Consider the following 72,089-nt stretch of genomic DNA (forward strand, 5'->3'; position numbering starts at 1 on the left):
GCACTTTTCTCCATGGGAGTAATGTCTCAAACTGTCTACGCTTTTATCGATTCCTGGGAGACCAGTAGTAGTTTTCGAAGCACATTTGGAGGCATTCTGTAATCTGTGGACGTTCAGAGTGTTGATGAAACACAGAAATTGCATCGGGATTGAATACAACACGCACCACGAGCACTTTTCTCCATGGGAGTAATGTCTCAAACTGTCTACGCTTTTATCGATTCCTGGGAGACCAGTAGTAGTTTTCGAAGCACATCTGGAAGCATTCTGTAATCTGTGGACGTTCAGAGTGTTGATGAAACACAGAAATTTCATCGGTATTGAATACAACACGCACCACGAGCACTTTTCTCCATGGGAGTAATGTCTCAAACTGTCTACGCTTTTATCGATTCCTGGGAGACCAGTAGTAGTTTTCAAAATACATTTGGAGGCATTCTGTAATCTGTGGACGTTCAGAGTGTTGATGAAACACAGAAATTGCATCGGTATTGAATACAACACGCACCACGAGCACTTTTCTCCATGGGAGTAATGTCTCAAACTGTCTACGCTTTTATCGATTCCTGGGAGACCAGTAGTAGTTTTCGAAGCACATCTGGAAGCATTCTGTAATCTGTGGACGTTCAGAGTGTTGATGAAACACAGAAATTGCATCGGGATTGAATACAACACGCACCACGAGCACTTTTCTCCATGGGAGTAATGTCTCAAACTGTCTACGCTTTTATCGATTCCTGGGAGACCAGTAGTAGTTTTCGAAGCACATCTGGAAGCATTCTGTAATCTGTGGACGTTCAGAGTGTTGATGAAACACAGAAATTGCATCGGTATTGAATACAACACGCACCACGAGCACTTTTCTCCATGGGAGTAATGTCTCAAACTGTCTACGCTTTTATCGATTCCTTAGAGACCAGTAGTAGTTTTCGAAATACATTTGGAGGCATTCTGTAATCTGTGGACGTTCAGAGTGTTGATGAAACACAGAAATTGCATCGGGATTGAATACAACACGCACCATGCGCACTTTTCTCCATGGGAGTAATGTCTCAAACTGTCTACGCTTTTATCGATTCCTGGGATACCAGTAGTAGTTTTCGAAGCACATCTGGAAGCATTCTGTAATCTGTGGACGTTCAGAGTGTTGATGAAACACAGAAATTGCATCGGTATTGAATACAACACGCACCACGAGCACTTTTCTCCATGGGAATAATGTCTCAAACTGTCTACGCTTTTATCGATTCCTGGGAGACCAGTAGTAGTTTTCGAAATACATTTGGAGGCATTCTGTAATCCGTGGACGTTCAGAGTGTTGATGAAACACAGAAATTGCATCGGTATTGAATACAACACGCACCACGAGCACTTTTCTCCATGGGAGTAATGTCTCAAACTGTCTACGCTTTTATCGATTCCTGGGAGACCAGTAGTAGTTTTCGAAATACATTTGGAGGCATTCTGTAATCTGTGGACGTTCAGAGTGTTGATGAAACACAGAAATTGCATCGGTATTGAATACAACACGCACCACGAGCACTTTTCTCCATGGGAATAATGTCTCAAACTGTCTACGCTTTTATCGATTCCTGGGAGACCAGTAGTAGTTTTCGAAATACATTTGGAGGCATTCTGTAATCTGCGGACGTTCAGAGTGTTGATGAAACACAGAAATTGCATCAGGATTGAATACAACACGCACCACGAGCACTTTTCTCCATGGGAGTAATGTCTCAAACTGTCTACGCTTTTATCGATTCCTGGGAGACCAGTAGTAGTTTTCGAAGCACATCTGGAAGCATTCTGTAATCTGTGGACGTTCAGAGTGTTGATGAAACACAGAAATTGCATCGGTATTGAATACAACACGCACCACGAGCACTTTTCTCCATGGGAGTAATTACTCAAACTGTCTACGCTTTTATCGATTCCTGGGAGACCAGTAGTAGTTTTCGAAATACATTTGGATTCATTCTGTAATCTGTGGACGTTCAGAGTGTTGATGAAACACAGAAATTGCATCGGTATTGAATACAACACGCACCACGAGCACTTTTCTCCATGGGAATAATGTCTCAAACTGTCTACGATTTTATCGATTCCTGGGAGACCAGTAGTAGTTTTCGAAATACATTTGGAGGCATTCTGTAATCTGTGGACGTTCAGAGTGTTGATGAAACACAGAAATTGCTTCAGGATTGAATACAACACGCACCACGAGCACTTTTCTCCATGGGAGTAATGTCTCAAACTGTCTCCGCTTTTATCGATTCCTGGGAGACCAGTAGTAGTTTTCGAAGCACATCTGGAAGCATTCTGTAATCTGTGGACGTTCAGAGTGTTGATGAAACACAGAAATTGCATCGGTATTGAATACAACACGCACCACGAGCACTTTTCTCCATGGGAGTAATGTCTCAAACTGTCTACGCTTTTATCGATTCCTGGGAGACCGGTAGTAGTTTTCGAAATACATTTGGAGGCATTCTGTAATCTGTGGACGTTCAGAGTGTTGATGAAACACAGAAATTGCATCGGGATTGAATACAACACGCACCACGAGCACTTTTCTCCATGGGAGTAATGTCTCAAACTGTCTACGCTTTTATCGATTCCTGGGAGACCAGTAGTAGTTTTCGAAGCACATCTGGAAGCATTCTGTAATCTGTGGACGTTCAGAGTGTTGATGAAACACAGAAATTGCATCGGGATTGAGTACAACACGCACCACGAGCACTTTTCTCCATGGGAGTAATGTCTCAAACTGTCTACGCTTTTATCGATTCCTGGGAGACCAGTAGTAGTTTTCGAAATACATTTGGAGGCATTCTGTAATCTGTGGACGTTCAGAGTGTTGATGAAACACAGAAATTGCATCGGGATTGAATACAACACGCACCATGCGCACTTTTCTCCATGGGAGTAATGTCTCAAACTGTCTACGCTTTTATCGATTCCTGGGATACCAGTAGTAGTTTTCGAAGCACATCTGGAAGCATTCTGTAATCTGTGGACGTTCAGAGTGTTGATGAAACACAGAAATTGCATCGGTATTGAATACAACACGCACCACGAGCACTTTTCTCCATGGGAGTAATGTCTCAAACTGTCTACGCTTTTATCGATTCCTGGGAGACCAGTAGTAGTTTTCGAAATACATTTGGAGGCATTCTGTAATCTATGGACGTTCAGAGTGTTGATGAAACACAGAAATTGCATCGGTATTGAATACAACACGCACCACGAGCACTTTTCTCCATGGGAGTAATGTCTCAAACTGTCTACGCTTTTATCGATTCCTGGGAGACCAGTAGTAGTTTTCGAAGAACATCTGGAAGCATTCTGTAATCTGTGGACGTTCAGAGTGTTGATGAAACACAGAAATTGCATCGGTATTGAATACAACACGCACAACGAGCACTTTTCTCCATGGGAGTAATGTCTCAAACTGTCTACGCTTTTATCGATTCCTGGGAGACCAGTAGTAGTTTTCGAAGCACATCTGGAAGCATTCTGTAATCTGTGGACGTTCAGAGTGTTGATGAAACACAGAAATTGCATCGGGATTGAATACAACACGCACCACGAGCACTTTTCTCCATGGGAGTAATGTCTCAAACTGTCTACGCTTTTATCGATTCCTGGGAGACCAGTAGTAGTTTTCGAAATACATTTGGAGGCATTCTGTAATCTGTGGACGTTCAGAGTGTTGATGAAACACAGAAATTGCATCGGGATTGAATACAACACGCACCATGCGCACTTTTCTCCATGGGAGTAATGTCTCAAACTGTCTACGCTTTTATCGATTCCTGGGATACCAGTAGTAGTTTTCGAAGCACATCTGGAAGCATCTGTAATCTGTGGACGTTCAGAGTGTTGATGAAACACAGAAATTGCATCGGTATTGAATACAACACGCACCACGAGCACTTTTCTCCATGGGAGTAATGTCTCAAACTGTCTACTCTTTTATCGATTCCTGGGAGACCAGTAGTAGTTTTCGAAATACATTTGGAGGCATTCTGTAATCTGTGGACGTTCAGAGTGTTGATGAAACACAGAAATTGCATCGGTATTGAATACAACACGCACCACGAGCACTTTTCTCCATGGGAGTAATGTCTCAAACTGTCTACGCTTTTATCGATTCCTGGGAGACCAGTAGTAGTTTTCGAAATACATTTGGAGGCATTCTGTAATCTGTGGACGTTCAGAGTGTTGATGAAACACAGAAATTGCATCGGTATTGAATACAACACGCACCACGAGCACTTTTCTCCATGGGAATAATGTCTCAAACTGTCTACGCTTTTATCGATTCCTGGGAGACCAGTAGTAGTTTTCGAAATACATTTGGAGGCATTCTGTAATCTGTGGACGTTCAGAGTGTTGATGAAACACAGAAATTTCATCAGGATTGAATACAACACGCACCACGAGCACTTTTCTCCATGGGAGTAATGTCTCAAACTGTCTACGCTTTTATCGATTCCTGGGAGACCAGTAGTAGCTTTTGAAGCACATCTGGAAGCATTCTGTAATCTGTGGACGTTCAGAGTGTTGATGAAACACAGAAATTGCATCGGTATTGAATACAACACGCACCACGAGCACTTTTCTCCATGGGAGTAATGTCTCAAACTGTCTACGCTTTTATCGATTCCTGGGATACCAGTAGTAGTTTTCGAAATACATTTGGAGGCATTCTGTAATCTGTGGACGTTCAGAGTGTTGATGAAACACAGAAATTGCATCGGTATTGAATACAACACGCACCACGAGCACGTTTCTCCATGGGAATAATGTCTCAAACTGTCTACGCTTTTATCGATTCCTGGGAGACCAGTAGTAGTTTTCGAAATACATTTGGAGGCATTCTGTAATCTGTGGACGTTCAGAGTGTTGATGAAACACAGAAATTGCATCAGGATTGAATACAACACGCACCACGAGCACTTTTCTCCATGGGAGTAATGTCTCAAACTGTCTACGCTTTTATCGATTCCTGGGAGACCAGTAGTAGTTTTCGAAGCACATCTGGAAGCATTCTATAATCTGAGGACGTTCAGAGTGTTGATGAAACACAGAAATTGCATCGGTATTGAATACAACACGCACCACGAGCACTTTTCTCCATGGGAGTAATGTCTCAAACTGTCTACGCTTTTATCGATTCCTGGGAGACCAGTAGTAGTTTTCGAAATACATTTGGAGGCATTCTGTAATCTGTGGACGTTCAGAGTGTTGATGAAACACAGAAATTGCATCGGTATTGAATACAACACGCACCACGAGCACTTTTCTCCAATGGAGTAATGTCTCAAACTGTCTACGCTTTTATCGATTCCTGGGAGACCAGTAGTAGTTTTCGAAATACATTTGGAGGCATTCTGTAATCTGTGGACGTTCAGAGTGTTGATGAAACACAGAAATTGCATCAGGATTGAATACAACACGCACCACGAGCACATTTCTCCATGGGAGTAATGTCTCAAACTGTCTACGCTTTTATCGATTCCTGGGAGACCAGTAGTAGTTTTCGAAGCACATCTGGAAGCATTCTGTAATCTGTGGACGTTCAGAGTGTTGATGAAACACAGAAATTGCATCGGTATTGAATACAACACGCACCACGAGCACTTTTCTCCATGGGAGTAATGTCTCAAACTGTCTACGCTTTTATCGATTCCTGGGAGACCAGTAGTAGTTTTCGAAATACATTTGGAGGCATTCTGTAATCTGTGGACGTTCAGAGTGTTGATGAAACACAGAAATTGCATCGGTATTGAATACAACACGCACCACGAGCACTTTTCTCCATGGGAGTAATGTCTCAAACTGTCTACGCTTTTATCGATTCCTGGGAGACCAGTAGTAGTTTTCGAAGCACATCTGGAAGCATTCTGTAATCTGTGGACGTTCAGAGTGTTGATGAAACACAGAAATTGCATCGGTATTGAATACAACACGCACCACGAGCACTTTTCTCCATGGGAGTAATGTCTCAAACTGTCTACGCTTTTATCGATTCCTGGGAGACCAGTAGTAGTTTTCGAAATACATTTGGAGGCATTCTGTAATCTGTGGACGTTCAGAGTGTTGATGAAACACAGAAATTGCATCGGTATTGAATACAACACGCACCACGAGCACGTTTCTCCATGGGAATAATGTCTCAAACTGTCTACGCTTTTATCGATTCCTGGGAGACCAGTAGTAGTTTTCGAAATACATTTGGAGGCATTCTGTAATCTGTGGACGTTCAGAGTGTTGATGAAACACAGAAATTGCATCAGGATTGAATACAACACGCACCACGAGCACTTTTCTCCATGGGAGTAATGTCTCAAACTGTCTACGCTTTTATCGATTCCTGGGAGACCAGTAGTAGTTTTCGAAGCACATCTGGAAGCATTCTGTAATCTGTGGACGTTCAGAGTGTTGATGAAACACAGAAATGGCATCGGTATTGAATACAACACGCACCACGAGCACTTTTCTCCATGGGAGTAATGTCTCAAACTGTCTACGCTTTTATCGATTCCTGGGAGACCAGTAGTAGTTTTCGAAATACATTTGGAGGCATTCTGTAATCTGTGGACGTTCAGAGTGTTGATGAAACACAGAAATTGCATCGGTATTGAATACAACACGCACCACGAGCACGTTTTTCCATGGGAATAATGTCTCAAACTGTCTACGCTTTTATCGATTCCTGGGAGACCAGTAGTAGTTTTCGAAATACATTTGGAGGCATTCTGTAATCTGTGGACGTTCAGAGTGTTGATGAAACACAGAAATTGCATCAGGATTGAATACAACACGCACCACGAGCACTTTTCTCCATGGGAGTAATGTCTCAAACTGACTACGCTTTTATCGATTCCTGGGAGACCAGTAGTAGTTTTCGAAGCACATCTGGAAGCATTCTGTAATCTGAGGACGTTCAGAGTGTTGATGAAACACAGAAATTGCATCGGTATTGAATACAACACGCACCACGAGCACTTTTCTCCATGGGAGTAATGTCTCAAACTGTCTACGCTTTTATCGATTCCTGGGAGACCAGTAGTAGTTTTCGAAATACATTTGGAGGCATTCTGTAATCTGTGGACGTTCAGAGTGTTGATGAAACACAGAAATTGCATCGGTATTGAATACAACACGCACCACGAGCACTTTTCTCCATGGGAGTAATGTCTCAAACTGTCTACGCTTTTATCGATTCCTGGGAGACCAGTAGTAGTTTTCGAAGAACATCTGGAAGCATTCTGTAATCTGTGGACGTTCAGAGTGTTGATGAAACACAGAAATTGCATCGGTATTGAATACAACACGCACAACGAGCACTTTTCTTCATGGGAGTAATGTCTCAAACTGTCTACGCTTTTATCGATTCCTGGGAGACCAGTAGTAGTTTTCGAAGCACATCTGGAAGCATTCTGTAATCTGTGGACGTTCAGAGTGTTGATGAAACACAGAAATTGCATCGGGATTGAATACAACACGCACCACGAGCACTTTTCTCCATGGGAGTAATGTCTCAAACTGTCTACGCTTTTATCGATTCCTGGGAGACCAGTAGTAGTTTTCGAAATACATTTGGAGGCATTCTGTAATCTGTGGACGTTCAGAGTGTTGATGAAACACAGAAATTGCATCGGGATTGAATACAACACGCACCATGCGCACTTTTCTCCATGGGAGTAATGTCTCAAACTGTCTACGCTTTTATCGATTCCTGGGATACCAGTAGTAGTTTTCGAAGCACATCTGGAAGCATCTGTAATCTGTGGACGTTCAGAGTGTTGATGAAACACAGAAATTGCATCGGTATTGAATACAACACGCACCACGAGCACTTTTCTCCATGGGAGTAATGTCTCAAACTGTCTACGCTTTTATAGATTCCTGGGAGACCAGTAGTAGTTTTCGAAATACATTTGGAGGCATTCTGTAATCCGTGGACGTTCAGAGTGTTGATTAAACACAGAAATTGCATCGGTATTGAATACAACACGCACCACGAGCACTTTTCTCCATGGGAGTAATGTCTCAAACTGTCTACGCTTTTATCGATTCCTGGGAGACCAGTAGTAGTTTTCGAAATACATTTAGAGGCATTCTGTAATCTGTGGACGTTCAGAGTGTTGATGAAACACAGAAATTGCATCGGTATTGAATACAACACGCACCACGAGCACTTTTCTCCATGGGAATAATGTCTCAAACTGTCTACGCTTTTATCGATTCCTGGGAGACCAGTAGTAGTTTTCGAAATACATTTGGAGGCATTCTGTAATCTGTGGACGTTCAGAGTGTTGATGAAACACAGAAATTGCATCAGGATTGAATACAACACGCACCACGAGCACTTTTCTCCATGGGAGTAATGTCCCAAACTGTCTACGCTTTTATCGATTCCTGGGAGACCAGTAGTAGTTTTCGAAGCACATCTGGAAGCATTCTGTAAACTGTGGACGTTCAGAGTGTTGATGAAACACAGAAATTGCATCGGTATTGAATACAACACGCACCACGAGCACTTTTCTCCATGGGAGTAATGTCTCAAACTGTCTACGCTTTTATCGATTCCTGGGAGACCAGTAGTAGTTTTCGAAATACATTTGGAGGCATTCTGTAATCTGTGGACGTTCAGAGTGTTGATGAAACACAGAAATTGCATCGGTATTGAATACAACACGCACCACGAGCACGTTTCTCCATGGGAATAATGTCTCAAACTGTCTACGCTTTTATCGATTCCTGGGAGACCAGTAGTAGTTTTCGAAATACATTTGGAGGCATTCTGTAATCTGTGGACGTTCAGAGTGTTGATGAAACACAGAAATTGCGTCAGGATTGAATACAACACGCACCACGAGCACTTTTCTCCATGGGAGTAATGTCTCAAACTGTCTACGCTTTTATCGATTCCTGGGAGACCAGTAGTAGTTTTCGAAGCACATCTGGAAGCATTCTATAATCTGAGGACGTTCAGAGTGTTGATGAAACACAGAAATTGCATCGGTATTGAATACAACACGCACCACGAGCACTTTTCTCCATGGGAGTAATGTCTCAAACTGTCTACGCTTTTATCGATTCCTGGGAGACCAGTAGTAGTTTTCGAAATACATTTGGAGGCATTCTGTAATCTGTGGACGTTCAGAGTGTTGATGAAACACAGAAATTGCATCGGTATTCAATACAACACGCACCACGAGCACTTTTCTCCATGGGAGTAATGTCTCAAACTGTCTACGCATTTATCGATTCCTGGGAGACCAGTAGTAGTTTTCGAAATACATTTGGAGGCATTCTGTAATCTGTGGACGTTCAGAGTGTTGATGAAACACAGAAATTGCATCAGGATTGAATACAACACGCACCACGAGCACTTTTCTCCATGGGAGTAATGTCTCAAACTGTCTACGCTTTTATCGATTCCTGGGAGACCAGTAGTAGTTTTCGAAGCACATCTGGAAGCATTCTGTAATCTGTGGACGTTCAGAGTGTTGATGAAACACAGAAATTGCATCGGTATTGAATACAACACGCGCCACGAGCACTTTTCTCCATGGGAGTAATGTCTCAAACTGTCTACGTTTTTATCGATTCCTGGGAGACCAGTAGTAGTTTTCGAAATACATTTGGAGGCATTCTGTAATCTGTGGACGTTCAGAGTGTTGATGAAACACAGAAATTGCATCGGTATTGAATACAACACGCACCACGAGCACTTTTCTCCATGGGAGTAATGTCTCAAACTGTCTACGCTTTTATCGATTCCTGGGAGACCAGTAGTAGTTTTCGAAGCACATCTGGAAGCATTCTGTAATCTGTGGACGTTCAGAGTGTTGATGAAACACAGAAATTGCATCGGTATTGAATACAACACGCACCACGAGCACTTTTCTCCATGGGAGTAATGTCTCAAACTGTCTACGCTTTTATCGATTCCTGGGAGACCAGTAGTAGTTTTCGAAATACATTTGGAGGCATTCTGTAATCTGTGGACGTTCAGAGTGTTGATGAAACACAGAAATTGCATCGGTATTGAATACAACACGCACCACGAGCACGTTTCTCCATGGGAATAATGTCTCAAACTGTCTACGCTTTTATCGATTCCTGGGAGACCAGTAGTAGTTTTCGAAATACATTTGGAGGCATTCTGTAATCTGTGGACGTTCAGAGTGTTGATGAAACACAGAAATTGCATCAGGATTGAATACAACACGCACCACGAGCACTTTTCCCCATGGGAGTAATGTCTCAAACTGTCTACGCTTTTATCGATTCCTGGGAGACCAGTAGTAGTTTTCGAAGCACATCTGGAAGCATTCTGTAATCTGTGGACGTTCAGAGTGTTGATGAAACACAGAAATGGCATCGGTATTGAATACAACACGCACCACGAGCACTTTTCTCCATGGGAGTAATGTCTCAAACTGTCTACGCTTTTATCGATTCCTGGGAGACCAGTAGTAGTTTTCGAAATACATTTGGAGGCATTCTGTAATCTGTGGACGTTCAGAGTGTTGATGAAACACAGAAATTGCATCGGTATTGAATACAACACGCACCACGAGCACGTTTTTCCATGGGAATAATGTCTCAAACTGTCTACGCTTTTATCGATTCCTGGGAGACCAGTAGTAGTTTTCGAAATACATTTGGAGGCATTCTGTAATCTGTGGACGTTCAGAGTGTTGATGAAACACAGAAATTGCATCAGGATTGAATACAACACGCACCACGAGCACTTTTCTCCATGGGAGTAATGTCTCAAACTGACTACGCTTTTATCGATTCCTGGGAGACCAGTAGTAGTTTTCGAAGCACATCTGGAAGCATTCTGTAATCTGAGGACGTTCAGAGTGTTGATGAAATACAGAAATTGCATCGGTATTGAATACAACACGCACCACGAGCACTTTTCTCCATGGGAGTAATGTCTCAAACTGTCTACGCTTTTATCGATTCCTGGGAGACCAGTAGTAGTTTTCGAAATACATTTGGAGGCATTCTGTAATCTGTGGACGTTCAGAGTGTTGATGAAACACAGAAATTGCATTGGTATTGAATACAACACGCACCACGAGCACTTTTCTCCATGGGAGTAATGTCTCAAACTGTCTACGCTTTTATCGATTCCTGGGAGACCAGTAGTAGTTTTCGAAATACATTTGGAGGCATTCTGTAATCTGTGGACGTTCAGAGTGTTGATGAAACACAGAAATTGCATCAGGATTGAATACAACACGCACCACGAGCACTTTTCTCCATGGGAGTAATGTCTCAAACTGTCTACGCTTTTATCGATTCCTGGGAGACCAGTAGTAGTTTTCGAAGCACATCTGGAAGCATTCTGTAATCTGTGGACGTTCAGAGTGTTGATGAAACACAGAAATGGCATCGGTATTGAATACAACACGCACCACGAGCACTTTTCTCCATGGGAGTAATGTCTCAAACTGTCTACGCTTTTATCGATTCCTGGGAGACCAGTAGTAGTTTTCGAAATACATTTGGAGGCATTCTGTAATCTGTGGACGTTCAGAGTGTTGATGAAACACAGAAATTGCATCGGTATTGAATACAACACGCACCACGAGCACGTTTTTCCATGGGAATAATGTCTCAAACTGTCTACGCTTTTATCGATTCCTGGGAGACCAGTAGTAGTTTTCGAAATACATTTGGAGGCATTCTGTAATCTGTGGACGTTCAGAGTGTTGATGAAACACAGAAATTGCATCAGGATTGAATACAACACGCACCACGAGCACTTTTCTCCATGGGAGTAATGTCTCAAACTGACTACGCTTTTATCGATTCCTGGGAGACCAGTAGTAGTTTTCGAAGCACATCTGGAAGCATTCTGTAATCTGAGGACGTTCAGAGTGTTGATGAAACACAGAAATTGCATCGGTATTGAATACAACACGCACCACGAGCACTTTTCTCCATGGGAGTAATGTCTCAAACTGTCTACGCTTTTATCGATTCCTGGGAGACCAGTAGTAGTTTTCGAAATACATTTGGAGGCATTCTGTAATCTGTGGACGTTCAGAGTGTTGATGAAACACAGAAATTGCATCGGTATTGAATACAACACGCACCACGAGCACTTTTCTCCATGGGAGTAATGTCTCAAACTGTCTACGCTTTTATCGATTCCTGGGAGACCAGTAGTAGTTTTCGAAGAACATCTGGAAGCATTCTGTAATCTGTGGACGTTCAGAGTGTTGATGAAACACAGAAATTGCATCGGTATTGAATACAACACGCACAACGAGCACTTTTCTTCATGGGAGTAATGTCTCAAACTGTCTACGCTTTTATCGATTCCTGGGAGACCAGTAGTAGTTTTCGAAGCACATCTGGAAGCATTCTGTAATCTGTGGACGTTCAGAGTGTTGATGAAACACAGAAATTGCATCGGGATTGAATACAACACGCACCACGAGCACTTTTCTCCATGGGAGTAATGTCTCAAACTGTCTACGCTTTTATCGATTCCTGGGAGACCAGTAGTAGTTTTCGAAATACATTTGGAGGCATTCTGTAATCTGTGGACGTTCAGAGTGTTGATGAAACACAGAAATTGCATCGGGATTGAATACAACACGCACCATGCGCACTTTTCTCCATGGGAGTAATGTCTCAAACTGTCTACGCTTTTATCGATTCCTGGGATACCAGTAGTAGTTTTCGAAGCACATCTGGAAGCATCTGTAATCTGTGGACGTTCAGAGTGTTGATGAAACACAGAAATTGCATCGGTATTGAATACAACACGCACCACGAGCACTTTTCTCCATGGGAGTAATGTCTCAAACTGTCTACGCTTTTATAGATTCCTGGGAGACCAGTAGTAGTTTTCGAAATACATTTGGAGGCATTCTGTAATCCGTGGACGTTCAGAGTGTTGATTAAACACAGAAATTGCATCGGTATTGAATACAACACGCACCACGAGCACTTTTCTCCATGGGAGTAATGTCTCAAACTGTCTACGCTTTTATCGATTCCTGGGAGACCAGTAGTAGTTTTCGAAATACATTTAGAGGCATTCTGTAATCTGTGGACGTTCAGAGTGTTGATGAAACACAGAAATTGCATCGGTATTGAATACAACACGCACCACGAGCACTTTTCTCCATGGGAATAATGTCTCAAACTGTCTACGCTTTTATCGATTCCTGGGAGACCAGTAGTAGTTTTCGAAATACATTTGGAGGCATTCTGTAATCTGTGGACGTTCAGAGTGTTGATGAAACACAGAAATTGCATCAGGATTGAATACAACACGCACCACGAGCACTTTTCTCCATGGGAGTAATGTCCCAAACTGTCTACGCTTTTATCGATTCCTGGGAGACCAGTAGTAGTTTTCGAAGCACATCTGGAAGCATTCTGTAAACTGTGGACGTTCAGAGTGTTGATGAAACACAGAAATTGCATCGGTATTGAATACAACACGCACCACGAGCACTTTTCTCCATGGGAGTAATGTCTCAAACTGTCTACGCTTTTATCGATTCCTGGGAGACCAGTAGTAGTTTTCGAAATACATTTGGAGGCATTCTGTAATCTGTGGACGTTCAGAGTGTTGATGAAACACAGAAATTGCATCGGTATTGAATACAACACGCACCACGAGCACGTTTCTCCATGGGAATAATGTCTCAAACTGTCTACGCTTTTATCGATTCCTGGGAGACCAGTAGTAGTTTTCGAAATACATTTGGAGGCATTCTGTAATCTGTGGACGTTCAGAGTGTTGATGAAACACAGAAATTGCGTCAGGATTGAATACAACACGCACCACGAGCACTTTTCTCCATGGGAGTAATGTCTCAAACTGTCTACGCTTTTATCGATTCCTGGGAGACCAGTAGTAGTTTTCGAAGCACATCTGGAAGCATTCTATAATCTGAGGACGTTCAGAGTGTTGATGAAACACAGAAATTGCATCGGTATTGAATACAACACGCACCACGAGCACGTTTCTCCATGGGAATAATGTCTCAAACTGTCTACGCTTTTATCGATTCCTGGGAGACCAGTAGTAGTTTTCGAAATACATTTGGAGGCATTCTGTAATCTGTGGACGTTCAGAGTGTTGATGAAACACAGAAATTGCATCGGTATTCAATACAACACGCACCACGAGCACTTTTCTCCATGGGAGTAATGTCTCAAACTGTCTACGCATTTATCGATTCCTGGGAGACCAGTAGTAGTTTTCGAAATACATTTGGAGGCATTCTGTAATCTGTGGACGTTCAGAGTGTTGATGAAACACAGAAATTGCATCAGGATTGAATACAACACGCACCACGAGCACTTTTCTCCATGGGAGTAATGTCTCAAACTGTCTACGCTTTTATCGATTCCTGGGAGACCAGTAGTAGTTTTCGAAGCACATCTGGAAGCATTCTGTAATCTGTGGACGTTCAGAGTGTTGATGAAACACAGAAATTGCATCGGTATTGAATACAACACGCACCACGAGCACTTTTCTCCATGGGAGTAATGTCTCAAACTGTCTACGTTTTTATCGATTCCTGGGAGACCAGTAGTAGTTTTCGAAATACATTTGGAGGCATTCTGTAATCTGTGGACGTTCAGAGTGTTGATGAAACACAGAAATTGCATCGGTATTGAATACAACACGCACCACGAGCACTTTTCTCCATGGGAGTAATGTCTCAAACTGTCTACGCTTTTATCGATTCCTGGGAGACCAGTAGTAGTTTTCGAAGCACATCTGGAAGCATTCTGTAATCTGTGGACGTTCAGAGTGTTGATGAAACACAGAAATTGCATCGGTATTGAATACAACACGCACCACGAGCACTTTTCTCCATGGGAGTAATGTCTCAAACTGTCTACGCTTTTATCGATTCCTGGGAGACCAGTAGTAGTTTTCGAAATACATTTGGAGGCATTCTGTAATCTGTGGACGTTCAGAGTGTTGATGAAACACAGAAATTGCATCGGTATTGAATACAACACGCACCACGAGCACGTTTCTCCATGGGAATAATGTCTCAAACTGTCTACGCTTTTATCGATTCCTGGGAGACCAGTAGTAGTTTTCGAAATACATTTGGAGGCATTCTGTAATCTGTGGACGTTCAGAGTGTTGATGAAACACAGAAATTGCATCAGGATTGAATACAACACGCACCACGAGCACTTTTCCCCATGGGAGTAATGTCTCAAACTGTCTACGCTTTTATCGATTCCTGGGAGACCAGTAGTAGTTTTCGAAGCACATCTGGAAGCATTCTGTAATCTGTGGACGTTCAGAGTGTTGATGAAACACAGAAATGGCATCGGTATTGAATACAACACGCACCACGAGCACTTTTCTCCATGGGAGTAATGTCTCAAACTGTCTACGCTTTTATCGATTCCTGGGAGACCAGTAGTAGTTTTCGAAATACATTTGGAGGCATTCTGTAATCTGTGGACGTTCAGAGTGTTGATGAAACACAGAAATTGCATCGGTATTGAATACAACACGCACCACGAGCACGTTTTTCCATGGGAATAATGTCTCAAACTGTCTACGCTTTTATCGATTCCTGGGAGACCAGTAGTAGTTTTCGAAATACATTTGGAGGCATTCTGTAATCTGTGGACGTTCAGAGTGTTGATGAAACACAGAAATTGCATCAGGATTGAATACAACACGCACCACGAGCACTTTTCTCCATGGGAGTAATGTCTCAAACTGACTACGCTTTTATCGATTCCTGGGAGACCAGTAGTAGTTTTCGAAGCACATCTGGAAGCATTCTGTAATCTGAGGACGTTCAGAGTGTTGATGAAATACAGAAATTGCATCGGTATTGAATACAACACGCACCACGAGCACTTTTCTCCATGGGAGTAATGTCTCAAACTGTCTACGCTTTTATCGATTCCTGGGAGACCAGTAGTAGTTTTCGAAATACATTTGGAGGCATTCTGTAATCTGTGGACGTTCAGAGTGTTGATGAAACACAGAAATTTCATCGGTATTGAATACAACACGCACCACGAGCACTTTTCTCCATGGGAGTAATGTCTCAAACTGTCTACGCTTTTATCGATTCCTGGGAGACCAGTAGTAGTTTTCGAAATACATTTGGAGGCATTCTGTAATCTGTGGACGTTCAGAGTGTTGATGAAACACAGAAATTGCATCAGGATTGAATACAACACGCACCACGAGCACTTTTCTCCATGGGAGTAATGTCTCAAACTGTCTACGCTTTTATCGATTCCTGGGAGACCAGTAGTAGTTTTCGAAGCACATCTGGAAGCATTCTGTAATCTGTGGACGTTCAGAGTGTTGATGAAACACAGAAATTGCATCGGTATTGAATACAACACGCACCACGAGCACTTTTCTCCATGGGAGTAATGTCTCAAACTGTCTACGCTTTTATCGATTCCTGGGAGACCAGTAGTAGTTTTCGAAATACATTTGGAGGCATTCTGTAATCTGTGGACGTTCAGAGTGTTGATGAAACACAGAAATTGCATCGGTATTGAATACAACACGCACCACGAGCACGTTTCTCCATGGGAATAATGTCTCAAACTGTCTACGCTTTTATCGATTCCTGGGAGACCAGTAGTAGTTTTCGAAATACATTTGGAGGCATTCTGTAATCTGTGGACGTTCAGAGTGTTGATGAAACACAGAAATTGCATCAGGATTGAATACAACACGCACCACGAGCACTTTTCTCCATGGGAGTAATGTCTCAAACTGTCTACGCTTTTATCGATTCCTGGGAGACCAGTAGTAGTTATCGAAGCACATCTGGAAGCATTCTGTAATCTGAGGACGTTCAGAGTGTTGATGAAACACAGAAATTGCATCGGTATTGAATACAACACGCACCACGAGCACTTTTCTCCATGGGAGTAATGTCTCAAACTGTCTACGCTTTTATCGATTCCTGGGAGACCAGTAGTAGTTTTCGAAATACATTTGGAGGCATTCTGTAATCTGTGGACGTTCAGAGTGTTGATGAAACACAGAAATTGCATCGGTATTGAATACAACACGCACCACGAGCACTTTTCTCCATGGGAGTAATGTCTCAAACTGTCTACGCTTTTATCGATTCCTGGGAGACCAGTAGTAGTTTTCGAAATACATTTGGAGGCATTCTGTAATCTGTGGACGTTCAGAGTGTTGATGAAACACAGAAATTGCATCAGGATTGAATACAACACGCACCACGAGCACTTTTCTCCATGGGAGTAATGTCTCAAACTGTCTACGCTTTTATCGATTCCTGGGAGACCAGTAGTAGTTTTCGAAGCACATCTGGAAGCATTCTGTAATCTGAGGACGTTCAGAGTGTTGATGAAACACAGAAATTGCATCGGTATTGAATACAACACGCACCACGAGCACTTTTCTCCATGGGAGTAATGTCTCAAACTGTCTACGCTTTTATCGATTCCTGGGAGACCAGTAGTAGTTTTCGAAATACATTTGGAGGCATTCTGTAATCTGTGGACGTTCAGAGTGTTGATGAAACACAGAAATTGCATCGGTATTGAATACAACACGCACCACGAGCACTTTTCTCCATAGGAGTAATGTCTCAAACTGTCTACGCTTTTATCGATTCCTGGGAGACCAGTAGTAGTTTTCGAAATACATTTGGAGGCATTCTGTAATCTGTGGACGTTCAGAGTGTTGATGAAACACAGAAATTGCATCAGGATTGAATACAACACGCACCACGAGCACTTTTCTCCATGGGAGTAATGTCTCAAACTGTCTACGCTTTTATCGATTCCTGGGAGACCAGTAGTAGTTTTCGAAGCACATCTGGAAGCATTCTGTAATCTGTGGACGTTCAGAGTGTTGATGAAACACAGAAATTGCATCGGTATTGAATACAACACGCACCACGAGCACTTTTCTCCATGGGAGTAATGTCTCAAACTGTCTACGCTTTTATCGATTCCTGGGAGACCAGTAGTAGTTTTCGAAATACATTTGGAGGCATTCTGTAATCTGTGGACGTTCAGAGTGTTGATGAAACACAGAAATTGCATCAGGATTGAATACAACACGCACCACGAGCACTTTTCTCCATGGGAGTAATGTCTCAAACTGTCTACGCTTTTATCGATTCCTGGGAGACCAGTAGTAGTTTTCGAAATACATTTGGAGGCATTCTGTAATCTGTGGACGTTCAGAGTGTTGATGAAACACAGAAATTGCATCGGTATTGAATACAACACGCACCACGAGCACTTTTCTCCATGGGAGTAATGTCTCAAACTGTCTACGCTTTTATCGATTCCTGGGAGACCAGTAGTAGTTTTCGAAATACATTTGGAGGCATTCTGTAATCTGTGGACGTTCAGAGTGTTGATGAAACACAGAAATTGCATCGGTATTGAATACAACACGCACCACGAGCACTTTTCTCCATGGGAATAATGTCTCAAACTGTCTACGCTTTTATCGATTCCTGGGAGACCAGTAGTAGTTTTCGAAATACATTTGGAGGCATTCTGTAATCTGTGGACGTTCAGAGTATTGATGAAACACAGAAATTGCATCATGATTGAATACAACACGCACCACGAGCACTTTTCTCCATGGGAGTAATGTCTCAAACTGTCTACGCTTTTATCGATTCCTGGGAGACCAGTAGTAGTTTTCGAAGCACATCTGGAAGCATTCTGTAATCTGTGGACGTTCAGAGTGTTGATGAAACACAGAAATTGCATCGGTATTGAATACAACACGCAACACGAGCACTTCTCTCCATGGGAGTAATGTCTCAAACTGTCTACGCTTTTATCGATTCCTGGGAGACCAGTAGTAGTTTTCGAAATACATTTGGAGGCATTCTGTAATCTGAGGAGGTTGAGAGTGTTGATGAAACACAGAAATTGCATCGGTATTGAATACAACACGCACCACGAGCACTTTTCTCCATGGGAGTAATGTCTCAAACTGTCTACGCTTTTATCGATTCCTGGGAGACCAGTAGTAGTTTTCGAAATACATTTGGAGGCATTCTGTAATCTGTGGACGTTCAGAGTGTTGATGAAACACAGAAATTGCATCGGGATTGAATACAACACGCACCACGAGCACTTTTCTCCATGGGAGTAATGTCTCAAACTGTCTACGCTTTTATCGATTCCTGGGAGACCAGTAGTAGTTTTCGAAGCACATCTGGAAGCATTCTGTAATCTGTGGACGTTCAGAGTGTTGATGAAACACAGAAATTGCATCGGGATTGAATACAACACGCACCACGAGCACTTTTCTCCATGGGAGTAATGTCTCAAACTGTCTACGCTTTTATCGATTCCTAGGAGACCAGTAGTAGTTTTCGAAATACATTTGGAGGCATTCTGTAATCTGTGGACGTTCAGAGTGTTGATGAAACACAGAAATTGCATCGGGAATGAATACAACACGCACCATGCGCACTTTTCTCCATGGGAGTAATGTCTCAAACTGTCTACGCTTTTATCGATTCCTGGGATACCAGTAGTAGTTTTCGAAGCACATCTGGAAGCATTCTGTAATCTGTGGACGTTCAGAGTGTTGATGAAACACAGAAATTGCATCGGTATTGAATACAACACGCACCACGAGCACTTTTCTCCATGGGAGTAATGTCTCAAACTGTCTACGCTTTTATCGATTCCTGGGAGACCAGTAGTAGTTTTCGAAATACATTTGGAGGCATTCTGTAATCCGTGGACGTTCAGAGTGTTGATGAAACACAGAAATTGCATCGGTATTGAATACAACACGCACCACGAGCACTTTTCTCCATGCGAGTAATGTCTCAAACTGTCTACGATTTTATCGATTCCTGGGAGACCAGTAGTAGTTTTCGAAATACATTTGGAGGCATTCTGTAATCTGTGGACGTTCAGAGTGTTGATGAAACACAGAAATTGCATCGGTATTGAATACAACACGCACCACGAGCACTTTTCTCCATGGGAATAATGTCTCAAACTGTCTACGCTTTTATCGATTCCTGGGAGACCAGTAGTAGTTTTCGAAATACATTTGGAGGCATTCTGTAATCTGTGGACGTTCAGAGTGTTGATGAAACACAGAAATTGCATCAGGACTGAATACAACACGCACCACGAGCACTTTTCTCCATGGGAGTAATGTCTCAAACTGTCTACGCTTTTATCGATTCCTGGGTGACCAGTAGTAGTTTTCGAAGCACATCTGGAAGCATTCTGTAATCTGTGGACGTTCAGAGTGTTGATGAAACACAGAAATTGCATCGGGATTGAATACAACACGCACCATGCGCACTTTTCTCCATGGGAGTAATGTCTCAAACTGTCTACGCTTTTATCGATTCCTGGGATACCAGTAGTAGTTTGCGAAGCACATCTGGAAGCATTCTGTAATCTGTGGACGTTCAGAGTGTTGATAAAACACAGAAATTGCATCGGTATTGAATACAACACGCACCACGAGCACTTTTCTCCATGGGAGTAATGTCTCAAAGTGTCTACGCTTTTATCGATTCCTGGGATACCAGTAGTAGTTTTCGAAATACATTTGGAGGCATTTTGTAATCTGTGGACGTTCAGAGTGTTGATGAAACACAGAAATTGCATCGGTATTGAATACAACACGCACAACGAGCACTTTTCTCCATGGGAGTAATGTCTCAAACTGTCTACGCTTTTATCGATTCCTGGGAGACCAGTAGTAGTTTTCGAAATACATTTGGAGGCATTCTGTAATCTGTGGACGTTCAGAGTGTTGATGAAACACAGAAATTGCATCGGGATTGAATACAACACGCACCACGAGCACTTTTCTCCATGGGAGTAATGTCTCAAACTGTCTACGCTTTTATCGATTCCTGGGAGACCAGTAGTAGTTTTCGAAATACATTTGGAGGCATTCTGTAATCTGTGGACGTTCAGAGTGTTGATGAAACACAGAAATTGCATCGGCATTGAATACAACACGCACCACGAGCACTTTTCTCCATGCGAGTAATGTCTCAAACTGTCTACGCTTTTATCGATTCCTGGGAGACCAGTAGTAGTTTTCGAAATACATTTGGAGGCATTCTGTAATCTGTGGACGTTCAGAGTGGTGATGAAACACAGAAATTGCATCGGGATTGAATACAACACGCACCACGAGCACTTTTCTCCATGGGAGTAATGTCTCAAACTGTCTACGCTTTTATCGATTCCTGGGAGACCAGTAGTAGTTTTCGAAATACATTTGGAGGCATTCTGTAATTTGTGGACGTTCAGAGTGTTGATGAAACACAGAAATTGCATCGGTATTGAATACAACACGCACCACGAGCACTTTTCTCCATGGGAGTAATGTCTCAAACTGTCTACGCTTTTATCGATTCCTGGGAGACCAGTAGTAGTTTTCGAATTACATTTGGAGGCATTCTGTAATCTGTGGACGTTCAGAGTGTTGATGAAACACAGAAATTGCATCGGTATTGAATACAACACGCACCACGAGCACTTTTCTCCATGGGAGTAATGTCTCAAACTGTCTACGCTTTTATCGATTCCTGGGAGACCAGTAGTAGTTTTCGAAATACATTTGGAGGCATTCTGTAATCTGTGGACGTTCAGAGTGTTGATGAAACACAGAAATTGCATCGGTATTGAATACAACACGCACCACGAGCACTTTTCTCCATGGGAGTAATGTCTCAAACTGTCTACGCTTTTATCGATTCCTGGGAGACCAGTAGTAGTTTCCGAAACACATTTGGAGGCATTCTGTAATCTGTGGACGTTCAGAGTGTTGATGAAACACAGAAATTGCATCGGTATTGAATACAACACGCACCACGAGCAATTTTCTCCATGGGAGTAATGTCTCAAACTGTCTACGCTTTTATCGATTCCTGGGATACCAGTAGTAGTTTTCGAAGCACATCTGGAAGCATTCTGTAATCTGTGGACGTTCAGAGTGTTGATGAAACACAGAAATTGCATCGGTATTGAATACAACACGCACCACGAGCACTTTTCTCCATGGGAGTAATGTCTCAAACTGTCTACGCTTTTATCGATTCCTGGGAGACCAGTAGTAGTTTTCGAAATACATTTGGAGGCATTCTGTAATCCGTGGACGTTCAGAGTGTTGATGAAACACAGAAATTGCATCGGTATTGAATACAACACGCACCACGAGCACTTTTCTCCATGCGAGTAATGTCTCAAACTGTCTGCGATTTTATCGACTCCTGGGAGACCAGTAGTAGTTTTCGAAATACATTTGGAGGCATTCTGTAATCTGTGGACGTTCAGAGTGTTGATGAAACACAGAAATTGCATCGGTATTGAATACAACACGCACCACGAGCACTTTTCTCCATGGGAATAATGTCTCAAACTGTCTACGCTTTTATCGATTCCTGGGAGACCAGTAGTAGTTTTCGAAATACATTTGGAGGCATTCTGTAATCTGTGGACGTTCAGAGTGTTGATGAAACACAGAAATTGCATCAGGATTGAATACAACACGCACCACGAGCACTTTTCTCCATGGGAGTAATGTCTCAAACTGTCTACGGTTTTATCGATTCCTGGGAGACCAGTAGTAGTTTTCGAAGCACATCTGGAAGCATTCTGTAATCTGTGGACGTTCAGAGTGTTGATGAAACACAGAAATTGCATCGGTATTGAATACAACACGCACCACGTGCACTTTTCTCCATGGGAGTAATGTCTCAAACTGTCTACGCTTTTATCGATTCCTGGGAGACCAGTAGTAGTTTTCGAAATACATTTGGAGGCATTCTGTAATCTGTGGACGTTCAGAGTGTTGATGAAACACAGAAATTGCATCGGTATTGAATACAACACGCACCACGAGCACTTTTCTCCATGGGAGTAATGTCTCAAACTGTCTACGCTTTTATCGATTCCTGGGAGACCAGTAGTAGTTTTCGAAATACATTTGGAGGCATTCTGTAATCTGTGGACGTTCAGAGTGTTGATGAAACACAGAAATTGCATCGGTATTGAATACAACACGCACCACGAGCACTTTTCTCCATGGGAGTAATGTCTCAAACTGTCTACGCTTTTATCGATTCCTGGGAGACCAGTAGTAGTTTTCGAAATACATTTGGAGGCATTCTGTAATCTGTGGACGTTCAGAGTGTTGATGAAACACAGAGATTGCATCGGGATTGAATACAACACGCACCATGCGCACTTTTCTCCATGGGAGTAATGTCTCAAACTGTCTACGCTTTTATCGATTCCTGGGATACCAGTAGTAGTTTGCGAAGCACATCTGGAAGCATTCTGTATTCTGTGGACGTTCAGAGTGTTGATGAAACACAGAAATTGCATCGGTATTGAATACAACACGCACCACGAGCACTTTTCTCCATGGGAGTAATGTCTCAAAGTGTCTACGCTTTTATCGATTCCTGGGATACCAGTAGTAGTTTTCGAAATACATTTGGAGGCATTTTGTAATCTGTGGACGTTCAGAGTGTTGATGAAACACAGAAATTGCATCGGTATTGAATACAACACGCACAACGAGCTCTTTTCTCCATGGGAGTAATGTCTCAAACTGTCTACGCTTTTATCGATTCCTGGGAGACCAGTAGTAGTTTTCGAAATACATTTGGAGGCATTCTGTAATCTGTGGACGTTCAGAGTGTTGATGAAACACAGAAATTGCATCGGGATTGAATACAACACGCACCACGAGCACTTTTCTCCATGGGAGTAATGTCTCAAACTGTCTACGCTTTTATCGATTCCTGGGAGACCAGTAGTAGTTTTCGAAATACATTTGGAGGCATTCTGTAATCTGTGGACGTTCAGAGTGTTGATGAAACACAGAAATTGCATCGGCATTGAATACAACACGCACCACGAGCCCTTTTCTCCATGAGAGTAATGTCTCAAACTGTCTACGATTTTATCGATTCCTGGGAGACCAGTAGTAGTTTTCGAAATACATTTGGAGGCATTCTGTAATCTGTGGACGTTCAGAGTGTTGATGAAACACAGAAATTGCATCGGGATTGAATACAACACGCACCACGAGCACTTTTCTCCATGGGAGTAATGTCTCAAACTGTCTACGCTTTTATCGATTCCTGGGAGACCAGTAGTAGTTTTCGAAATACATTTGGAGGCATTCTGTAATCTGTGGACGTTCAGAGTGTTGATGAAACACAGAAATTGCATCGGTATTGAATACAACACGCACCACGAGCACTTTTCTCCATGGGAGTAATGTCTCAAACTGTCTACGCTTTTATCGATTCCTGGGATACCAGTAGTAGTTTTCGAATTACATTTGGAGGCATTCTGTAATCTGTGGACGTTCAGAGTGTTGATGAAACACAGAAATTGCATCGGTATTGAATACAACACGCACCACGAGCACTTTTCTCCATGGGAGTAATGTCTCAAACTGTCTACGCTTTTATCGATTCCTGGGAGACCAGTAGTAGTTTTCGAAATACATTTGGAGGCATTCTGTAATCTGTGGACGTTCAGAGTGTTGATGAAACACAGAAATTGCATCGGTATTGAATACAACACGCACCACGAGCACTTTTCTCCATGGGAGTAATGTCTCAAACTGTCTACGCTTTTATCGATTCCTGGGAGACCAGTAGTAGTTTCCGAAACACATTTGGAGGCATTCTGTAATCTGTGGACGTTCAGAGTGTTGATGAAACACAGAAATTACATCGGTATTGAATACAACACGCACCACGAGCAATTTTCTCCATGGGAGTAATGTCTCAAACTGTCTACGCTTTTATCGATTCCTGGGAGACCAGTAGTAGTTTTCGAAATACATTTGGAGGCATTCTGTAATCTGTGGACGTTCAGAGTGTTGATGAAACACAGAAATTGCATCGGTATTGAATACAACACGCACCACGAGCACTTTTCTCCATGGGAGTAATGTCTCAAACTGTCTACGCTTTTATCGATTCCTGGGAGACCAGTAGTAGTTTCCGAAACACATTTGGAGGCATTCTGTAATCTGTGGACGTTCAGAGTGTTGATGAAACACAGAAATTGCATCGGGATTGAATACAACACGCACCACGAGCACTTTTCTCCATGGGAGTAATGTCTCAAACTGTCTACGCTTTTATCGATTCCTGGGAGACCAGTAGTAGTTTTCGAAATACATTTGGAGGCATTCTGTAATCTGTGGACGTTCAGAGTGTTGATGAAACACAGAAATTGCATCGGTATTGAATACAACACGCACCACGAGCACTTTTCTCCATGGGAGTAATGTCTCAAACTGTCTACGCTTTTATCGATTCCTGGGAGACCAGTAGTAGTTTTCGAAATACATTTGGAGGCATTCTGTAATCTGTGGACGTTCAGAGTGTTGATGAAACACAGAAATTGCATCGGTATTGAATACAACACGCACCACGAGAACTTTTCTCCATGGGAGTAATGTCTCAAACTGTCTACGCTTTTATCGATTCCTGGGAGACCAGTAGTAGTTTTCGAAATACATTTGGAGGCATTCTGTAATCTGTGGACGTTCAGAGTGTTGATGAAACACAGAAATTGCATCGGGATTGAATACAACACGCACCACGAGCACTTTTCTCCATGGGAGTAATGTCTCAAACTGTCTACGCTTTTATCGATTCCTGGGATACCAGTAGTAGTTTTCGAAATACATTTGGAGGCATTTTGTAATCTGTGGACGTTCAGAGTGTTGATGAAACACAGAAATTGCATCGGTATTGAATACAACACGCACCACGAGCACTTTTCTCCATGGGAGTAATGTCTCAAACTGTCTACGCTTTTATCGATTCCTGGGAGACCAGTAGTAGTTTTCGAAATACATTTGGAGGCATTCTGTAATCTGTGTACGTTCAGAGTGTTGATGAAACACAGAAATTGCATCGGTATTGAATACAACACGCACCACGAGCACTTTTCTCCATGGGAGTAATGTCTCAAACTGTCTACGCTTTTATCGATTCCTGGGAGACCAGTAGTAGTTTTCGAAATACATTTGGAGGGATTGTGTAATCTGTGGACGTTCAGAGTGTTGATGAAACACAGAAATTGCATCGGCATTGAATACAACACGCACCACGAGCACTTTTCTCCATGGGAGTAATGTCTCAAAGTGTCTACGCTTTTATCGATTCCTGGGATACCAGTAGTAGTTTTCGAAATACATTTGGAGGCATTTTGTAATCTGTGGACGTTCAGAGTGTTGATGAAACACAGAAATTGCATCGGTATTGAATACAACACGCACAACGAGCACTTTTCTACATGGGAGTAATGTCTCAAACTGTCTACGCTTTTATCGATTCCTGGGAGACCAGTAGTAGTTTTCGAAATACATTTGGAGGGATTGTGTAATCTGTGGACGTTCAGAGTGTTGATGAAACACAGAAATTGCATCGGGATTGAATACAACACGCACCACGAGCACTTTTCTCCATGGGAGTAATGTCTCAAACTGTCTACGCTTTTATCGATTCCTGGGAGACCAGTAGTAGTTTTCGAAATACATTTGGAGGCATTCTGTAATCTGTGGACGTTCCGAGTGTTGATGAAACACAGAGATTGCATCGGGATTGAATACAACACGCACCATGCGCACTTTTCTCCATGGGAGTAATGTCTCAAACTGTCTACGCTTTTATCGATTCCTGGGATAACAGTAGTAGTTTGCGAAGCACATCTGGAAGCATTCTGTAATCTGTGGACGTTCAGAGTGTTGATGAAACACAGAAATTGCATCGGTATTGAATACAACACGCACCACGAGCACTTTTCTCCATGGGAGTAATGTCTTAAAGTGTCTACGCTTTTATCGATTCCTGGGATACCAGTAGTAGTTTTCGAAATACATTTGGAGGCATTTTGTAATCTGTGGACGTTCAGAGTGTTGATGAAACACAGAAATTGCATCGGTATTGAATACAACACGCACAACGAGCACTTTTCTCCATGGGAGTAATGTCTCAAACTGTCTACGATTTTATCGATTCCTGGGAGACCAGTAGTAGTTTTCGAAATACATCTGGAAGCATTCTGTAATCTGTGGACGTTCAGAGTGTTGATGAAACACAGAAATTGCATCGGGATTGAATACAACACGCACCACGAGCACTTTTCTCCATGGGAGTAATGTCTCAAACTGTCTACGCTTTTATCGATTCCTGGGAGACCAGTAGTAGTTTTCGAAATACATTTGGAGGCATTCTGTAATCTGTGGACGTTCAGAGTGTTGATGAAACACAGAAATTGCATCGGCATTGAATACAACACGCACCACGAGCACTTTTCTCCATGGGAGTAATGTCTCAAACTGTCTACGCTTTTATCGATTCCTGGGAGACCAGTAGTAGTTTTCGAAATACATTTGGAGGCATTCTGTAATCTGTGGACGTTCAGAGTGTTGATGAAACACAGAAATTGCATCGGGATTGAATACAACACGCACCACGAGCACTTTTCTCCATGGGAGTAATGTCTCAAACTGTGTACGCTTTTATCGATTCCTGGGATACCAGTAGTAGTTTTCGAATTACATTTGGAGGCATTCTGTAATCTGTGGACGTTCAGAGTGTTGATGAAACACAGAAATTGCATCGGTATTGAATACAACACGCACCACGAGCACTTTTCTCCATGGGAGTAATGTCTCAAACTGTCTACGCTTTTATCGATTCCTGGGAGACCAGTAGTAGTTTTCGAAATACATTTGGAGGCATTCTGTAATCTGTGGACGTTCAGAGTGTTGATGAAACACAGAAATTGCATCGGTATTGAATACAACACGCACCACGAGCACTTTTCTCCATGGGAGTAATGTCTCAAACTGTCTACGCTTTTATCGATTCCTGGGAGACCAGTAGTAGTTTCCGAAATACATTTGGAGGCATTCTGTAATCTGTGGACGTTCAGAGTGTTGATGAAACACAGAAATTGCATCGGTATTGAATACAACACGCACCACGAGCACTTTTCTCCATGGGAGTAATGTCTCAAACTGTCTACGCTTTTATCGATTCCTGGGAGACCAGTAGTAGTTTTCGAAATACATTTGGAGTCATTCTGTAATCTGTGGACGTTCAGAGTGTTGATGAAACACAGAAATTGCATCGGTATTGAATACAACACGCACCACGAGCACTTTTCTCCATGGGAGTAATGTCTCAAACTGTCTACGCTTTTATCGATTCCTGGGAGACCAGTAGTAGTTTCCGAAACACATTTGGAGGCATTCTGTAATCTGTGGACGTTCAGAGTGTTGATGAAACACAGAAATTGCATCGGTATTGAATACAACACGCACCACGAGCACTTTTCTCCATGGGAGTAATGTCTCAAACTGTCTACGCTTTTATCGATTCCTGGGAGACCAGTAGTAGTTTTCGAAATACATTTGGAGGCATTCTGTAATCTGTGGACGTTCAGAGTGTTGATGAAACACAGAAATTGCATCGGTATTGAATACAACACGCACCACGAGCACTTTTCTCCATGGGAGTAATGTCTCAAACTGTCTACGCTTTTATCGATTCCTGGGAGACCAGTAGTAGTTTCCGAAACACATTTGGAGGCATTCTGTAATCTGTGGACGTTCAGAGTGTTGATGAAACACAGAAATTGCATCGGTATTGAATACAACACGCACCACGAGCACTTTTCTCCATGGGAGTAATGTCTCAAACTGTCTACGCTTTTATCGATTCCTGGGAGACCAGTAGTAGTTTTCGAAATACATTTGGAGGCATTCTGTAATCTGTGGACGTTCAGAGTGTTGATGAAACACAGAAATTGCATCGGTATTGAATACAACACGCACCACGAGCACTTTTCTCCATGGGAGTAATGTCTCAAACTGTCTACGCTTTTATCGATTCCTGGGAGACCAGTAGTAGTTTTCGAAATACATTTGGAGGCATTCTGTAATCTGTGGACGTTCAGAGTGTTGATGAAACACAGAAATTGCATCGGTATTGAATAGAACACGCACCACGAGCACTTTTCTCCATGGGAGTAATGTCTCAAACTGTCTACGCTTTTATCGATTCCTGGGAGACCAGTAGTAGTTTTCGAAATACATTTGGAGGCATTCTGTAATCTGTGGACGTTCAGAGTGTTGATGAAACACAGAAATTGCATCGGGATTGAATACAACACGCACCACGAGCACTTTTCTCCATGGGAGTAATGTCTCAAACTGTCTACGCTTTTATCGATTCCTGGGATACCAGTAGTAGTTTTCGAAATACATTTGGAGGCATTCTGTAATCTGTGGACGTTCAGAGTGTTGATGAAACACAGAAATTGCATCGGTATTGAATACAACACGCACCACGAGCACTTTTCTCCATGGGAGTAATGTCTCAAACTGTCTACGCTTTTATCGATTCCTGGGAGACCAGTAGTAGTTTTCGAAATACATTTGGAGGCATTCTGTAATCTGTGGACGTTCAGAGTGTTGATGAAACACAGAAATTGCATCGGTATTGAATACAACACGCACCACGAGCACTTTTCTCCATGGGAGTAATGTCTCAAACTGTCTACGCTTTTATCGATTCCTGGGAGACCAGTAGTAGTTTTCGAAATACATTTGGAGGCATTCTGTAATCTGTGGACGTTCAGAGTGTTGATGAAACACAGAAATTGCATCGGTATTGAATACAACACGCACCACGAGCACTTTTCTCCATGGGAGTAATGTCTCAAACTGTCTACGCTTTTATCGATTCCTGGGAGACCAGTAGTAGTTTTCGAAAGCACATCTGGAAGCATTCTGTAATCTGTGGACGTTCAGAGTGTTGATGAAACACAGAAATTGCATCGGTATTGAATACAACACGCACCACGAGCACTTTTCTCCATGGGAGTAATGTCTCAAACTGTCTACGCTTTTATCGATTCCTGGGAGACCAGTAGTAGTTTTCGAAATACATTTGGAGGCATTCTGTAATCTGTGGACGTTCAGAGTGTTGATGAAACACAGAAATTGCATCGGTATTGAATACAACACGCACCACGAGCACTTTTCTCCATGGGAGTAATGTCTCAAACTGTCTACGCTTTTATCGATTCCTGGGAGACCAGTAGTAGTTTTCGAAATACATTTGGAGGCATTCTGTAATCTGTGGACGTTCAGAGTGTTGATGAAACACAGAAATTGCATCGGTATTGAATACAACACGCACCACGAGCACTTTTCTCCATGGGAGTAATGTCTCAAACTGTCTACGCTTTTATCGATTCCTGGGAGACCAGTAGTAGTTTTCGAAATACATTTGGAGGCATTCTGTAATCTGTGGACGTTCAGAGTGTTGATGAAACACAGAAATTGCATCGGTATTGAATACAACACGCACTACGAGCACTTTTCTCCATGGGAGTAATGTCTCAAACTGTCTACGCTTTTATCGATTCCTGGGAGACCAGTAGTAGTTTTCGAAATACATTTGGAGGCATTCTGTAATCTGTGGACGTTCAGAGTGTTGATGAAACACAGAAATTGCATCGGTATTGAATACAACACGCACCACGAGCACTTTTCTCCATGGGAGTAATGTCTCAAACTGTCTACGCTTTTATCGATTCCTGGGAGACCAGTAGTAGTTTTCGAAGCACATCTGGAAGCATTCTGTAATCTGTGGACGTTCAGAGTGTTGATGAAACACAGAAATTGCATCGGTATTGAATACAACACGCACCACGAGCACTTTTCTCCATGGGAGTAATGTCTCAAACTGTCTACGCTTTTATCGATTCCTGGGAGACCAGTAGTAGTTTTCGAAATACATTTGGAGGCATTCTGTAATCTGTGGACGTTCAGAGTGTTGATGAAACACAGAAATTGCATCGGTATTGAATACAACACGCACCACGAGCACTTTTCTCCATGGGAGTAATGTCTCAAACTGTCTACGCTTTTATCGATTCCTGGGTTACCAGTAGTAGTTTTCGAAATACATTTGGAGGCATTCTGTAATCTGTGGACGTTCAGAGTGTTGATGAAACACAGAAATTGCATCGGGATTGAATTCAACACGCACCACGAGCACTTTTCTCCATGGGAGTAATGTCTCAAACTGTCTACGCTTTTATCGATTCCTGGGAGACCAGTAGTAGTTTTCGAAATACATTTGGAGGCATTCTGTAATCTGTGGACGTTCAGAGTGTTGATGAAACACAGAAATTGCATCGGGATTGAATACAACACGCACCACGAGCACTTTTCTCCATGGGAGTAATGTCTCAAACTGTCTACGCTTTTATCGATTCCTGATAGACCAGTAGTAGTTTTCGAAATACATTTGGAGGCATTCCGTAATCTGTGGACGTTCAGAGTGTTGATGAAACACAGAAATTGCATCGGTATTGAATACAACACGCACCACGAGCACTTTTCTCCATGGGAGTAATGTCTCAAACTGTCTACGCTTTTATCGATTCCTGGGAGACCAGTAGTAGTTTTCGAAATACATTTGGAGGCATTCTGTAATCTGTGGACGTTCAGAGTGTTGATGAAACACAGAAATTGCATCGGTATTGAATACAACACGCACCACGAGCACTTTTCTCCATGGGAGTAATGTCTCAAACTGTCTACGCTTATATCGATCCCTGGGAGACCAGTAGTAGTTTTCGAAATACATTTGGAGGCATTCTGTAATCTGTGGAAGTTCAGAGTGTTGATGAAACACAGAAATTGCATCGGTATTGAATACAACACGCACCACGAGCACTTTTCTCCATGGGAGTAATGTCTCAAACTGTCTACGCTTTTATCGATTCCTAGGAGACCAGTAGTAGTTTTCGAAATACATTTGGAGGCATTCTGTAATCTGTGGACGTTCAGAGTGTTGATGAAACACAGAAATTGCATCGGTATTGAATACAACACGCACCACGAGCACTTTTCTCCATGGGAGTAATGTCTCAAACTGTCTACGCTTTTATCGATTCCTGGGAGACCAGTAGTAGTTTTCGAAATACATTTGGAGGCATTCTGTAATCTGTGGACGTTCAGAGTGTTGATGAAACACAGAAATTGCATCGGTATTGAATACAACACGCACCACGAGCACTTTTCTCCATGGGAGTAATGTCTCAAACTGTCTACGCTTTTATCGATTCCTGGGATACCAGTAGTAGTTTTCGAAATACATTTGGAGGAATTCTGTAATCTGTGGACGTTCAGAGTGTTGATGAAACACAGAAATTGCATCGGTATTGAATACAACACGCTCCATGCGCACTTTTCTCCATGGGAGTAATGTCTCAAAGTGTCTACGCTTTTATCGATTCCTCGGATACCAGTAGTAGTTTTCGAAGCACATCTGGAAGCATTCTGTAATCTGTGGACGTTCAGAGTGTTGATGAAACACAGAAATTGCATCGGTATTGAATACAACACGCACCACGAGCACTTTTCTCCATGGGAGTAATGTCTCAAACTGTCTACGCTTTTATCGATTCCTGGGATACCAGTAGTAGTTTTCGAAATACATTTGGAGGCATTCTGTAATCTGTGGACGTTCAGAGTGTTGATGAAACACAGAAATTGCATCGGTATTGAATACAACACGCACCACGAGCACTTTTCTCCATGGGAGTAATGTCTCAAACTGTCTACGCTGTTATCGATTCCTGGGATACCAGTAGTAGTTTTCGAAGCACATCTGGAAGCATTCTGTAATCTGTGGACGTTCAGAGTGTTGATGAAACACAGAAATTGCATCGGTATTGAATACAACACGCACCACGAGCACTTTTCTCCATGGGAGTAATGTCTCAAACTGTCTACGCTTTTAGCGATTCCTGGGATACCAGTAGTAGTTTTCGAAATACATTTGGAGGCATTCTGTAATCTGTGGACGTTCAGAGTGTTGATGAAACACAGAAATTGCATCGGTATTGAATACAACACGCACCACGAGCACTTTTCTCCATGGGAGTAATGTCTCAAACTGTCTACGCTTTTATCGATTCCTGGGATACCAGTAGTAGGTTTCGAAGCACATCTGGAAGCATTCTGTAATCTGTGGACGTTCAGAGTGTTGATGAAACACAGAAATTGCATCGGTATTGAATACAACACGCACCACGAGCACTTTTCTCCATGGGAGTAATGTCTCAAACTGTCTACGCTTTTATCGATTCCTGGGAGACCAGTAGTAGTTTTCGAAATACATTTGGAGGCATTCTGTAATCTGTGGACGTTCAGAGTGTTGATGAAACACAGAAATTGCATCGGTATTGAATACAACACGCACCATGCGCACTTTTCTCCATGGGAGTAATGTCTCAAACTGTCTACGCTTTTATCGATTCCTGGGATACCAGTAGTAGTTTTCGAAGCACATCTGGAAGCATTCTGTAATCTGTGGACGTTCAGAGTGTTGATGAAACACAGAAATTGCATCGGTATTGAATACAACACGCACCACGAGCACTTTTCTCCATGGGAGTAATGTCTCAAACTGTCTACGCTTTTATCGATTCCTGGGATACCAGTAGTAGTTTTCGAAATACATTTGGAGGCATTCTGTAATCTGTGGACGTTCAGAGTGTTGATGAAACACAGAAATTGCATCGGGATTGAATACAACACGCACCATGCGCACTTTTCTCCATGGGAGTAATGTCTCAAACTGTCTACGCTTTTATCGATTCCTGGGAGACCAGTAGTAGTTTTCGAAATACATTTGGAGGAATTCTGTAATCTGTGGACGTTCAGAGTGTTGATGAAACACAGAAATTGCATCGGTATTGAATACAACACGCACCATGCGCACTTTTCTCCATGGGAGTAATGTCTCAAACTGTCTACGCTTTTATCGATTCCTGGGATACCAGTAGTAGTTTTCGAAGCACATCTGGAAGCATTCTGTAATCTGTGGACGTTCAGAGTGTTGATGAAACACAGAAATTGCATCGGTATTGAATACAACACGCACCACGAGCACTTTTCTCCATGGGAGTAATGTCTCAAACTGTCTACGCTTTTATCGATTCCTGGGATACCAGTAGTAGTTTTCGAAATACATTTGGAGGCATTCTGTAATCTGTGGACGTTCAGAGTGTTGATGAAACACAGAAATTGCATCGGTATTGAATACAACACGCACCACGAGCACTTTTCTCCATGGGAGTAATGTCTCAAACTGTCTACGCTTTTATCGATTCCTGGGATACCAGTAGTAGTTTTCGAAGCACATCTGGAAGCATTGTGTAATCTGTGGACGTTCAGAGTGTTGATGAAACACAGAAATTGCATCGGTATTGAATACAACAAGCACCACGAGCACTTTTCTCCATGGGAGTAATGTCTCAAACTGTCTACGCCTTTATCGATTCCTGGGAGACCAGTAGTAGTTTTCGAAATACATTTGGAGCCATTCTGTAATCTGTGGACGTTCAGAGTGTTGATGAAACACAGAAATTGCATCGGTATTGAATACAACACGCACCAAGCGCACTTTTCTCCATGGGAGTAATGTCTCAAACTGTCTACGCTTTTATCGATTCCTGGGATACCAATAGTAGTTTTCGAAGCACATCTGGAAGCATTCTGTAATCTGTGGACGTTCAGAGTGTTGATGAAACACAGAAATTGCATCGGTATTGAATACAACACGCACCACGAGCACTTTTCTCCATGGGAGTAATGTCTCAAACTGTCTACGCTTTTATCGATTCCTGGGATACCAGTAGTAGTTTTCGAAGCACATCTGGAAGCATTCTGTAATCTGTGGACGTTCAGAGTGTTGATGAAACACAGAAATTGCATCGGTATTGAATACAACACGCACCATGCGCACTTTTCTCCATTGGAGTAATGTCTCAAACTGTCTACGCTTTTATCGATTCCTGGGAGACCAGTAGTAGTTTTCGAAATACATTTGGAGGCATTCTGTAATCTGTGGCCGTTCAGAGTGTTGATGAAACACAGAAATTGCATCGGTATTGAATACAACACGCACCACGAGCACTTTTCTCCATGGGAGTAATGTCTCAAACTGTCTACGCTTTTATCGATTCCTGGGATACCAGTAGTAGTTTTCGAAATACATTTGGAGGCATTCTGTAATCTGTGGACGTTCAGAGTGTTGATGAAACACAGAAATTGCATCGGTATTGAATACAACACGCACCACGAGCACTTTTCTCCATGGGAGTAATGTCTCAAACTGTCTACGCTTTTATCGATTCCTGGGAGACCAGTAGTAGTTTTCGAAGCACATCTGGAAGCATTCTGTAATCTGTGGACGTTCAGAGTGTTGATGAAACACAGAAATTGCATCGGTATTGAATACAACACGCACCACGAGCACTTTTCTCCATGGGAGTAATGTCTCAAACTGTCTACGCTTTTATCGATTCCTGGGAGACCAGTAGTAGTTTTCGAAATACATTTGGAGGCATTCTGTAATCTGTGGACGTTCAGAGTGTTGATGAAACACAGAAATTGCATCGGTATTGAATACAACACGCACCACGAGAACTTTTCTCCATGGGAGTAATGTCTCAAACTGTCTACGCTTTCATCGATTCCTGGGACACCAGTAGTAGTTTTCGAAATACATTTGGAGGCATTCTGTAATCTGTGGACGTTCAGAGTGTTGATGAAACACAGAAATTGCATCGGTATTGAATACAACACGCACCACAAGCACTTTTCTCCATGGGAGTAATGTCTCAAACTGTCTACGCTTTTATCGATTCCTGGGATACCAGTAGTAGTTTTCGAAATACATTTGGAGGCATTCTGTAATCTGTGGACGTTCAGAGTGTTGATGAAACACAGAAATTGCATCGGTATTGAATACAACACGCACCACGAGCACTTTTCACCATGGGAGTAATGTCTCAAACTGTCTACGCTTTTATCGATTCCTGGGATACCAGTAGTAGTTTTCGAAATACATTTGGAGGCATTCTGTAATCTGTGGACGTTCAGAGTGTTGATGAAACACAGAAATTGCATCGGTATTGAATACAACACGCACCACGAGCACTTTTCTCCATGGGAGTAATGTCTCAAACTGTCTACGCTTTTATCGATTCCTGGGATACCAGTAGTAGTTTTCGAAGCACATTTGGAGGCATTCTGTAATCTGTGGACGTTCAGAGTGTTGATGAAATACAGAAATTGCATCGGTATTGAATACAACACGCACCACGAGCACTTTTCTCCATGGGAGTAATGTCTCAAAGTGTCTACGCTTTTATCGATTCCTGGGATACCAGTAGTAGTTTTCGAAATACATTTGGAGGCATTCTGTAATCTGTGGACGTTCAGAGTGTTGATGAAACACAGAAATTGCATCGGTATTGAATACGACACGCACCACGAGCACTTTTCTCCATGGGAGTAATGTCTCAAACTGTCTACGCTTTTATCGATTCCTGGGATACCAGTAGTAGTTTTCGAAGCACATTTGGAGGCATTCTGTAATCTGTGGACGTTCAGAGTGTTGATGAAACACAGAAATTGCATCGGTATTGAATACAACACGCACCACGAGCACTTTTCTCCATGGGAGTAATGTCTCAAACTGTCTACGCTTTTATCGATTCCTGGGATACCAGTAGTAGTTTTCGAAATACATTTGGAGGCATTCTGTAATCTGTGGACGTTCAGAGTGTTGATGAAACACAGAAATTGCATCGGTATTGAATACAACACGCACCATGCGCACTTTTCTCCATTGGAGTAATGTCTCAAACTGTCTACGCTTTTATCGATTCCTGGGAGACCAGTAGTAGTTTTCGAAATACATTTGGAGGCATTCTGTAATCTGTGGCCGTTCAGAGTGTTGATGAAACACAGAAATTGCATCGGTATTGAATACAACACGCACCACGAGCACTTTTCTCCATGGGAGTAATGTCTCAAACTGTCTACGCTTTTATCGATTCCTGGGATACCAGTAGTAGTTTTCGAAATACATTTGGAGGCATTCTGTAATCTGTGGACGTTCAGAGTGTTGATGAAACACAGAAATTGCATCGGTATTGAATACAACACGCACCACGAGCACTTTTCTCCATGGGAGTAATGTCTCAAACTGTCTACGCTTTTATCGATTCCTGGGAGACCAGTAGTAGTTTTCGAAGCACATCTGGAAGCATTCTGTAATCTGTGGACGTTCAGAGTGTTGATGAAACACAGAAATTGCATCGGTATTGAATACAACACGCACCACGAGCACTTTTCTCCATGGGAGTAATGTCTCAAACTGTCTACGCTTTTATCGATTCCTGGGAGACCAGTAGTAGTTTTCGAAATACATTTGGAGGCATTCTGTAATCTGTGGACGTTCAGAGTGTTGATGAAACACAGAAATTGCATCGGTATTGAATACAACACGCACCACGAGAACTTTTCTCCATGGGAGTAATGTCTCAAACTGTCTACGCTTTCATCGATTCCTGGGACACCAGTAGTAGTTTTCGAAATACATTTGGAGGCATTCTGTAATCTGTGGACGTTCAGAGTGTTGATGAAACACAGAAATTGCATCGGTATTGAATACAACACGCACCACAAGCACTTTTCTCCATGGGAGTAATGTCTCAAACTGTCTACGCTTTTATCGATTCCTGGGATACCAGTAGTAGTTTTCGAAATACATTTGGAGGCATTCTGTAATCTGTGGACGTTCAGAGTGTTGATGAAACACAGAAATTGCATCGGTATTGAATACAACACGCACCACGAGCACTTTTCACCATGGGAGTAATGTCTCAAACTGTCTACGCTTTTATCGATTCCTGGGATACCAGTAGTACACTAGATCGCGTGTTTGGAGGCATTCTGTAATCTGTGGACGTTCAGAGTGTTGATGAAACACAGAAATTGCATCGGTATTGAATACAACACGCACCACGAGCACTTTTCTCCATGGGAGTAATGTCTCAAACTGTCTACGCTTTTATCGATTCCTGGGATACCAGTAGTAGTTTTCGAAGCACATTTGGAGGCATTCTGTAATCTGTGGACGTTCAGAGTGTTGATGAAATACAGAAATTGCATCGGTATTGAATACAACACGCACCACGAGCACTTTTCTCCATGGGAGTAATGTCTCAAAGTGTCTACGCTTTTATCGATTCCTGGGATACCAGTAGTAGTTTTCGAAATACATTTGGAGGCATTCTGTAATCTGTGGACGTTCAGAGTGTTGATGAAACACAGAAATTGCATCGGTATTGAATACGACACGCACCACGAGCACTTTTCTCCATGGGAGTAATGTCTCAAACTGTCTACGCTTTTATCGATTCCTGGGATACCAGTAGTAGTTTTCGAAGCACATTTGGAGGCATTCTGTAATCTGTGGACGTTCAGAGTGTTGATGAAACACAGAAATTGCATCGGTATTGAATACAACACGCACCACGAGCACTTTTCTCCATGGGAGTAATGTCTCAAACTGTCTACGCTTTTATCGATTCCTGGGATACCAGTAGTAGTTTTCGAAATACATTTGGAGGCATTCTGTAATCTGTGGACGTTCAGAGTGTTGATGAAACACAGAAATTGCATCGGTATTGAATACAACACGCACCACGAGCACTTTTCTCCATGGGAGTAATGTCTCAAAGTGTCTACGCTTTTATCGATTCCTGGGATACCAGTAGTAGTTTTCGAAATACATTTGGAGGCATTCTGTAATCTGTGGACGTTCAGAGTGTTGATGAAACACAGAAATTGCATCGGTATTGAATACAACACGCACCACGAGCACTTTTCTCCATGGGAGTAATGTCTCAAAGTGTCTACGCTTTTATCGATTCCTGGGATACCAGTAGTAGTTTTCGAAATACATTTGGAGGCATTCTGTAATCTGTGGACGTTCAGAGTGTTGATGAAACACAGAAATTGCATCGGTATTGAATACAACACGCACCACGAGCACTTTTCTCCATGGGAGTAATGTCTCAAAGTGTCTACGCTTTTATCGATTCCTGGGATACCAGTAGTAGTTTTCGAAATACATTTGGAGGCATTCTGTAATCTGTGGACGTTCAGAGTGTTGATGAAACACAGAAATTGCATCGGTATTGAATACAACACGCACCACAAGCACTTTTCTCCATGGGAGTAATGTCTCAAACTGTCTACGCTTTTATCGATTCCTGGGATACCAGTAGTAGTTTTCGAAATACATTTGGAGGCATTCTGTAATCTGTGGACTTTCAGAGTGTTGATGAAACACAGAAATTGCATCGGTATTGAATACAACACGCACCACGAGCACTTTTCTCCATGGGAGTAATGTCTCAAACTGTCTACGCTTTTATCGATTCCTGGGAGACCAGTAGTACTTTTCGAAATACATTTGGAGGCATTCTGTAATCTGTGGACGTTCAGAGTGTTGATGAAACACAGAAATTGCATCGGTATTGAATACAAAACGCACCACAAGCACTTTTCTCCATGGGTGTAATGTCTCAAACTTTCTACGCTTTTATCGATTCCTGGGATACCAGTAGTAGTTTTCGAAATACATTTGGCGGCATTCTGTAATCTGTGGACGTTCAGAGTGTTGATGAAACACAGAAATTGCATCGGTATTGAATACAACACGCACCATGCGCACTTTTCTCCATGGGAGAAATGTCTCAAACTGTCTACATTTTTATCGATTCCTGGGATACCAGTAGTAGTTTTCGAAGCACATCTGGATGCATTCTGTAATCTGTGGACGTTCAGAGTGTTGATGAAACACAGAAATTGCATCGGTATTGAATACAACACGCACCACGAGCACTTTTCTCCATGGGAGTAATGTCTCAAACTGTCTACGCTTTTATCGATTCCTGGGAGACCAGTAGTAGTTTCCGAAACACATTTGGAGGAATTTTGTAATCTGTGGACGTTCAGAGCGTTGATGAAACACAGAAATTGCATCGGTATTGAATACAACACGCACCACGAGCACTTTTCTCCATGGGAGTAATGTCTCAAACTGTCTACGCTTTTATCGATTCCTGGGATACCAGTAGTAGTTTTCGAAATACATTTGGAGGCATTCTGTAATCTGTGGACGTTCAGAGTGTTGATGAAACACAGAAATTGCATCGGTATTGAATACAACACGCACCACGAGCACTTTTCTCCATGCGAGTAATGTCTCAAACTGTCTACGCTTTTATCGATTCCTGGGAGACCAGTAGTAGTTTCCGAAACACATTTGGAGGCATTTTGTAATCTGTGGACGTTCAGAGCGTTGATGAAACACAGAAATTGCATCGGTATTGAATACAACACGCACCACGAGTACTTTTCTCCATGGGAGTAATGTCTCAAACTGTCTACGCTTTTATCGATTCCTGGGATACCAGTAGTAGTTTTCGAAATACATTTGGAAGCATTCTGTAATCTGTGGACGTTCAGAGTGTTGATGAAACACAGAAATTGCATCGGTATTGAATACAACACGCACCACGAGCACTTTTCTCCATGGGAGTAATCTCTCAAACTGTCTACGCTTTTATCGATTCCTGGGATACCAGTAGTAGTTTTCGAAATACATTTGGAGGCATTCTGTAATCTGTGGACGTTCAGAGTGTTGATGAAACACAGAAATTGCATCGGTATTGAATACAACACGCATCATGCGCACTTTTCTCCATGGGAGTAATGTCTCAAACTGTCTACGCTTTTATCGATTCCTGGGAGGCCAGTAGTACTTTTCGAAATACATTTGGAGGCATTCTGTAATCTGTGGACGTTCAGAGTGTTGATGAAACACAGAAATTGCATCGGTATTGAATACAACACGCACCACCAGCACTTTTCTCCATGGGAGTAATGTCTCAAACTGTCTACGCTTTTATCGATTCCTGGGATACCAGTAGTAGTTTTCGAAATACATTTGGAGGCATTCTGTAATCTGTGGACGTTCAGAGTGTTGATGAAACACAGAAATTGCATCGGTATTGAATACAACACGCACCACGAGCACTTTTCTCCATGGTAGTAATGTCTCAAACTGTCTACGCTTTTATCGATTCCTGGGAGACCAGTAGTAGTTTTCGAAATACATTTGGAGGCATTCTGTAATCTGTGGACGTTCAGAGTGTTGATGAAACACAGAAATTGCATCGGTATTGAATACAACACGCACCACGAGCACTTTTCTCCATGGGAGTAATGTCTCAAACTGTCTACGCTTTTATCGATTCCTGGGATACCAGTAGTAGTTTTCGAAATACATTTGGAGGCATTCTGTAATCTGTGGACGTTCAGAGTGTTGATGAAACACAGAAATTGCATCGGTATTGAATACAACACGCACCACGAGCACTTTTCTCCATGGGAGTAATGTCTCAAACTGTCTACGCTTTTATCGATTCCTGGGAGACCAGTAGTAGTTTTCGAAATACATTTGGAGGCATTCTGTAATCTGTGGACGTTCAGAGTGTTGATGAAACACAGAAATTGCATCGGTATTGAATACAACACGCACCATGCGCACTTTTCTCCATGGGAGTAATGTCTCAAACTGTCTACGCTTTTATCGATTCCTGGGAGACCAGTAGTAGTTTTCGAAATACATTTGGAGGCATTCTGTAATCTGTGGACGTTCAGAGTGTTGATGAAACACAGAAATTGCAACGGTATTGAATACAACATGCACCACGAGCACTTTTCTCCATGGGAGTAATGTCTCAAACTGTCTACGCTTTTATCGATTCCTGGGAGACCAGTAGTAGTTTTCGAAATACATTTGGAGGCATTCTGTAATCTGTGGACGTTCAGAGTGTTGATGAAACACAGAAATTGCATCGGTATTGAATACAACACGCACCACGAGCACTTTTCTCCATGGGAGTAATGTCTCAAACTGTCTACGCTTTTATCGATTCCTGGGAGACCAGTAGTACTTTTCGAAATACATTTGGAGGCATTCTGTAATCTGTGGACGTTCAGAGTGTTGATGAAACACAGAAATTGCATCGGTATTGAATACAACACGCACCACGAGCACTTTTCTCCATGGGAGTAATGTCTCAAACTGTCTACGCTTTTATCGATTCCTGGGATACCAGTAGTAGTTTTCGAAATACATTTGGAGGCATTCTGTAATCTGTGGACGTTCAGAGTGTTGATGAAACACAGAAATTGAATCGGTATTGAATACAACACGCACCACGAGCACTTTTCTCCATGGGAGTAATGTCTCAAACTGTCTACGCTTTTATCGATTCCTGGGATACCAGTAGTAGTTTTCGAAATACATTTGGAGGCATTCTGTACTCTGTGGACGTTCAGTGTTGATGAAACACAGAAATTGCATCGGTATTGAATACAACACGCACCACGAGCACTTTTCTCCATGGGAGTAATGTCTCAAACTGTCTACGCTTTTTTCGATTCCTGGGATACCAGTAGTAGTTTTCGAAATACATTTGGAGGCATTCTGTAATCTGTGGACGTTCAGAGTGTTGATGAAACATAGAAATTGCATCGGTGTTGAATACAACACGCACCATGCGCACTTTTCTCCATGGGAGTAATGTCTCAAACTGTCTACGCTTTTATCGATTCCTGGGATACCAGTAGTAGTTTTCGAAGCACATCTGGAAGCATTCTGTAATCTGTGGACGTTCAGAGTGTTGATGAAACACAGAAATTGCATCGGTATTGAATACAACACGCACCACGAGCACTTTTCTCCTTGGGAGTAATGTCTCAAACTGTCTACGCTTTTATCGATTCCTGGGATACCAGTAGTAGTTTTCGAAATACATTTGGAGGCATTCTGTAATCTGTGGACGTTCAGAGTGTTGATGAAACACAGAAATTGCATCGGTATTGAATACAACACGCACCATGCGCACTTTTCTCCATGGGAGTAATGTCTCAAACTGTCTACGCTTTTATCGATTCCTGGGATACCAGTAGTAGTTTTCGAAGCACATCTGGAAGCATTCTGTAATCTGTGGACGTTCAGAGTGTTGATGAAACACAGAAATTGCATCGGTATTGAATACAACACGCTCCACGAGAACTTTTCTCCATGGGAGTAATGTCTCAAACTGTCTACGCTTTTATCGATTCGTGGGATACCAGTAGTAGTTTTCGAAATACATTTGGAGGCATTCTGTAATCTGTGGACGTTCAGAGTGTTGATGAAACACAGAAATTGCATCGGTATTGAATACAACACGCACCACGAGCACTTTTCTCCATGGGAGTAATGTCTCAAACTGTCTACGCTTTTATCGATTCCTGGGATACCAGTAGTAGTTTTCGAAATACATTTGGAGGCATTCTGTAATCTGTGGACGATCAGAGTGTTGATGAAACACAGAAATTGCATCGGTATTGAATACAACACGCACCACGAGCACTTTTCTTCATGGGAGTAATGTCTCAAACTGTCTACGCTTTTATCGATTCCTGGGATACCAGTAGTAGTTTTCGAAGCACATCTGGAGGCATTCTGTAATCTGTGGACGTTCAGAGTGTTGATGAAACACAGAAATTGCATCGGTATTGAATACAACACGCACCACGAGAACTTTTCTCCATGGGAGTAATGTCTCAAACTGTTTACGCTTTTATCGATTCCTGGGATACCAGTGGTAGTTTTCGAAATACTTTTGGAGGCATTCTGTAATCTGTGGACGTTCAGAGTGTTGATGAAACACAGAAATTGCATCGGTATTGAATACAACACGCACCATGCGCACTTTTCTCCATGGGAGTAATGTCTCAAACTGTCTACGCTTTTATCGATTCCTGGGATACCAGTAGTAGTTTTCGAAGCACATTTGGAGGCATTCTGTAATCTGTGGACGTTCAGAGTGTTGATGAAACACAGAAATTGCATCGGTATTGAATACAACACGCACCACGAGCACTTTTCTCCATGGGAGTAATGTCTCAAACTGTCTACGCTTTTATCGATTCCTGGGATACCAGTAGTAGTTTTCGAAATACATTTGGAGGCATTCTGTAATCTGTGGACGTTCAGAGTGTTGATGAAACACAGAAATTGCATCGGTATTGAATACAACACGCACCACGAGCACTTTTCTCCATGGGAGTAATGTCTCAAACTGTCTACGCTTTAATCGATTCCTGGGATACCAGTAGTAGTTTTCGAAATACATTTGGAGACATTCTGTAATCTGTGGACGTTCAGAGTGTTGATGAAACACAGAAATTGCATCGGTATTGAATACAACACGCACCACGAGCACTTTTCTCCATGGGAGTAATGTCTCAAACTGTCTACGCTTTTATCGATTCCTGGGATACCAGTAGTAGTTTTCGAAATACATTTGGAGGCATTCTGTAATCTGTGGACGTTCAGAGTGTTGATGAAACACAGAAATTGCATCGGTATTGAATACAACACGCACCATGCGCACTTTTGTCCATGGGAGTAATGTCTCAAACTGTCTACGCTTTTATCGATTCCTGGGATACCAGTAGTAGTTTTCGAAGCACATTTGGAGGCATTCTGTAATCTGTGGACGTTCAGAGTGTTGATGAAACACAGAAATTGCATCGGTATTGAATACAACACGCACCACGAGCACTTTTCTCCATGGGAGTAATGTCTCAAACTGTCTACGCTTTTATCGATTCCTGGGATACCAGTAGTAGTTTTCGAAATACATTTGGAGGCATTCTGTAATCTGTGGACGTTCAGAGTGTTGATGAAACACAGAAATTGCATCGGTATTGAATTCAACACGCACCACGAGCACTTTTCTCCATTGGAGTAATGTCTCAAACTGTCTACGCTTTTATCGATTCCTGGGATACCAGTAGTAGTTTTCGAAATACATTTGGAGGCATTCTGTAATCTGTGGACGTTCAGAGTGTTGATGAAACACAGAAATTGCATCGGTATTGAATACAACACGCACCACGAGCACTTTTCTCCATGGGAGTAATGTCTCAAACTGTCTACGCTTTAATCGATTCCTGGGATACCAGTAGTAGTTTTCGAAATACATTTGGAGGCATTCTGTAATCTGTGGACGTTCAGAGTGTTGATGAAACACAGAAATTGCATCGGTATTGAATACAACACGCACCACGAGCACTTTTCTCCATGGGAGTAATGTCTCAAACTGTCTACGCTTTTATCGATTCCTGGGAGACCAGTAGTACTTTCGAAATACATTTGGAGGCATTCTGTAATCTGTGGACGTTCAGAGTGTTGATGAAACACAGAAATTGCATCGGTATTGAATACAACACGCACCACGAGCACTTTTCTCCATGGGAGTAATGTCTCAAACTGTCTACGCTTTAATCGATTCCTGGGATACCAGTAGCAGTTTTCGAAATACATTTGGAGGCATTCTGTAATCTGTGGACGTTCAGAGTGTTGATGAAACACAGAAATTGCATCGGTATTGAATACAACACGCACCATGCGCACTTTTCACCATGGGAGTAATGTCTCAAATTGTCTACGCTTTTGTCGATTCCTGGGATACCAGTAGTAGTTTTCGAAATACATTTGGAGGCATTCTGTAATCTGTGGACGTTCAGAGTGTTGATGAAACACAGAAATTGCATCGGTATTGAATACAACACGCACCACGAGCACTTTTCTCCATGGGAGTAATGTCTCAAACTGTCTACGCTTTTATCGATTCCTGGCATACCAGTAGTAGTTTTCGAAATATATTTGGAAGCATTCTGTAATCTGTGGACGTTCAGAGTGTTGATGAAACACAGAAATTGCATCGGTATTGAATACAACACGCACCACGAGCACTTTTCTCCATGGGAGTAATGTCTCAAACTGTCTACGCTTTTATCGATTCCTGGGATACCAGTAGTAGTTTTCGAAATACATTTGGAGGCATTCTGTAATCTGTGGACGTTCAGAGTGTTGATGAAACACAGAAATTGCATCGGTATTGAATACAACACGCACCATGCGCACTTTTCTCCATGGGAGTAATGTCTCAAACTGTCTACGCTTTTATCGATTCCTGGGAGACCAGTAGTAGTTTTCGAAATACATTTGGAGGCATTCTGTAATCTGTGGACGTTCAGAGTGTTGATGAAACACAGAAATTGCATCGGTATTGAATACAACACGCACCACGAGCACTTTTCTCCATGGGAGTAATGTCTCAAACTGTCTACGCTTTTATCGATTCCTGGGATACCAGTTGTAGTTTTCGAAATACATTTGGAGGCATTCTGTAATCTGTGGACGTTCAGAGTGTTGATGAAACACAGAAATTGCATCGTTATTGAATACAACACGCACCACGAGCACTTTTCTCCATGGGAGTAATGTCTCAAACTGTCTACGCTTTTATCGATTCCTGGGAGACCAGTAGTAGTTTTCGAAATACATTTGGAGGCATTCTGTAATCTGTGGACGTTCAGAGTGTTGATGAAACACAGAAATTGCATCGGTATTGAATACAACACGCACCACGAGCACTTTTCTCCATGGGAGTAATGTCTCAAACTGTCTACGCTTTTATCGATTCCTGGGATACCAGTTGTAGTTTTCGAAATACATTTGGAGGCATTCTGTAATCTGTGGCTGTTCAGAGTGTTGATGAAACACAGAAATTGCATCGGTATTGAATACAACACGCACCACGAGCACTTTTCTCCATGGGAGTAATGTCTCAAACTGTCTACGCTTTTATCGATTCCTGGGATACCAGTAGTAGTTTTCGAAATACATTTGGAGGCATTCTGTAATCTGTGGACGTTCAGAGTGTTGATGAAACATAGAAATTGCATCGGTATTGAATACAACACGCACCATGCGCACTTTTCTCCATGGGAGTAATGTCTCACACTGTCTACGCTTTTATCGATTCCTGGGATACCAGTAGTAGTTTTCAAAGCACATCTGGAAGCATTCTGTAATCTGTGGACGTTCAGAGTGTTGATGAAACACAGAAATTGCATCGGTATTGAATACAACACGCACCACGAGCACTTTTCTCCATGGGAGTAATGTCTCAAACTGTCTACGCTTTTATCGATTCCTGGGATACCAGTAGTAGTTTTGGAAATACATTTGGAGGCATTCTGTAATCTGTGGACGTTCAGAGTGTTGATGAAACACAGAAATTGCATCGGGATTGAATACAACACGCACCACGAGCACTTTTCTCCATGGGAGTAATGTCTCAAACTGTCTACGCTTTAATCGATTCCTGGGATACCAGTAGTAGTTTTCGAAATACGTTTGGAGGCATTCTGTAATCTGTGGACGTTCAGAGTGTTGATGAAACACAGAAAATGCATCGGTATTGAATACAACACGCACCACGAGCACTTTTCTCCATGGGAGTAATGTCTCAAACTGTCTACGCTTTTATCGATTCCTGGGATACCAGTAGTAGTTTTCGAAATACATTTGGACGCATTCTGTAATCTGTGGACGTTCAAAGTGTTGATGAAACACAGAAATTGCATCGGTATTGAATACAACACGCACCATGCGCACTTTTCTCCATGGGAGTAATGTCTCAAACTGTCTACGCTTTTATCGATTCCTGGGATACCAGTAGTAGTTTTCGAAGCACATTTGGAGGCATTCTGTAATCTGTGGACGTTCAGAGTGTTGATGAAACACAGAAATTGCATCGGTATTGAATACAACACGCACCACGAGCACTTTTCTCCATGGGAGTAATGTCTCAAACTGTCTACGCTTTTATCGATTCCTGGGATACCAGTAGTAGTTTTCGAAATACATTTGGAGGCATTCTGTAATCTGTGGACGTTCAGAGTGTTGATGAAACACAGAAATTGCATCGGTATTGAATTCAACACGCACCACGAGCACTTTTCTCCATGGGAGTAATGTCTCAAACTGTCTACGCTTTTATCGATTCCTGGGATACCAGTAGTAGTTTTCGAAATACATTTGGAGGCATTCTGTAATCTGTGGACGTTCAGAGTGTTGATGAAACACAGAAATTGCATCGGTATTGAATACAACACGCACCACGAGCACTTTTCTCCATGGGAGTAATGTCTCAAACTGTCTACGCTTTTATCGATTCCTGGGATACCAGTAGTAGTTTTCGAAATACATTTGGAGGCATTCTGTAATCTGTCGACGTTCAGAGTGTTGATGAAACACAGAAATTGCATCGGTATTGAATACAACACGCACCATGCGCACTTTTCACCATGGGAGTAATGTCTCAAACTGTCTACGCTTTTGTCGATTCCTGGGATACCAGTAGTAGTTTTCGAAATACATTTGGAGGCATTCTGTAATCTGTGGACGTTCAAAGTGTTGATGAAACACAGAAATTGCATCGGTATTGAATACAACACGCACCATGCGCACTTTTCTCCATGGGAGTAATGTCTCAAACTGTCTACGCTTTTATCGATTCCTGGGATACCAGTAGTAGTTTTCGAAGCACATTTGGAGGCATTCTGTAATCTGTGGACGTTCAGAGTGTTGATGAAACACAGAAATTGCATCGGTATTGAATACAACACGCACCACGAGCACTTTTCTCCATGGGAGTAATGTCTCAAACTGTCTACGCTTTTATCGATTCCTGGGATACCAGTAGTAGTTTTCGAAATACATTTGGAGGCATTCTGTAATCTGTGGACGTTCAGAGTGTTGATGAAACACAGAAATTGCATCGGTATTGAATTCAACACGCACCACGAGCACTTTTCTCCATGGGAGTAATGTCTCAAACTGTCTACGCTTTTATCGATTCCTGGGATACCAGTAGTAGTTTTCGAAATACATTTGGAGGCATTCTGTAATCTGTGGACGTTCAGAGTGTTGATGAAACACAGAAATTGCATAGGTATTGAATACAACACGCACCACGAGCACTTTTCTCCATGGGAGTAATGTCTCAAACTGTCTACGCTTTAATCGATTCCTGGGATACCAGTAGTAGTTTTCGAAATACATTTGGAGGCATTCTGTAATCTGTGGACGTTCAGAGTGTTGATGAAACACAGAAATTGCATCGGTATTGAATACAACACGCACCACGAGCACTTTTCTCCATGGGAGTAATGTCTCAAACTGTCTACGCTTTTATCGATTCCTGGGAGACCAGTAGTAATTTCGAAATACATTTGGAGGCATTCTGTAATCTGTGGACGTTCAGAGTGTTGATGAAACACAGAAATTGCATCGGTATTGAATACAACACGCACCACGAGCACTTTTCTCCATGGGAGTAATGTCTCAAACTGTCTACGCTTTTATCGATTCCTGGGATACCAGTAGTAGTTTTCGAAATACATTTGGAGGCATTCTGTAATCTGTGGACGTTCAGAGTGTTGATGAAACACAGAAATTGCATCGGTATTGAATACAACACGCACCATGCGCACTTTTCTCCATGGGAGTAATGTCTCAAACTGTCTACGCTTTTATCGATTCCTGGGAGACCAGTAGTAGTTTTCGAAATACATTTGGAGGCATTCTGTAATCTGTGGACGTTCAGAGTGTTGATGAAACACAGAAATTGCATCGGTATTGAATACAACACGCACCACGAGCACTTTTCTCCATGGGAGTAATGTCTCAAACTGTCTACGCTTTTATCGATTCCTGGGATACCAGTTGTAGTTTTCGAAATACATTTGGAGGCATTCTGTAATCTGTGGACGTTCAGAGTGTTGATGAAACACAGAAATTGCATCGTTATTGAATACAACACGCACCACGAGCACTTTTCTCCATGGGAGTAATGTCTCAAACTGTCTACGCTTTTATCGATTCCTGGGAGACCAGTAGTAGTTTTCGAAATACATTTGGAGGCATTCTGTAATCTGTGGACGTTCAGAGTGTTGATGAAACACAGAAATTGCATCGGTATTGAATACAACACGCACCACGAGCACTTTTCTCCATGGGAGTAATGTCTCAAACTGTCTACGCTTTTATCGATTCCTGGGATACCAGTTGTAGTTTTCGAAATACATTTGGAGGCATTCTGTAATCTGTGGCTGTTCAGAGTGTTGATGAAACACAGAAATTGCATCGGTATTGAATACAACACGCACCACGAGCACTTTTCTCCATGGGAGTAATGTCTCAAACTGTCTACGCTTTTATCGATTCCTGGGATACCAGTAGTAGTTTTCGAAATACATTTGGAGGCATTCTGTAATCTGTGGACGTTCAGAGTGTTGATGAAACATAGAAATTGCATCGGTATTGAATACAACACGCACCATGCGCACTTTTCTCCATGGGAGTAATGTCTCACACTGTCTACGCTTTTATCGATTCCTGGGATACCAGTAGTAGTTTTCAAAGCACATCTGGAAGCATTCTGTAATCTGTGGACGTTCAGAGTGTTGATGAAACACAGAAATTGCATCGGTATTGAATACAACACGCACCACGAGCACTTTTCTCCATGGGAGTAATGTCTCAAACTGTCTACGCTTTTATCGATTCCTGGGATACCAGTAGTAGTTTTGGAAATACATTTGGAGGCATTCTGTAATCTGTGGACGTTCAGAGTGTTGATGAAACACAGAAATTGCATCGGTATTGAATACAACACGCACCACGAGCACTTTTCTCCATGGGAGTAATGTCTCAAACTGTCTACGCTTTAATCGATTCCTGGGATACCAGTAGTAGTTTTCGAAATACGTTTGGAGGCATTCTGTAATCTGTGGACGTTCAGAGTGTTGATGAAACACAGAAAATGCATCGGTATTGAATACAACACGCACCACGAGCACTTTTCTCCATGGGAGTAATGTCTCAAACTGTCTACGCTTTTATCGATTCCTGGGATACCAGTAGTAGTTTTCGAAATACATTTGGACGCATTCTGTAATCTGTGGACGTTCAAAGTGTTGATGAAACACAGAAATTGCATCGGTATTGAATACAACACGCACCATGCGCACTTTTCTCCATGGGAGTAATGTCTCAAACTGTCTACGCTTTTATCGATTCCTGGGATACCAGTAGTAGTTTTCGAAGCACATTTGGAGGCATTCTGTAATCTGTGGACGTTCAGAGTGTTGATGAAACACAGAAATTGCATCGGTATTGAATACAACACGCACCACGAGCACTTTTCTCCATGGGAGTAATGTCTCAAACTGTCTACGCTTTTATCGATTCCTGGGATACCAGTAGTAGTTTTCGAAATACATTTGGAGGCATTCTGTAATCTGTGGACGTTCAGAGTGTTGATGAAACACAGAAATTGCATCGGTATTGAATTCAACACGCACCACGAGCACTTTTCTCCATGGGAGTAATGTCTCAAACTGTCTACGCTTTTATCGATTCCTGGGATACCAGTAGTAGTTTTCGAAATACATTTGGAGGCATTCTGTAATCTGTGGACGTTCAGAGTGTTGATGAAACACAGAAATTGCATCGGTATTGAATACAACACGCACCACGAGCACTTTTCTCCATGGGAGTAATGTCTCAAACTGTCTACGCTTTTATCGATTCCTGGGATACCAGTAGTAGTTTTCGAAATACATTTGGAGGCATTCTGTAATCTGTCGACGTTCAGAGTGTTGATGAAACACAGAAATTGCATCGGTATTGAATACAACACGCACCATGCGCACTTTTCACCATGGGAGTAATGTCTCAAACTGTCTACGCTTTTGTCGATTCCTGGGATACCAGTAGTAGTTTTCGAAATACATTTGGAGGCATTCTGTAATCTGTGGACGTTCAAAGTGTTGATGAAACACAGAAATTGCATCGGTATTGAATACAACACGCACCATGCGCACTTTTCTCCATGGGAGTAATGTCTCAAACTGTCTACGCTTTTATCGATTCCTGGGATACCAGTAGTAGTTTTCGAAGCACATTTGGAGGCATTCTGTAATCTGTGGACGTTCAGAGTGTTGATGAAACACAGAAATTGCATCGGTATTGAATACAACACGCACCACGAGCACTTTTCTCCATGGGAGTAATGTCTCAAACTGTCTACGCTTTTATCGATTCCTGGGATACCAGTAGTAGTTTTCGAAATACATTTGGAGGCATTCTGTAATCTGTGGACGTTCAGAGTGTTGATGAAACACAGAAATTGCATCGGTATTGAATTCAACACGCACCACGAGCACTTTTCTCCATGGGAGTAATGTCTCAAACTGTCTACGCTTTTATCGATTCCTGGGATACCAGTAGTAGTTTTCGAAATACATTTGGAGGCATTCTGTAATCTGTGGACGTTCAGAGTGTTGATGAAACACAGAAATTGCATAGGTATTGAATACAACACGCACCACGAGCACTTTTCTCCATGGGAGTAATGTCTCAAACTGTCTACGCTTTAATCGATTCCTGGGATACCAGTAGTAGTTTTCGAAATACATTTGGAGGCATTCTGTAATCTGTGGACGTTCAGAGTGTTGATGAAACACAGAAATTGCATCGGTATTGAATACAACACGCACCACGAGCACTTTTCTCCATGGGAGTAATGTCTCAAACTGTCTACGCTTTTATCGATTCCTGGGAGACCAGTAGTAATTTCGAAATACATTTGGAGGCATTCTGTAATCTGTGGACGTTCAGAGTGTTGATGAAACACAGAAATTGCATCGGTATTGAATACAACACGCACCACGAGCACTTTTCTCCATGGGAGTAATGTCTCAAACTGTCTACGCTTTTATCGATTCCTGGGATACCAGTAGTAGTTTTCGAAATACATTTGGAGGCATTCTGTAATCTGTGGACGTTCAGAGTGTTGATGAAACACAGAAATTGCATCGGTATTGAATACAACACGCACCATGCGCACTTATCTCCATGGGAGTAATGTCTCAAACTGTCTACGCTTTTATCGATTCCTGGGATACCAGTAGTAGTTTTCGAAGCACATCTGGAAGCATTCTGTAATCTGTGGACGTTCAGAGTGTTGATGAAACACAGAAATTGCATCGGTATTGAATACAACACGCACCACGAGCACTTTTCTCCATGGGAGTAATGTCTCAAACTGTCTACGCTTTAATCGATTCCTGGGATACCAGTAGCAGTTTTCGAAATACATTTGGAGGCATTCTGTAATCTGTGGACGTTCAGAGTGTTGATGAAACACAGAAATTGCATTGGTATTGAATACAACACGCACCATGCGCACTTTTCACCATGGGAGTAATGTCTCAAACTGTCTACGCTTTTGTCGATTCCTGGGATACCAGTAGTAGTTTTCGAAATACATTTGGAGGCATTCTGTAATCTGTGGACGTTCAGAGTGTTGATGAAACACAGAAATTGCATCGGTATTGAATACAACACGCACCACGAGCACTTTTCTCCATGGGAGTAATGTCTCAAACTGTCTACGCTTTTATCGATTCCTGGCATACCAGTAGTAGTTTTCGATATATATTTGGAAGCATTCTGTAATCTGTGGACGTTCAGAGTGTTGATGAAACACAGAAATTGCATCGGTATTGAATACAACACGCACCACGAGCACTTTTCTCCATGGGAGTAATGTCTCAAACTGTCTACGCTTTTATCGATTCCTGGGATACCAGTAGTAGTTTTCGAAATACATTTGGAGGCATTCTGTAATCTGTGGACGTTCAGAGTGTTGATGAAACACAGAAATTGCATCGGTATTGAGTACAACACGCACCATGCGCACTTTTCTCCATGGGAGTAATGTCTCAAACTGTCTACGCTTTTATCGATTCCTGGGAGACCAGTAGTAGTTTTCGAAATACATTTGGAGGCATTCTACAATCTGTGGACGTTCAGAGTGTTGATGAAACACAGAAATTGCATCGGTATTGAATACAACACGCACCACGAGCACTTTTCTCCATGGGAGTAATGTCTCAAACTGTCTACGCTTTTATCGATTCCTGGGAGACCAGTAGTAGTTTTCGAAATACATTTGGAGGCATTCTGTAATCTGTGGACGTTCAGAGTGTTGATGAAACACAGAAATTGCATCGTTATTGAATACAACACGCACCACGAGCACTTTTCTCCATGGGAGTAATGTCTCAAACTGTCTACGCTTTTATCGATTCCTGGGAGACCAGTAGTAGTTTTCGAAATACATTTGGAGGCATTCTGTAATCTGTGGACGTTCAGAGTGTTGATGAAACACAGAAATTGCATCGGTATTGAATACAACACGCACCACGAGCACTTTTCTCCATGGGAGTAATGTCTCAAACTGTCTACGCTTTTATCGATTCCTGGGATACCAGTAGTAGTTTTCGAAATACATTTGGAGGCATTCTGTAATCTGTTGACGTTCAGAGTGTTGATGAAACACAGAAATTGCATCGGTATTGAATACAACACGCACCACGAGCACTTTTCTCCATGGGAGTAATGTCTCAAACTGTCTACGCTTTTATCGATTCCTGGGATACCAGTTGTAGTTTTCGAAATACATTTGGAGGCATTCTGTAATCTGTGGACGTTCAGAGTGTTGATGAAACACAGAAATTGCATCGGTATTGAATACAACACGCACCACGAGCACTTTTCTCCATGGGAGTAATGTCTCAAACTGTCTACGCTTTTATCGATTCCTGGGATACCAGTAGTAGTTTTCGAAATACATTTGGAGGCATTCTGTAATCTGTGGACGTTCAGAGTGTTGATGAAACATAGAAATTGCATCGGTATTGAATACAACACGCACCATGCGCACTTTTCTCCATGGGAGTAATGTCTCAAACTGTCTACGCTTTTATCGATTCCTGGGATACCAGTAGTAGTTTTCAAAGCACATCTGGAAGCATTCTGTAATCTGTCGACGTTCAGAGTGTTGATGAAACACAGAAATTGCATCGGTATTGAATACAACACGCACCACGAGCACTTTTCTCCATGGGAGTAATGTCTCAAACTGTCTACGCTTTTATCGATTCCTGGGATACCAGTAGTAGTTTTCAAACACATCTGGAAGCATTCTGTAATCTGTGGACGTTCAGAGTGTTGATGAAACACAGAAATTGCATCGGTATTGAATACAACACGCACCACGAGCACTTTTCTCCATGGGAGTAATGTCTCAAACTGTCTACGCTTTTATCGATTCCTGGGATACCAGTAGTAGTTTTCAAAGCACATCTGGAAGCATTCTGTAATCTGTGGACGTTCAGAGTGTTGATGAAACACAGAAATTGCATCGGTATTGAATACAACACGCACCACGAGCACTTTTCTCCATGGGAGTAAGGTCTCAAACTGTCTACGCTTTTATCGATTCCTGGGATACCAGTAGTAGTTTTCGAAATACATTTGGAGGCATTCTGTAATCTGTGGACGTTCAGAGTGTTGATGAAACACAGAAATTGCATCGGTATTGAATACAACACGCACCACGAGCACTTTTCTCCATGGGAGTAATGTCTCAAACTGTCTACGCTTTTATCGATTCCTGGGAGACCAGTAGTAATTTCGAAATACATTTGGAGGCATTCTGTAATCTGTGGACGTTCAGAGTGTTGATGAAACACAGAAATTGCATCGGTATTGAATACAACACGCACCACGAGCACTTTTCTCCATGGGAGTAATGTCTCAAACTGTCTACGCTTTTATCGATTCCTGGGATACCAGTAGTAGTTTTCGAAATACATTTGGAGGCATTCTGTAATCTGTGGACGTTCAGAGTGTTGATGAAACACAGAAATTGCATCGGTATTGAATACAACACGCACCACGAGCACTTTTCTCCATGGGAGTAATGTCTCAAACTGTCTACGCTTTTATCGATTCCTGGGATACCAGTAGTAGTTTTCGAAGCACATCTGGAAGCATTCTGCAATCTGTGGACGTTCAGAGTGTTGATGAAACACAGAAATTGCATCGGTATTGAATACAACACGCACCACGAGCACTTTTCTCCATGGGAGTAAGGTCTCAAACTGTCTACGCTTTTATCGATTCCTGGGATACCAGTAGTAGTTTTCGAAATACATTTGGAGGCATTCTGTAATCTGTGGACGTTCAGAGTGTTGATGAAACACAGAAATTGCATCGGTATTGAATACAACACGCACCACGAGCACTTTTCTCCATGGGAGTAATGTCTCAAACTGTCTACGCTTTTATCGATTCCTGGGATACCAGTAGTAGTTTTCGAAATACATTTGGAGGCATTCTGTAATCTGTGGACGTTCAGAGTGTTGATGAAACATAGAAATTGCATCGGTATTGAATACAACACGCACCATGCGCACTTTTCTCCATGGGAGTAATGTCTCAAACTGTCTACGCTTTTATCGATTCCTGGGATACCAGTAGTAGTTTTCGAAGCACATCTGGAAGCATTCTGTAATCTGTGGACGTTCAGAGTGTTGATGAAACACAGAAATTGCATCGGTATTGAATACAACACGCACCACGAGCACTTTTCTCCATGGGAGTAATGTCTCAAACTGTCTACTCTTTTATCGATTCCTGGGATACCAGTAGTAGTTTTCGAAGCACATCTGGAAGCATTCTGTAATCTGTGGACGTTCAGAGTGTTGATGAAACACAGAAATTGCATCGGTATTGAATACAACACGCACCACGAGCACTTTTCTCCATGGGAGTAATGTCTCAAACTGTCTACGCTTTTATCGATTCCTGGGATACCAGTAGTAGTTTTCGAAGCACATCTGGAAGCATTCTGTAATCTGTGGACGTTCAGAGTGTTGATGAAACACAGAAATTGCATCGGTATTGAATACAACACGCACCACGAGAACTTTTCTCCATGGGAGTAATGTCTCAAACTGTCTACGCTTTTATCGATTCCTGGGATACCAGTAGTAGTTTTCGAAGCACATCTGGAAGCATTCTGTAATCTGTGGACGTTCTGAGTGTTGATGAAACACAGAAATTGCATCGGTATTGAATACAACACGCACCACGAGCACTTTTCTCCATGGGAGTAATGTCTCAAACTGTCTACGCTTTTATCGATTCCTGGGATACCAGTAGTAGTTTTCGAAATACATTTGGAGGAATTCTGTAATCTGTGGACGTTCAGAGTGTTGATGAAACACAGAAATTGCATCGGTATTGAATACAACACGCACCACGAGCACTTTTCTCCATGGGAGTAATGTCTCAAACTGTCTACGCTTTTATCGATTCCTGGGATACCAGTAGTAGTTTTCGAAATACATTTGGAGGCATTCTGTAATCTGTGGACGTTCAGAGTGTTGATGAAACACAGAAATTGCATCGGTATTGAATACAACACGCACCACGAGCACTTTTCTCCATGGGAGTAATGTCTCAAACTGTCTACGCTTTTATCGATTCCTGGGATACCAGTAGTAGTTTTCGAAGCACATCTGGAAGCATTCTGTAATCTGTGGACGTTCTGAGTGTTGATGAAACACAGAAATTGCATCGGTATTGAATACAACATGCACCACGAGCACTTTTCTCCATGGGAGTAATGTCTCAAACTGTCTACGCTTTTATCGATTCCTGGGATACCAGTAGTAGTTTTCGAAATACATTTGGAGGCATTCTGTAATCTGTGGACGTTCAGAGTGTTGATGAAACACAGAAATTGCATCGGTATTGAATACAACACGCACCACGAGCACTTTTCTCCATGGGAGTAATGTCTCAAACTGTCTACGCTTTTATCGATTCCTGGGATACCAGTAGTAGTTTTCGAAGCACATCTGGAAGCATTCTGTAATCTGTGGACGTTCAGAGTGTTGATGAAACACAGAAATTGCATCGGTATTGAATACAACACGCACCACGAGCACTTTTCTCCATGGGAGTAATGTCTCAAACTGTCTACGCTTTTATCGATTCCTGGGATACCAGTAGTAGTTTTCGAAGCACATCTGGAAGCATTCTGTAATCTGTGGACGTTCAGAGTGTTGATGAAACACAGAAATTGCATCGGTATTGAATACAACACGCACCACGAGCACTTTTCTCCATGGGAGTAATGTCTCAAACTGTCTACGCTTTTATCGATTCCTGGGATACCAGTAGTAGTTTTCGAAGCACATCTGGAAGCATTCTGTAATCTGTGGACGTTCAGAGTGTTGATGAAACACAGAAATTGCATCGGTATTGAATACAACACGCACCACGAGAACTTTTCTCCATGGGAGTAATGTCTCAAACTGTCTACGCTTTTATCGATTCCTGGGATACCAGTAGTAGTTTTCGAAATACATTTGGAGGCATTCTGTAATCTGTGGACGTTCAGAGTGTTGATGAAACACAGAAATTGCATCGGTATTGAATACAACACGCACCACGAGCACTTTTCTCCATGGGAGTAATGTCTCAAACTGTCTACGCTTTTATCGATTCCTGGGATACCAGTAGTAGTTTTCGAAGCACATCTGGAAGCATTCTGTAATCTGTGGACGTTCTGAGTGTTGATGAAACACAGAAATTGCATCGGTATTGAATACAACACGCACCACGAGCACTTTTCTCCATGGGAGTAATGTCTCAAACTGTCTACGCTTTTATCGATTCCTGGGATACCAGTAGTAGTTTTCGAAATACATTTGGAGGCATTCTGTAATCTGTGGACGTTCAGAGTGTTGATGAAACACAGAAATTGCATCGGTATTGAATACAACACGCACCATGCGCACTTCTCTCCATGGGAGTAATGTCTCAAACTGTCTACGCTTTTATCGATTCCTGGGATACCAGTAGTAGTTTTCGAAGCACATCTGGAAGCATTCTGTAATCTGTGGACGTTCAGAGTGTTGATGAAACACAGAAATTGCATCGGTATTGAATACAACACGCTCCACGAGAACTTTTCTCCATGGGAGTAATGTCTTAAACTGTCTACGCTTTTAGCGATTCCTGGGATACCAGTAGTAGTTTTCGAAATACATTTGGAGGCATTCTGTAATCTGTGGACGTTCAGAGTGTTGATGAAACACAGAAATTGCATCGGTATTGAATACAACACGCACCACGAGCACTTTTCTCCATGGGAGTAATGTCTCAAACTGTCTACGCTTTTATCGATTCCTGGGATACCAGTAGTAGTTTTCGAAATACATTTGGAGGCATTCTGTAATCTGTGGACGTTCAGAGTGTTGATGAAACACAGAAATTGCATCGGTATTGAATACAACACGCACCACGAGCACTTTTCTCCATGGGAGTAATGTCTCAAACTGTCTACGCTTTTATCGATTCCTGGGATACCAGTAGTAGTTTTCGAAGCACATCTGGAGGCATTCTGTAATCTGTGGACGTTCAGAGTGTTGATGAAACACAGAAATTGCATCGGTATTGAATACAACACGCACCACGAGAACTTTTCTCCATGGGAGAAATGTCTCAAACTGTTTACGCTTTTATCGATTCCTGGGATACCAGTGGTAGTTTTCGAAATACTTTTGGAGGCATTCTGTAATCTGTGGACGTTCAGAGTGTTGATGAAACACAGAGATTGCATCGGTATTGAATACAACACGCACCATGCGCACTTTTCTCCATGGGAGTAATGTCTCAAACTGTCTACGCTTTTATCGATTCCTGGGATACCAGTAGTAGTTTTCGAAGCACATTTGGAGGCATTCTGTAATCTGTGGACGTTCAGAGTGTTGATGAAACACAGAAATTGCATCGGTATTGAATACAACACGCACCACGAGCACTTTTCTCCATGGGAGTAATGTCTCAAACTGTCTACGCTTTTATCGATTCCTGGGATACCAGTAGTAGTTTTCGAAATACATTTGGAGGCATTCTGTAATCTGTGGACGTTCAGAGTGTTGATGAAACACAGAAATTGCATCGGTATTGAATACAACACGCACCACGAGCACTTTTCTCCATGGGAGTAATGTCTCAAACTGTCTACGCTTTAATCGATTCCTGGGATACCAGTAGTAGTTTTCGAAATACATTTGGAGGCATTCTGTAATCTGTGGACGTTCAGAGTGTTGATGAAACACAGAAATTGCATCGGTATTGAATACAACACGCACCATGCGCACTTTTCTCCATGGGAGTAATGTCTCAAACTGTCTACGCTTTTATCGATTCCTGGGATACCAGTAGTAGTTTTCGAAATACATTTGGAGGCATTCTGTAATCTGTGGACGTTCAGAGTGTTGATGAAACACAGAAATTGCATCGGTATTGAATACAACACGCACCACGAGCACTTTTCTCCATGGGAGTAATGTCTCAAACTGTCTACGCTTTTATCGATTCCTGGGATACCAGTAGTAGTTTTCGAAATACATTTGGAGGCATTCTGTAATCTGTGGACGTTCAGAGTGTTGATGAAACACAGAAATTGCACCGGTATTGAATACAACACGCACCATGCGCACTTTTCTCCATGGGAGTAATGTCTCAAACTGTCTACGCTTTTATCGATTCCTGGGATACCAGTAGTAGTTTTCGAAGCACATTTGGAGGCATTCTGTAATCTGTGGACGTTCAGAGTGTTGATGAAACACAGAAATTGCATCGGTATTGAATACAACACGCACCACGAGCACTTTTCTCCATGGGAGTAATGTCTCAAACTGTCTACGCTTTTATCGATTCCTGGGATACCAGTAGTAGTTTTCGAAATACATTTGGAGGCATTCTGTAATCTGTGGACGTTCAGAGTGTTGATGAAACACAGAAATTGCATCGGTATTGAATTCAACACGCACCACGAGCACTTTTCTCCATGGGAGTAATGTCTCAAACTGTCTACGCTTTTATCGATTCCTGGGATACCAGTAGTAGTTTTCGAAATACATTTGGAGGCATTCTGTAATCTGTGGACGTTCAGAGTGTTGATGAAACACAGAAATTGCATCGGTATTGAATACAACACGCACCACGAGCACTTTTCTCCATGGGAGTAATGTCTCAAACTGTCTACGCTTTAATCGATTCCTGGGATACCAGTAGTAGTTTTCGAAATACATTTGGAGGCATTCTGTAATCTGTGGACGTTCAGAGTGTTGATGAAACACAGAAATTGCATCGGTATCGAATACAACACGCACCACGAGCACTTTTCTCCATGGGAGTAATGTCTCAAACTGTCTACGCTTTTATCGATTCCTGGGAGACCAGTAGTACTTTTCGAAATACATTTGGAGGCATTCTGTAATCTGTGGACGTTCAGAGTGTTGATGAAACACAGAAATTGCATCGGTATTGAATACAACACGCACCACGAGCACTTTTCTCCATGGGAGTAATGTCTCAAACTGTCTACGCTTTTATCGATTCCTGGGATACCAGTAGTAGTTTTCGAAATACATTTGGAGAAATTCTGTAATCTGTGGACGTTCAGAGTGTTGATGAAACACAGAAATTGCATCGGTATTGAATACAACACGCACCATCCGCACTTTTCTCCATGGGAGTAATGTCTCAAACTGTCTACGCTTTTATCGATTCCTGGGATACCAGTAGTAGTTTTCGAAGCACATCTGGAAGCATTCTGTAATCTGTGGACGTTCAGAGTGTTGATGAAACACAGAAATTGCATCGGTATTGAATACAACACGCACCACGAGCACTTTTCTCCATGGGAGTAATGTCTCAAACTGTCTACGGTTTAGTCGATTCCTGGGATACCAGTAGCAGTTTTCGAAATACATTTGGAGGCATTCTGTAATCTGTGGACGTTCAGAGTGTTGATGAAACACAGAATTTGCATCGGTATTGAATACAACACGCACCATGCGCACTTTTCACAATGGGAGTAATGTCTCAAACTGTCTACGCTTTTGTCGATTCCTGGGATACCAGTAGTAGTTTTCGAAATACATTTGGAGGCATTCTGTAATCTGTGGACGTTCAGAGTGTTGATGAAACACAGATATTGCATCGGTATTGAATACAACACGCACCACGAGCACTTTTCTCCATGGGAGTAATGTCTCAAACTGTCTACGCTTTTATCGATTCCTGGCATACCAGTAGTAGTTTTCGAAATATATTTGGAAGCATTCTGTAATCTGTGGACGTTCAGAGTGTTGATGAAACACAAATATTGCATCGGTATTGAATACAACAGGCACCACGAGCACTTTTCTCCATGGGAGTAATGTCTCAAACTGTCTACGCTTTTATCGATTCCTGGGATACCAGTAGTAGTTTTCGAAATACATTTGGAGGCATTCTGTAATCTGTGGACGTTCAGAGTGTTGATGAAACACAGAAATTGCATCGTTATTGAATACAACACGCACCACGAGCACTTTTCTCCATGGGAGTAATGTCTCAAACTGTCTACGCTTTTATCGATTCCTGGGAGACCAGTAGTAGTTTTCGAAATACATTTGGAGGCATTCTGTAATCTGTGGACGTTCAGAGTGTTGATGAAACACAGAAATTGCATCGGTATTGAATACAACACGCACCACGAGCACTTTTCTCCATGGGAGTAATGTCTCAAACTGTCTACGCTTTTATCGATTCCTAGGATACCAGTAGTAGTTTTCGAAATACATTTGGAGGCATTCTGTAATCTGTCGACGTTCAGAGTGTTGATGAAACACAGAAATTGCATCGGTATTGAATACAACACGCACCACGAGCACTTTTCTCCATGGGAGTAATGTCTCAAACTGTCTACGCTTTTATCGATTCCTGGGATACCAGTAGTAGTTTTCGAAGCACATCTGGAAGCATTCTGTAATCTGTGGACGTTCAGAGTGTTGATGAAACACAGAAATTGCATCGGTATTGAATACAACATGCACCACGAGCACTTTTCTCCATGGGAGTAATGTCTCAAACTGTCTACGCTTTTATCGATTCCTGGGATACCAGTAGTAGTTTTCGAAATACATTTGGAGGCATTCTGTAATCTGTGGACGTTCAGAGTGTTGATGAAACATAGAAATTGCATCGGTATTGAATACAACACGCACCACGAGAACTTTTCTCCATGGGAGTAATGTCTCAAACTGTCTACGCCTTTATCGATTCCTGGGATACCAGTAGTAGTTTTCAAAGCACATCTGGAAGCATTCTGTAATCTGTGGACGTTCAGAGTGTTGATGAAACACAGAAATTGCATCGGTATTGAATACAACACGCACCACGAGCACTTTTCTCCATGGGAGTAATGTCTCAAACTGTCTACGCTTTTATCGATTCCTGGGATACCAGTAGTAGTTTTCGAAGCACATCTGGAAGCATTCTGTAATCTGTGGACGTTCGGAGTGTTGATGAAACACAGAAATTGCATCGGTATTGAATACAACACGCACCACGAGCACTTTTCTCCATGGGAGTAATGTCTCAAACTGTCTACGCTTTTATCGATTCCTGGGATACCAGTAGTAGTTTTCGAAATACATTTGGAGGCATTCTGTAATCTGTGGACGTTCAGAGTGTTGATGAAACACAGAAATTGCATCGGTATTGAATACAACACGCACCATGCGCACTTTTCTCCATGGGAGTAATGTCTCAAACTGTCTACGCTTTTATCGATTCCTGGGATACCAGTAGTAGTTTTGGAAGCACATCTGGAAGCATTCTGTAATCTGTGGACGTTCAGAGTGTTGATGAAACACAGAAATTGCATCGGTATTGAATACAACACGCACCACGAGCACTTTTCTCCATGGGAGTAAGGTCTCAAACTGTCTACGCTTTTATCGATTCCTGGGATACCAGTAGTAGTTTTCTAAATACATTTGGAGGCATTCTGTAATCTGTGGACGTTCAGAGTGTTGATGAAACACAGAAATTGCATCGGTATTGAATACAACACGCAATACGAGCACTTTTCTCCATGGGAGTAGTGTCTCAAACTGTCTACGCTTTTATCGATTCCTGGGATACCAGTAGTAGTTTTCGAAATACATTTGGAGGCATTCTGTAATCTGTGGACGTTCAGAGTGTTGTTGAAACATAGAAATTGCATCGGTATTGAATACAACACGCACCATGCGCACTTTTCTCCATGGGAGTAATGTCTCAAACTGTCTACGCTTTTATCGATTCCTGGGATACCAGTAGTAGTTTTCGAAGCACATCTGGAAGCATTCTGTAATCTGTGGACGTTCAGAGTGTTGATGAAACACAGAAATTGCATCGGTATTGAATACAACACGCACCACGAGCACTTTTCTCCATGGGAGTAATGTCTCAAACTGTCTACGCTTTTATCGATTCCTGGGATACCAGTAGTAGTTTTCGAAGCACATCTGGAAGCATTCTGTAATCTGTGGACGTTCAGAGTGTTGATGAAACACAGAAATTGCATCGGTATTGAATACAACACGCACCACGAGCACTTTTCTCCATGGGAGTAATGTCTCAAACTGTCTACGCTTTTATCGATTCCTGGGATACCAGTAGTAGTTTTCGAAGCACATCTGGAAGCATTCTGTAATCTGTGGACGTTCAGAGTGTTGACGAAACACAGAAATTGCATCGGTATTGAATACAACACGCACCACGAGCACTTTTCTCCATGGGAGTAATGTCTCAAACTGTCTACGCTTTTATCGATTCCTGGGATACCAGTAGTAGTTTTCGAAGCACATCTGGAAGCATTCTGTAATCTGTGGACGTTCTGAGTGTTGATGAAACACAGAAATTGCATCGGTATTGAATACAACACGCACCACGAGCACTTTTCTCCATGGGAGTAATGTCTCAAACTGTCTACGCTTTTATCGATTCCTGGGATACCAGTAGTAGTTTTCGAAGCACATCTGGAAGCATTCTGTAATCTGTGGACGTTCTGAGTGTGGATGAAACACAGAAATTGCATCGGTATTGAATACAACATGCACCACGAGCACTTTTCTCCATGGGAGTAATGTCTCAAACTGTCTACGCTTTTATCGATTCGTGGGATACCAGTAGTAGTTTTCGAAATACATTTGGAGGCATTCTGTAATCTGTGGACGTTCAGAGTGTTGATGAAACACAGAAATTGCATCGGTATTGAATACAACACGCACCACGAGCACTTTTCTCCATGGGAGTAATGTCTCAAACTGTCTACGCTTTTATCGATTCCTAGGATACCAGTAGTAGTTTTCGAAATACATTTGGAGGCATTCTGTAATCTGTCGACGTTCAGAGTGTTGATGAAACACAGAAATTGCATCGGTATTGAATACAACACGCACCACGAGCACTTTTCTCCATGGGAGTAATGTCTCAAACTGTCTACGCTTTTATCGATTCCTGGGATACCAGTAGTAGTTTTCGAAGCACATCTGGAAGCATTCTGTAATCTGTGGACGTTCAGAGTGTTGATGAAACACAGAAATTGCATCGGTATTGAATACAACATGCACCACGAGCACTTTTCTCCATGGGAGTAATGTCTCAAACTGTCTACGCTTTTATCGATTCCTGGGATACCAGTAGTAGTTTTCGAAATACATTTGGAGGCATTCTGTAATCTGTGGACGTTCAGAGTGTTGATGAAACATAGAAATTGCATCGGTATTGAATACAACACGCACCACGAGAACTTTTCTCCATGGGAGTAATGTCTCAAACTGTCTACGCCTTTATCGATTCCTGGGATACCAGTAGTAGTTTTCAAAGCACATCTGGAAGCATTCTGTAATCTGTGGACGTTCAGAGTGTTGATGAAACACAGAAATTGCATCGGTATTGAATACAACACGCACCACGAGCACTTTTCTCCATGGGAGTAATGTCTCAAACTGTCTACGCTTTTATCGATTCCTGGGATACCAGTAGTAGTTTTCGAAGCACATCTGGAAGCATTCTGTAATCTGTGGACGTTCGGAGTGTTGATGAAACACAGAAATTGCATCGGTATTGAATACAACACGCACCACGAGCACTTTTCTCCATGGGAGTAATGTCTCAAACTGTCTACGCTTTTATCGATTCCTGGGATACCAGTAGTAGTTTTCGAAATACATTTGGAGGCATTCTGTAATCTGTGGACGTTCAGAGTGTTGATGAAACACAGAAATTGCATCGGTATTGAATACAACACGCACCATGCGCACTTTTCTCCATGGGAGTAATGTCTCAAACTGTCTACGCTTTTATCGATTCCTGGGATACCAGTAGTAGTTTTGGAAGCACATCTGGAAGCATTCTGTAATCTGTGGACGTTCAGAGTGTTGATGAAACACAGAAATTGCATCGGTATTGAATACAACACGCACCACGAGCACTTTTCTCCATGGGAGTAAGGTCTCAAACTGTCTACGCTTTTATCGATTCCTGGGATACCAGTAGTAGTTTTCTAAATACATTTGGAGGCATTCTGTAATCTGTGGACGTTCAGAGTGTTGATGAAACACAGAAATTGCATCGGTATTGAATACAACACGCAATACGAGCACTTTTCTCCATGGGAGTAGTGTCTCAAACTGTCTACGCTTTTATCGATTCCTGGGATACCAGTAGTAGTTTTCGAAATACATTTGGAGGCATTCTGTAATCTGTGGACGTTCAGAGTGTTGTTGAAACATAGAAATTGCATCGGTATTGAATACAACACGCACCATGCGCACTTTTCTCCATGGGAGTAATGTCTCAAACTGTCTACGCTTTTATCGATTCCTGGGATACCAGTAGTAGTTTTCGAAGCACATCTGGAAGCATTCTGTAATCTGTGGACGTTCAGAGTGTTGATGAAACACAGAAATTGCATCGGTATTGAATACAACACGCACCACGAGCACTTTTCTCCATGGGAGTAATGTCTCAAACTGTCTACGCTTTTATCGATTCCTGGGATACCAGTAGTAGTTTTCGAAGCACATCTGGAAGCATTCTGTAATCTGTGGACGTTCAGAGTGTTGATGAAACACAGAAATTGCATCGGTATTGAATACAACACGCACCACGAGCACTTTTCTCCATGGGAGTAATGTCTCAAACTGTCTACGCTTTTATCGATTCCTGGGATACCAGTAGTAGTTTTCGAAGCACATCTGGAAGCATTCTGTAATCTGTGGACGTTCAGAGTGTTGACGAAACACAGAAATTGCATCGGTATTGAATACAACACGCACCACGAGCACTTTTCTCCATGGGAGTAATGTCTCAAACTGTCTACGCTTTTATCGATTCCTGGGATACCAGTAGTAGTTTTCGAAGCACATCTGGAAGCATTCTGTAATCTGTGGACGTTCTGAGTGTTGATGAAACACAGAAATTGCATCGGTATTGAATACAACACGCACCACGAGCACTTTTCTCCATGGGAGTAATGTCTCAAACTGTCTACGCTTTTATCGATTCCTGGGATACCAGTAGTAGTTTTCGAAGCACATCTGGAAGCATTCTGTAATCTGTGGACGTTCTGAGTGTGGATGAAACACAGAAATTGCATCGGTATTGAATACAACATGCACCACGAGCACTTTTCTCCATGGGAGTAATGTCTCAAACTGTCTACGCTTTTATCGATTCGTGGGATACCAGTAGTAGTTTTCGAAATACATTTGGAGGCATTCTGTAATCTGTGGACGTTCAGAGTGTTGATGAAACACAGAAATTGCATCGGTATTGAATACAACACGCACCACGAGCACTTTTCTCCATGGGAGTAATGTCTCAAACTGTCTACGCTTTTATCGATTCCTGGGATACCAGTAGTAGTTTTCGAAGCACATCTGGAAGCATTCTGTAATCTGTGGACGTTCAGAGTGTTGATGAAACACAGAAATTGCATCGGTATTGAATACAACACGCACCACGAGCACTTTTCTCCATGGGAGTAATGTCTCAAACTGTCTACGCTTTTATCGATTCCTGGGATACCAGTAGTAGTTTTCGAAGCACATCTGGAAGCATTCTGTAATCTGTGGACGTTCAGAGTGTTGATGAAACACAGAAATTGCATCGGTATTGAATACAACACGCACCACGAGCACTTTTCTCCATGGGAGTAATGTCTCAAACTGTCTACGCTTTTATCGATTCCTGGGATACCAGTAGTAGTTTTCGAAATACATTTGGAGGCATTCTGTAATCTGTGGACGTTCAGAGTGTTGATGAAACATAGAAATTGCATCGGTATTGAATACAACACGCACCATGCGTACTTTTCTCCATGGGAGTAATGTCTCAAACTGTCTACGCTTTTATCGATTCCTGGGATACCAGTAGTAGTTTTCGAAGCACATCTGGAAGCATTCTGTAATCTGTGGACGTTCAGAGTGTTGATGAAACACAGAAATTGCATCGGTATTGAATACAACACGCACCACGAGCACTTTTCTCCATGGGAGTAATGTCTCAAACTGTCTACGCTTTTATCGATTCCTGGGATACCAGTAGTAGTTTTCGAAGCACATCAGGAAGCATTCTGTAATCTGTGGACGTTCAGAGTGTTGATGAAACACAGAAATTGCATCGGTATTGAATACAACACGCACCACGAGCACTTTTCTCCATGGGAGTAATGTCTCAAACTGTCTACGCTTTTATCGATTCCTGGGATACCAGTAGTAGTTTTCGAAGCACATCTGGAAGCATTCTGTAATCTGTTGACGTTCAGAGTGTTGATGAAACACAGAAATTGCATCGGTATTGAATACAACACGCACCACGAGCACTTTTCTCCATGGGAGTAATGTCTCAAACTGTCTACGCTTTTATCGATTCCTGGGATACCAGTAGTAGTTTTCGAAGCACATCTGGAAGCATTCTGTAATCTGTGGACGTTCTGAGTGTTGATGAAACACAGAAATTGCATCGGTATTGAATACAACACGCACCACGAGCACTTTTCTCCATGGGAGTAATGTCTCAAACTGTCTACGCTTTTATCGATTCCTGGGATACCAGTAGTAGTTTTCGAAATACATTTGGAGGCATTCTGTAATCTGTGGACGTTCAGAGTGTTGATGAAACACAGAAATTGCATCGGTATTGAATACAACACGCACCACGAGCACTTTTCTCCATGGGAGTAATGTCTCAAACTGTCTACGCTTTTATCGATTCCTGGGATACCAGTAGTAGTTTTCGAAATACATTTGGAGGCATTCTGTAATCTGTGGACGTTCAGAGTGTTGATGAAACACAGAAATTGCATCGGTATTGAATACAACACGCACCACGAGCACTTTTCTCCATGGGAGTAATATCTCAAACTGTCTACGCTTTTATCGATTCCAGGGATACCAGTAGTAGTTTTCGAAGCACATCTGGAAGCATTCTGTAATCTGTGGACGTTCAGAGTGTTGATGAAACACAGAAATTGCATCGGTATTGAATACAACACGCACCACGAGCACTTTTCTCCATGGGAGTAATGTCTCAAACTGTCTACGCTTTTATCGATTCCTGGGATACCAGTAGTAGTTTTCGATGCACATCTGGAAGCATTCTGTAATCTTTGGACGTTCAGAGTGTTGATGAAACACAGAAATTGCATCGGTATTGAATACAAAACGCACCACGAGCACTTTTCTCCATGGGAGTAATGTCTCAAACTGTCTACGCTTTTATCGATTCCTGGGATACCAGTAGTGGTTTTCGAAATACATTTGAAGGCATTCTGTAATCTGTGGACGTTCAGAGTGTTGATGAAACACAGAAATTGCATCGGTATTGAATACAACACGCACCACGAGCACTTTTCTCCATGGGAGTAATGTCTCAAACTGTCTACGCTTTTATCGATTCCTGGGATACCAGTAGTAGTTTTCGAAGCACATCTGGAAGCATTCTGTCATCTGTGGACGTTCAGAGTGTTGATGAAACACAGAATTTGCATCGGTATTGAATACAACACGCACCACGAGCACTTTTCTCCATGGGAGTAATGTCTCAAACTGTCTACGCTTTTATCGATTCCTGGGATACCAGTAGTAGTTTTCGAAATACATTTGGAGGCATTCTGTAATCTGTGGACGTTCAGAGTGTTGATGAAACACAGAAATTGCATCGGTATTGAATACAACACGCACCACGAGCACTTTTCTCCATGGGAGTAATGTCTCAAACTGTCTACGCTTTTATCGATTCCTGGGATACCAGTAGTAGTTTTCGAAGCACATCTGGAAGCATTCTGTAATCTGCGGACGTTCAGAGTGTTGATGAAACACAGAAATTGCATCGGTATTGAATACAACACGCACCACGAGCACTTTTCTCCATGGGAGTAATGTCTCAAACTGTCTACGCTTTTATCGATTCCTGGGATACCAGTAGTAGTTTTCGAAATACATTTGGAGGCATTCTGTAATCTGTGGACGTTCAGAGTGTTGATGAAACACAGAAATTGCATCGGTATTGAATACAACACGCACCACGAGCACTTTTCTCCATGGGAGTAATGTCTCAAACTGTCTACGCTTTTATCGATTCCTGGGATACCAGTAGTAGTTTTCGAAATACATTTGGAGGCATTCTGTAATCTGTGGACGTTCAGAGTGTTGATGGAACACAGAAATTGCATCGGTATTGAATACAACACGCACCACGAGCACTTTTCTCCATGGGAGTAATGTATCAAACTGTCTATGCTTTTATCGATTCCTGGGATACCAGTAGTAGTTTTCGAAATACATTTGGAGGCATTCTGTAATCTGTGGACGTTCAGAGTGTTGATGAAACACAGAAATTGCATCGGTATTGAATACAACACGCACCACGAGCACTTTTCTCCATGGGAGTAATGTCTCAAACTGTCTACGCTTTTATCGATTCCTGGGATACCAGTAGTAGTTTTCGAAATACATTTGGAGGCATTCTGTAATCTGTGGACGTTCAGAGTGTTGATGAAACACAGAAATTGCATCGGTATTGAATACAACACGCACCACGAGCACTTTTCTCCATGGGAGTAATGTCTCAAACTGTCTACGCTTTTATCGATTCCTGGGATACCAGTAGTAGTTTCGAAATACATTTGGAGGCATTCTGTAATCTGTGGACGTTCAGAGTGTTGATGAAACACAGAAATTGCATCGGTATTGAATACAACACGCACCACGAGCACTTTTCTCCATGGGAGTAATGTCTCAAACTGTCTACGCTTTTATCGATTCCTGGGATACCAGTAGTAGTTTTCGAAATACATTTGGAGGCATTCTGTAATCTGTGGACGTTCAGAGTGTTGATGAAACACAGAAATTGCATCGGTATTGAATACAACACGCACCACGAGCACTTTTCTCCATGGGAGTAATGTCTCAAACTGTCTACGCTTTTATCGATTCCTGGGATACCAGTAGTAGTTTTCGAAGCACATCTGGAGGCATTCTGTAATCTGTGGACGTTCAGAGTGTTGATGAAACACAGAAATTGCATCGGTATTGAATACAACACCCACCACGAGCACTTTTCTCCATGGGAGTAATGTCTCAAACTGTCTACGCTTTTATCGATTCCTGGGATACCAGTAGTAGTTTTCGAAATACATTTGGAGGCATTCTGTAATCTGTGGACGTTCAGAGTGTTGATGAAACACAGAAATTGCATCGGTATTGAATACAACACGCACCACGAGCACTTTTCTCCATGGGAGTAATGTCTCAAACTGTCTACGCTTTTATCGATTCCTGGGATACCAGTAGTAGTTTTCGAAATACATTTGGAGGCATTCTGTAATCCGTGGACGTTCAGAGTGTTGATGAAACACAGAAATTGCATCGGTATTGAATACAACACGCACCACGAGCACTTTTCTCCATGGGAGTAATGTCTCAAACTGTCTACGCTTTTATCGATTCCTGGGATACCAGTAGTAGTTTTCGAAATACATTTGGAGGCATTCTGTAATCTGTGGACGTTCAGAGTGTCGATGAAACACAGAAATTGCATCGGTATTGAATACAACACGCACCATGCGCACTTTTCTCCATGGGAGTAATGTCTCAAAGTGTCTACGCTTTTATCGATTCCTGGGATACCAGTAGTAGTTTTCGAAATACATTTGGAGGCATTCTGTAATCTGTGGACGTTCAGAGTGTTGATGAAACACAGAAATTGCATCGGTACTGAATACAACACGCACCACGAGCACTTTTCTCCATGGGAGTAATGTCTCAAACTGTCTACGCTTTTATCGATTCCTGGGATACCAGTAGTAGTTTTCGAAATACATTTGGAGGCATTCTGTAATCTGTG

Source organism: Schistocerca gregaria, chromosome 11, assembly GCF_023897955.1.
Source record: "Schistocerca gregaria isolate iqSchGreg1 chromosome 11, iqSchGreg1.2, whole genome shotgun sequence".
Lineage (NCBI taxonomy): Eukaryota > Metazoa > Arthropoda > Insecta > Orthoptera > Acrididae > Schistocerca > Schistocerca gregaria.